At 42.3% G+C, this 72,089-nt stretch overlaps 3 protein-coding genes across 3 annotated transcripts; 2 read left to right on the forward strand and 1 right to left on the reverse strand.

Moving 5' to 3' along the window:
• Positions 1 to 3,506: 3,506 nt before the first annotated feature.
• LOC132932801 (uncharacterized) lies at positions 3,507 to 37,947 on the forward strand. The gene is made up of 10 exons (XM_060999161.1): positions 3,507 to 3,579; positions 4,196 to 4,329; positions 27,935 to 28,008; positions 28,093 to 28,273; positions 30,031 to 30,450; positions 30,512 to 31,125; positions 31,762 to 32,015; positions 33,752 to 34,916; positions 36,857 to 37,843; positions 37,887 to 37,947. The coding sequence occupies exons 1-10, from the start codon at positions 3,507 to 3,509 to the stop codon at positions 37,945 to 37,947; spliced, it is 3,963 nt and encodes a 1,320-aa protein (XP_060855144.1).
• A 128-nt stretch (positions 37,948 to 38,075) lies between these two features.
• LOC132932802 (ATP-dependent DNA helicase PIF1-like) lies at positions 38,076 to 39,110 on the forward strand. The gene has a single exon (XM_060999162.1). The coding sequence runs from the start codon at positions 38,076 to 38,078 to the stop codon at positions 39,108 to 39,110; it is 1,035 nt and encodes a 344-aa protein (XP_060855145.1).
• Positions 39,111 to 41,052: 1,942 nt separating this feature from the next.
• On the reverse strand, positions 41,053 to 42,816 carry LOC132932803 (uncharacterized). Its single transcript, XM_060999163.1, has 9 exons — positions 42,750 to 42,816; positions 42,556 to 42,636; positions 42,423 to 42,467; positions 42,255 to 42,350; positions 42,115 to 42,153; positions 41,348 to 41,386; positions 41,225 to 41,275; positions 41,134 to 41,157; positions 41,053 to 41,063 (listed from the first exon to the last, which is right to left on the reverse strand). The coding sequence occupies exons 1-9, from the start codon at positions 42,814 to 42,816 to the stop codon at positions 41,053 to 41,055; spliced, it is 453 nt and encodes a 150-aa protein (XP_060855146.1).
• Between the last annotated feature and the right edge of the window lie 29,273 nt (positions 42,817 to 72,089).

Here is a 72,089-nt window from a genome sequence, read left to right on the forward strand (position 1 = left end):
TCGGTTTGTCCTCTTGAAGTTGGTAAGTGTGGAATTCTGCATTTTCTTTTCTTAGAAATTGAACAAGCGCTCTATACGACTCAGGATTAGTTGTTTGAATTTTTAGTCGGTCGGCTGTTGATTTGCAATGGAAATTATCAACACCAATCAGGTCAATCAGTTCTGTGCACACGCCCGGAAAATCGTCCACGCCTTTTATGAAAATAGGGGGAGGTATAATATGTTTAATAATTGTATTTGCTACAGGTTCTGTAGAAGAAGTCTGTGCGTCCTCTGCAGAGGGGTTGGGTGATTGTTCCATTAAACTGAATACTTCGTAGCGATTTCTTGACGAGAATAGTTTTTTTATTGACATGTAGGCTCTCTTGGGGTGAGAGCGGTAGATCCGAGGTTGTGTACGAAGAGCTTGAATGAGTTCTTTTTGTCGTTTAGTAGTCCATCCGTTTTTTTCAGCGGAATTTAGTAGCGACGTGTTTGAGTTGTTGGTTATATTCGTTTTATTCGAATTGTTATTCTGGCTTGTTTTATTTTTGATTTTATTTGATAGTGACAGTGTGTTAGAATTATTTTTGTTTTTGATAGTGGTATGCGTAGTAGACATTGTGGCGATAGCGATGGGTGATTAAGGTAATTAGACCGTCGGGCGACGGCCTTAGATAAAAACGCAACGCAACTGTACAGAAGTGTTGCGTAATAATGTAAAATAAATAGATTATTTAATTTATATTTTAGTCGTTTGACGCATACGTTCAGCACTCGATGAAATTCCGAAGGAAAATAACTAAAGAGAAAAAAAAATAACGTTAACGAGACATTGATGAGCATATCACATTTGTTTAAAAATGATGAACACGTTTGATAGCACAATTTGTACGAGGGACACAGCGATAAGCACGTGTGCATCGGGCGACGGTCACTACGGAACTGTATTTATATTTAAAGATAAAAACTAATATATTTTATTGATTAGCTTATTTATTAATCTATTAATATAAATGATTTAGTTTATATATGAAGATATCAATTTCTTCAGATTTTTCATCTTTACCCCCTTTGAGGACTTCCCGCGTCCTCGCTCGGACCTTATTCGCGTTCCCCGTGTAACGAGCTGTGACTACGTATATAATAATAATAATGATATATTCAATAATAGACATAAATGCTGCAGGGAGCACGTAACCCCGGGCGGCATACATCGATAAAACTAATAGTAGTAATATCAGTAATCCCGGAAAGTAATACCGTTTTTATACTAAAATGCCATAGGAGGGAGCTATTAGGAATAACCGACGAGGTACGTCGATGGACAAGACATATTCATCGTTTAATACAACAGTTAATCTTTTTCCAAACATTGTATCAATCATTATGAACTTATTTACTTTGTATGGTTTTCCTTGTTCCAAATCATTAAGTTTTATAAATGTATATCCATTGTTCATTTTATTTAAAGCATCTTTAAAGTTTTTCATTTCCATTTCTTATTTATATTAGAAAATATAAATTTTTTTTATTTTCAATAATTTTTTTAAAAATTTTCTATTTAAAAAATTTTTTTCAATATAAATATAAAAAATGAATGAAACTATATATTGTCTTAAATGTAAAATTCAAACAAAAAATATTAATGAAACTAAAATTCAAACAGTTAATGGTAGATGGAGAATTTCATCAAAATGTTTTAAATGTAACACAAATAAAAGTAAATTTATAAAAAATCTTACAATTGGACATAATATTTCGAATAAAAAATTAAATGATACAGATAAAATGATATTAGCTAAAGAACTTCATAAACCAGTTAGAAAAAAATTTCCTAAACGAAGAATTTTTACTAAGGTATTGATGATTTATGGGCTGCTGATTTAGTTATAATGAGAAATTATTCTGATGAAAATAAGGGTTATTCTTATATAATAACTGTTATAGATACGTTTTCAAAATTTTCTTGGGCTTTAGAACTCAAAAAGAAAGATGGAATTAGTGTTTCAGAAGCATTTGAAAAAATAATAAAACAAGCTATATCACGAAATCATTAAGCACCAAAATTACTTCACGCAGATAAAGGTTTGGAATTTGAAAAAAAACATTTTAAAAAGTTTTGCAAGAATATGGAATTAAAATGTATTACACCCAAAATGAAGAAAAATCGTCGATTATTGAAAGGTTTAATAGGATATTAAACAGTAAAATGAGATTACATTTTGAAGTTACAAATTCTAAAAAATCGATTACAATTTTACAAAGTTTAATAGATGAATATAATTTCGAAGACATACATCGATCTATTGGTATGAGACCTTGTGAAGTAAATAAATCTAAGGAAGATGTTGTTTTTCACAAATTATTTTCTACAAAAAACAAATCTAAACCAAAAATTAAATTTAGTGTAGGTGATAGAGTAAGAATAACAGCTTCTAAAAAAACATTTGGTAATAAATTTATTAATAATTGGACAAAAGAAATATTTATAGTTAATGAAATTTTATACACAAATCCTATTACTTAAAAAATTATAGATTTAAACAATGAAGAGATTATAGGGAGTTTTTATAACCAAGAGTTACAAAAAACAAAATTTTAAATGATATTTTTAATAGAAATTATTCTATTAAAAAAATGAATGTAAAAAAATAATAATAAAGAATATAATAAAGAATGGATGGATTAAATAAAATTGAATCTTTAGTTAAAGAAATTGATATCAATAATAAAATGGATGTATTAAATAAAAAAAAATATCCTGCTAAAACTTGTGATAAATGTAATTTAACAATTGGTTCCAAAAATTGGGCTGCTCATTTAAAATCTTATAATCATCAAAAAAATGATACAGAACAAACAATTTTACCTTTTAGATTTAATAAAACATACAAGGGTATACCAATTTATCAATATAGACTAAAAAATTTTAATTATTTGAAATTAATGCAAAATAATATAAAAAAAAGTATAAAAAAAATAAATGTTAGGTATGTGAAATTTTGTGTTTTTGAATACTATGAAAATTCTGAGAATGTTAAATATAATCTAAATAAAATTCCAATTGATGGAAATATTTTCATTATTAGTCAAGGAGATGTTGATTTTGGAAATGGAAAGCCTTATGTTTCTAAACTATTACATTCACCAACTTGGTTAGAACTTTGTAAAACAGCTAATGAGCAAATTATTACAACAGGTGATTATACTCACCATTTTCTAGATGATATTAAGTTTATTCAAGATTTAGGAAAGGTTAATAACATATTAAAATATGTGAATTTAGTATGGGATCTTAATATTATTTAAATGATATTTTTAATAGAAATTATTCTATTAAAAATGAATGTAAAAAAAAAAATAATATTCTATATGATAAATGGAACATATAAATAAAATTGAACCTTTTGTTAAAGGAAATGTTAACAATAATAAAATGGATAACAAAACTTGTGATAAATGTAACTTAACAGTTAGTTACAAAAATTGGTCTAGACATTTGAAATCTATTCGTCACCAAAACAATGATCCAGATCAAACAATTATACCTCGATTTAGACGAACATACAGGGGTACAACAGTACAACAACAACAAATGTAAGAACAAGACAAGAGAGAATACAAAGATCTGCAGATAAAACTTGTGACATTTGTAATTTAACAGTTAAATACAACAGTTGGTCTAAACATTTGCTGTCTATTCGTCATCAAAACAATGGTATAAGACCAAGACAAAAGAGAATACCCAAACCACATAAAGTTTTCAATTTTAATGCAAACATTTTTGAAAATAACGACACGATTAGACCTGTTTTAAAAACTGAAGAAACAGCATTTAAAAGTAGATTAATAACTTATATTATTAAAAATAACATGGGTATTAAAGATGTACAAGTGTTTTTAAATCATTTAAATAATCCAGTAATAGGACGACTTAAACAAGCACTAAAGAATCAAAATTTAAAAGTTAATATTATGTTTCTTGCTATATTTAAGAGAGGTACTAATAAAGAAAATATGGAATATAAAGAATGTAATTTTAAAACAACAAATAAAATTTTAACAAAAAATTCTGACTTAAATGTTTATTATACAAATGAAAAAAATAAAATTCTAAATGAAATTGAAGATTTTGTAATGAAAAATTCTCAATGGAGACATCATCAAATTTTAAGTTTGGGAATAAATATAAATAAATATGTTCCTTTTAAAGGTTCTTCGTATATTAAATTACCTAAAGACATTCAAAATAAACATGCTGTTATAAATGTTAAAAATGAAGATGACAAATGTTTTCTTTGGGCAATACTCTCTGCTTTACATCCTGTTGAAAAAGATGGACAAAGAGTAACTAAATATAAAAAAATGGGAAAATTAATTTGATAAAGAATTTAAAGATATTGAATTTCCAGTAAAAACCACAGACGTTCCAAAATTTGTTGAAAGAACAAAAGATATTTCTGTTTATATTTATTGTTTAGATAAAAAAGTAATTGCACCTTTAGAAATAACTAAAATCGAAAAAACTAATCATATAGATTTTTTATATTTAAAAGTGGATGATAAGGATAATGTGAATAAAGGACATTATTGTTGGATTAAAGATTTATGGAAACTAGTAGGAAATCAAGTTACAAAAGATGAACATAAAAGATTTTTGTGTAAAATGTGTTTAAATAGTTTTGATACATAAAATAAGTGAAATGACCATAAACATTATTGTGCTAATAATTAAGCTGCTAAAATAGTTCTACCAGAACCCTATAATAAAACTTTAGAATTTAAAAATTATAATCATTCATTAAGAGTCCCTTTTGTGATTTATGCTGACTTTGAATGTACACTTCAACCAATATATACTTGTCAACCAAATGATACAGAGTCTTTTACAAAATGTTATCAGAAACATATACCTAATAATTTTTGTTATTATATTAAATATAGTAATGATGATTATAAACCACCTGTAGAATATTCTGGTCCTAACGTAGCTCAAGAATTTTATGAATGTATGAAAAATGAAGAAATACTTATTTCTGAAATGTATGATGAAATAGTTACGTTCGTGAAGTTGGCCCACCTAAGTACTTCAATTTTTTTTAAAGCTATGCCATTATTTTGCAAGTTATTTGCAAGTATTTGCAAGTCCAAACTTTCACCGTGAATCCAAAAACTGAAAAGGTGGGCCAACTTCACGTAGCCCACCCATTTTGACCGAGAACTTCAAAATCGGTATCAAACGAAAGCTAATGATTAGCAAGTATCTGAAAGCCCCTTTTTGAAATTTGCAAGTCCATCAGGCGGCCGCTATATACTTTTGAACTTGTGAAGTTGGCCCACCTACTTTGTCCTAGAACTTCAAAATCAGCACCAAATGAAAGCTACTGATTAGCCAGAATTTGCAAGTCTGGTTTTAGAATTTGCAAGTTCCCCGTACGACCGCTATGAGCTTTGAAGTTTGGAAGTTGGCCCACCCAAGTTGTCTCAGAACTTCCAAATAGGTATCAAATGAAAGTTTATGACTAGCGAGTATTTGCAAGTCCAGTTTTAGAATTTGCAAGTCACCCGGGCGGCCAGTAAGAGCTTTCAAAGTTTAGAAGTAGGCCCACCCAAGTTGTCCCAGAACTTCAAAATAGGTATCAAACGAAAGCTAATGAATAGCAAGAATTTGCAAGTCTACTTTTAGAATTTGCAAGTAACTCGGGCGGCCAGTAAGAGCTGTCAAAGTTACGAAGTTAGCCCACCCAAATCGACCTAAAACTTTGAAAATGGTACCGAACAATAGCTTTTCATTTGCAAGTATTTGCAAGTCCAGTTTTAGAATTTGCAAGTCATTAAGGTGGTCGCTAGAAGTGGTTTCTTACTTTTGAAGTTTTACTGTTGCCATTTTTTATTCAAATTAGTTTTTTATTTTTATCGGTATCAATAACACATATTTTATTCGTTTTTTAATTTATGATTGATTATATGTTGATGTGTTGAAAAAAATGAAAGCACAGTCGAAGTGTTATGGCAGTATGGCACTATTATTGTTTGACCATAAATTTAAGGCTGTGTACGCCTACGGTATAAAGTACTCCTTATAAGTAGTCTCGCTGTTTCTAAAAGACCTGAAACTTCAAAGTGGGTAGGTATCAAACGAAAGGTAATTATTATAACAGACATTTGCAACTTTGCAAGTCACTATGGCGGCCGCCATTAGCTTTTGAAGCTGGGAATTTTGGGCCAACTGTTTCGATCGAGAATTTTATAATTGGTTATCAAATAAAGCTAATAATTTTAAAATATGCTTGTGGCTCGCTTTTACAATTTAGAAGTTACTCAGGGATTCATATATCTTATCACCCCTAATTAAGGCTTTCAAAAATATTATTATACCATTCCTTGTTCCACGTTTGTATTGATTTGTACGACACTCCTCGCTGTTTTGATTTTTGGAACCAAATCTGCAGTTTTAATCGTTTAGTCTTTAGGTACATTCCGTTATGTCTGTATGTTGTAACTTACAGTGTACCATAGGAGTTATTATGTTATCATGTGTAACATTATAAATTACAATTGTAAAATGTTCAACTTTTATATCTAAGGATTGTAAATTTAAAACAAGATTCCACGTAAGTAGTTATTTCTGTTACCAAAACATTTAGTTTATTTTTATAGTCATTTTAAGTTCAAATTTGAACGAATTACATATAAAAAAAACCTAGAATAATTATTTAAGTTATTTTGTTGTGATTGTATAAATTTATTCGTGATTACTTGAAACTACTAAAATGTAGGTACCTACTAAGTATTATAATATATCTATGATAGTATCATGGTTTGTTGTTGATGTATAACGCGTTATAAGTAGGTACTTAATGGATATTGTGATATTATGAATAATTTACCTATAGTACCTATTATAGGTCAATTTTTTTTTAATGCCTAGATTTGTATAGAATATGTCTTATACCTAAACTGACATACCGTCTCCGCTCAGAATCGTTTTTCTTATACAATGATATTATATCATTGAATTCAAATTTAATACCATCAATTATACAGTGAGTAGTGACCCACTTGTAAGTAAGCCTACAGTACAGCAGAGCACCTTTTTTGACTTGAGAATTAAAAATCAGGAAAATATATTTATATATTGTATTCAGAATAGCACGACACCGGGCAGCAACGGTCAAAACCAGTTCTGCTACATAAATCTGGTGTGCTCTTATCTAAGTAAACTATTGTTATAGTTTATTTTGGGATATATAATATTAATTATGGTGAAATTGATAATCGACGGGGTCGGTAGGTGCGTGAAACGCATATCATATTATTATCATTACCGATTTGGCGACGCTCATGAGAAGTTGTCGTATATTATACCGTGTATTTAATCCGTAATTTTTACAAAATTGAAGATAGAATCCGAAAACAAACAGGTAATTAATAATTATAGTTTTATTAAGTTCGGTAATTTTAATTTATTTGCTTGTAGGTACCTACCATATAATGTATACCTATATAAGTATGTGACATAATTTTTTTCTAAATAGCTACGTAAGTTACGATTAAAGTGTAATTCATAATAAATTATTATTTATCTAACTTACAATTTTATCAATAATATTTATATTTTAGAATTACCTTCTTCTTATCTTATCTTCTTATCTTATAGTATAAAACAGAAACCCGAGGGCGCCCCCTATGGCGTTTTCCCGTACCAGCATAGAGGATAATGGAGGGAAAACAGAGAACCCGCCAATGGGACGGTCGGGACGCGGCGGCGGAGCCGTCGCCGCGCTATCACTTCCGCCTTATCACTTTTCGCGATTTTTTTTCCAGATTTTCAAAATTTCTTCACGTTTTCGAGTTTTACCCCCCCCGGGGGTCCCCGGGCGGCCCCGCTCGGACCTTATTCGCGTTCCCCGCTAAATTTACGTACCGCGCGCGGCCGCACTCTTTTCCCGGCGGGCCCGCCGCGGTGGCGATCACGTGCAGACCGAGCGCCGCCGTCGCGCGCGTTTTTTGCCTTTTTTTTCGAGAATTCGAGTTTTAGCCCTCTTCGAGGCGTCCGCCCTCCCCGTTCGCGACTCATTCGCGTTCCCCGTTACGTTTATAGGTCGCGCGCGGCCGTACTCGAATATTTTAGAGCGCCGCGGCGCAGAAAACGATAGCGGAAAGCGCGGCGTCGTCGCCGTCTTACCGATTTTTCCGACTTTTTCGACTAAAGTCGCGTCTCGCCGCTCTCTCGAAAGTCTCACCTCCCCGTCGACGCGATATTCGCGTTCCCAGCTAAATTTATAGGCCGCGCGCGGCCGTACTTCGTCCGAGACGAGACCCGGGGCCGCGGGACGACGCCGAGAGCGGAGCGCCGATATCGCCGCCGTCGAGTAGGTATTACTATATACGGGCATAAATACGTGCGTCGGAGGGTCCGAGTTTTTTTCGCGAATATCGCGTTTTCGACGTCCGGGGGTGGCGGAGCCTGTCGTCCGCCGCCCGAAGCGGTGGGATCGCCGGCTCAAAAGCCCTCCGCGGACGCCGGGACCGCGTTCGCGATTCGCCGGGACGGCGAAACCGCTTAAGAGTCATAGATTCGACACGAGTTTTCAACTCGGTAGGTAGGTAGGTAGGTAAGGCGTCGGTGCGGTTGACCCGGGGGTCGTGGTTTCGATGCCGGCCGCCGGGAATTTCGTTAATTTGCGGCGGCCGTGATATTTCGGAATTTTTTTTTTTCGCGTTTTTTTTTTCGTCATTTTCCTTTCGCCATCACTTTCGCCTTATCGTGATATACGGATTTGACGAAAATTTGACGTTTTTTTTTTTAAATTCGAGTTTCACCCCTTTTGAAGACGTCGGACCTCCCCGTCGAAGACTTATTCGCGTTCCCCGCTAAATTTATAGGCCGCGCGCGGCCGTACTCCGTCCGGTACGAGTCCCGGGTCCGCGGGACGACGCCGAGAGCCGAGTGCGGAGAACGCCGCCGTCGAGTGGGTATTACTATATACGGGCATAAATACGTGCGTCGGAAGGTTCGATTTTTTTTCACGAATATCGCGTTTTTGACGTCCGGGAGTGGCGGAGCCGGTCGTCCGCTGCCCGAAGCCGTGGGATCGCCGGCTCAAAAGCCCTCTGCAAACGCCGGGAAAGCGTTCGCGATTCGTCGGGACGGCGAAACCGCTTAAGAGTCATAGATTCGACACCAGTTTTCAACTCAGTAGGTAGGTAGGTAGGTTTAGGCGTGTGTGCGGACGATCCGGGGGTCGTGGTTTCGATGCCGGCCGCCGGGATTGGAGATAATTTGCGGCGGCCGTGTTAATCCGGAATTTTTTTTTCACGTTTTTTTTTTTCGTTATTTTCCTTTCGCTATCACTTCCGCCTTATCACTTTTGATGAATTTTTTCAAAATTTCTTCAAAATTAGTGTTTTAACGCCTTCGCGCACCTCGGACGGCCCCGTTCGGACTTTATTCGCGTTCCCCGTTAAATTGTGAGGCCGCGCGCGCGGCCGTACTTTGTCTCGGCCCGTCCCGCCGCGGCCGAGACGACGTGCGATAGGAGTGCCGCCGTCGCCTGCGTTTTTCGATAATTTTTTCGAAAAGTCGAGTTTTAACTGTTTTGGAAACGTCTCACCTCCCGTTCGCGACTTATTCGCGTTCCCCGTTACATTTATAGGCCGCGCGCGGCCGTACTTGAATATCTTAGAGCGCCGCGGCGTAGAGAACGATAGCGAAAAGCGCGGCGTCGTCGCCGTCTTACCGAGTTTTCCGAGTTTTTCGACTAAAGTCGCGTCTCACCGCTCTCTCGAAAGTCTCACCTCCCCGCCGACGTGATATTCGCGTTCCCCGCTGAATTTCTAGGCCGCGGGACGACGCCGAGAGTGGAGTGCCGATATCGCCGCCGTCGAGTAGGTATTACTATATACAGGCATAAATACGTGCGTCGGAGGGTCCGATTTTTTCGCGTTTTCGACGTCCGAGGGTGGCGGAGCCGGTCGTCCGCTGCCCGATGCGGTGAGATCGCCGGCTCAAAAGCCCTCCGCGGACGCCGGGACCGCGTTCGCGATTCGCCGGGACGGCGAAACGGCTTAAGAGTCATAGATTCGACGCCAGTTTTCAACTCTGTAGGTAGGTAGGTAGGTAAGGCGTCGGTGCGGATGACCCGGGGAGTTATGAACAGTTATGAACGTTGTCCGCGATTCGACGCAGTCGGATTGCATACTTGACGAAGTTACCCAGCCGTCGCACATTGTCCGCTATCCGACGAAGTCGGATTGCCTACTCGGACCACTGAAGTGACTGACCTGCTAGACACCCTTAAAAGACGATTGCTATATGATTTGCACAGAAGCCCGAAATGTTTTGAATTTTTTTTCACGTAATTAATTTTTCCGTTTTCGGTGACAGTTATGAACGTTGTCCGCGATTCGACGCAGTCGGATTGCATACCTGACGAAGTTACCCAGCCGTCGCACATTGTCCGCTATCCGACGAAGTCGGATTGCCTACTCGGACCACCGAGGTGACTGACCTGCTAGACACCCTTAAAAGACGATTGCTATATGATTTCCATAGAAGCCCGAAATGTTTTGAATTTTTTTCACGTTATTAATTTTTCCGTTTTCGGTGACAGTAATGAACGTTGTCCGCGATTCGACGCAGTCGGATTGCATACCTGACGAAGTTACCCAGCCGTCGCACATTGTCCGCTATCCGACGATTGCCTACTCGGACCACTGAGGTGACTGACCTGCTAGACACCCTTAAAAGACGATTGCTATATGATTTGCATAGAAGCCCGAAATGTTTTGAATTTTGCATAATTTTTTTTCACGTAATTTATTACTTAATTTTGCATTTTTGGCGACAGTTATGAACGCTGTCCGCTATTCGACGCAGTCGGATTGCATACCTGATGACGTGACCCGGCTGACGCATATTGTCTGCAATCTGACGAAGTCGGATTGCCTACCCACACCACTGAGGTGACTGACCTGCTAGACACCCTTAAAAGACGATTGCTATATGATTTGCATAGAAGCCCGAAATGTTTTGAATTTTTTTCACGAAACTTATTACCTAATTTCGCGTTTTCGGCGACAGTAATGGACGCTGTCCGCGATTCGACGCAGTCGGATTGCATACCTGACGACGTGACCCGGCCGTCGCATATTGTCTGCTATCCGACGAAGTCGGATTGCCTACCCACACCACTGAGGTGACTGACCTGCTAGACACCCTACCCTTATTATTACGGTGAACGTCATTTGAGGTGACTGACCACCTAGACACTCAAAAATATACGACGGCTATATGACTTGCATGGACGCCCGAAATGTTACAATTTTTTTCATGAAACTTATTACCTAATTTCGCGTTTTCGGCGACAGTAATGAACGCTGTCCGCGATTCGACGCAGTCGGATTGCATACCTGACGACCGGCCGACGCATATTGTCTGCTATCCGACGAAGTCGGATTGCCTACTCGGACCACTGAGGTGACTGACCTGCTAGACACCCTTAAAAGACGATTGCTATATGATTTGCATAGAAGCCCGAAATGTTTTGAATTTTTTTTCAAGTAATTAATTTTTCCGTTCTCGGTGACAGTAATGAACGCTGTCCGCGATTCGACGCAGTCGGATTGCATACCTGACGAAGTTACCCAGTTGTCGCACATTGTCCACCATTCACAATCCACTATTCTTATCATTAACCCAGAATCCTTATCAGAAATCCAAAATCCTTATCACTAATCCACCATCCTTATCATAAATCCACTTTTCTTATCAAAATCTAAAATCCTTATCACTTAATTTTTTCACAGATCCCTATCACTAGACCTCTGTATCACCCATACACCGCGTCGGCTTCGGTTGACGACCAGACCACAAGACCACTGCGGCTTCCGACATCGAAAACACTCATAACCAACACCGGGGGGTCTGGGGGTCTCCCCCAGCGACGCTCGGAGAGCTAGTCTTATAGTATAAAACAGAAACCCGAGGGCGCCCCCTATGGCGTTTTCCCGTACCAGCATAGAGGATAATGGAGGGAAAACAGAGAACCCGCCAATGGGACGGTCGGGACGCGGCGGCGGAGCCGTCGCCGCGCTATCACTTCCGCCTTATCACTTTTCGCGATTTTTTTCCAGATTTTCAAAATTTCTTCACGTTTTCGAGTTTTACCCCCCCGGGGGTCCCCGGGCGGCCCCGCTCGGACCTTATTCGCGTTCCCCGCTAAATTTACGTACCGCGCGCGGCCGCACTCTTTTCCCGGCGGGCCCGCCGCGGTGGCGATCACGTGCGGACCGAGCGCCGCCGTCGCGCGCGTTTTTTTGCCTTTTTTTTCGAGAATTCGAGTTTTAGCCCTCTTCGAGGCGTCCGCCCTCCCCGTTTGCCCCTTATTCGCGTTCCCCGTTACGTTTATAGGTCGCGCGCGGCCGTACTCGAATATTTTAGAGCGCCGCGGCGCAGAAAACGATAGCGGAAAGCGCGGCGTCGTCGCCGTCTTACCGATTTTTCCGACTTTTTCGACTAAAGTCGCGTCTCGCCGCTCTCTCGAAAGTCTCACCTCCCCGTCGACGCGATATTCGCGTTCCCAGCTAAATTTATAGGCCGCGCGCGGCCGTACTTCGTCCGAGACGAGTCCCGGGGCCGCGGGACGACGCCGAGAGCGGAGCGCCGATATCGCCGCCGTCGAGTAGGTATTACTATATACAGGCATAAATACGTGCGTCGGAGGGTCCGATTTTTTTTCGCGAATATCGCGTTTTCGACGTCCGGGGGTGGCGGAGCCTGTCGTCCGCCGCCCGAAGCGGTGGGATCGCCGGCTCAAAAGCCCTCCGCGGACGCCGGGACCGCAGTTCGCGATTCGCCGGGACGGCGAAACCGCTTAAGAGTCATAGATTCGACACGAGTTTTCAACTCGGTAGGTAGGTAGGTAGGTAAGGCGTCGGTGCGGTTGACCCGGGGGTCGTGGTTTCGATGCCGGCCGCCGGGAATTTCGTTAATTTGCGGCGGCCGTGATATTTCGGAATTTTTTTTTTTCGCGTTTTTTTTTTTCGTCATTCTCCTTTCGCCTTATCGTGATATACGGATTTGACGAAAATTTGACGTTTTTTTTTTTAAATTCGAGTTTCACCCCTTTTGAAGACGTCGGACCTCCCCGTCGAAGACTTATTCGCGTTCCCCGCTAAATTTATAGGCCGCGCGCGGCCGTACTTCGTCCGGTACAAGTCCCGGGTCCGCGGGACGACGCCGAGAGCCGAGTGCGGAGAACGCCGCCGTCGAGTGGGTATTACTATATACAGGCATAAATACGTGCGTCGGAAGGTTCGATTTTTTTCACGAATATCGCGTTTTTGACGTCCGGGAGTGGCGGAGCCGGTCGTCCGCTGCCCGAAGCCGTGGGATCGCCGGCTCAAAAGCCCTCCGCGGACGCCGGGACCGCGTTCGCGATTCGCCGGGACGGCGAAACCGCTTAAGAGTCATAGATTCGACACCAGTTTTCAACTCAGTAGGTAGGTAGGTAGGTTTAGGCGTGTGTGCGGACGATCCGGGGGTCGTGGTTTCGATGCCGGCCGCCGGGATTGGAGATAATTTGCGGCGGCCGTGTTAATCCGGAATTTTTTTTTCACGTTTTTTTTTTTCGTTATTTTCCTTTCGCTATCACTTCCGCCTTATCACTTTTGATGAATTTTTTCAAAATTTCTTCAAAATTAGTGTTTTAAACGCCTTCGCGCACCTCGGACGGCCCCGTTCGGACTTTATTCGCGTTCCCCGTTAAATTGTGAGGCCGCGCGCGCGGCCGTACTTTGTCTCGGCCCGTCCCGCCGCGGCCGAGACGACGTGCGATAGGAGTGCCGCCGTCGCCTGCGTTTTTCGATAATTTTTTCGAAAAGTCGAGTTTTAACTGTTTTGGAAACGTCTCACCTCCCGTTCGCGACTTATTCGCGTTCCCCGTTACATTTATAGGCCGCGCGCGGCCGTACTTGAATATCTTAGAGCGCCGCGGCGTAGAGAACGATAGCGAAAAGCGCGGCGTCGTCGCCGTCTTACCGAGTTTTCCGAGTTTTTCGACTAAAGTCGCGTCTCACCGCTCTCTCGAAAGTCTCACCTCCCCGCCGACGTGATATTCGCGTTCCCCGCTGAATTTCTAGGCCGCGGGACGACGCCGAGAGTGGAGTGCCGATATCGCCGCCGTCGAGTAGGTATTACTATATACAGGCATAAATACGTGCGTCGGAGGGTCCGATTTTTTCGCGTTTTCGACGTCCGAGGGTGGCGGAGCCGGTCGTCCGCTGCCCGATGCGGTGAGATCGCCGGCTCAAAAGCCCTCCGCGGACGCCGGGACCGCGTTCGCGATTCGCCGGGACGGCGAAACGGCTTAAGAGTCATAGATTCGACGCCAGTTTTCAACTCTGTAGGTAGGTAGGTAGGTAAGGCGTCGGTGCGGATGACCCGGGGAGTTATGAACAGTTATGAACGTTGTCCGCGATTCGACGCAGTCGGATTGCATACTTGACGAAGTTACCCAGCCGTCGCACATTGTCCGCTATCCGACGAAGTCGGATTGCCTACTCGGACCACTGAGGTGACTGACCTGCTAGACACCCTTAAAAGACGATTGCTATATAATTTGCATAGAAGCCCGAAATGTTTTGAATTTTTTTTCACGTAATTAATTTTTCCGTTTTTGGTGACAGTAATGAACGTTGTCCGCGATTCGACGCAGTCGGATTGCATACCTGACGAAGTTACCCAGCCGTCGCACATTGTCCGCTATCCGACGAAGTCGGATTGCCTACTCGGACCACTGAGGTGACTGACCTGCTAGACACCCTTAAAAGACGATTGCTATATGATTTCCATAGAAGCCCGAAATGTTTTGATTTTTTTTTCACGTAATTAATTTTTCCGTTTTCGGTGACAGTTATGAACGTTGTCCGCGATTCGACGCAGTCGGATTGCATACCTGACGAAGTTACCCAGCCGTCGCACATTGTCCGCTATCCGACGATTGCCTACTCGGACCACTGAGGTGACTGACCTGCTAGACACCCTTAAAAGACGACTGCTATATGATTTGCATAGAAGCCCGAAATGTTTTGAATTTTGCATAATTTTTTTTCACGTAATTTATTACTTAATTTTGCATTTTTGGCGACAGTTATGAACGCTGTCCGCTATTCGACGCAGTCGGATTGCATACCTGATGACGTGACCCGGCCGACGCATATTGTCTGCAATCTGACGAAGTCGGATTGCCTACCCACACCACTGAGGTGACTGACCTGCTAGACACCCTTAAAAGACGATTGCTATATGATTTGCATAGAAGCCCGAAATGTTTTGAATTTTTTTCACGAAACTTATTACCTAATTTCGCGTTTTCGGCGACAGTAATGGACGCTGTCCGCGATTCGACGCAGTCGGATTGCATACCTGACGACGTGACCCGGCCGTCGCATATTGTCTGCTATCCGACGAAGTCGGATTGCCTACCCACACCACTGAGGTGACTGACCTGCTAGACACCCTACCCTTATTATTACGGTGAACGTCATTTGAGGTGACTGACCACCTAGACACTCAAAAATATACGACGGCTATATGACTTGCATGGACGCCCGAAATGTTACAATTTTTTTCATGAAACTTATTACCTAATTTCGCGTTTTCGGCGACAGTAATGAACGCTGTCCGCGATTCGACGCAGTCGGATTGCATACCTGACGACCGGCCGACGCATATTGTCTGCTATCCGACGAAGTCGGATTGCCTACTCGGACCACTGAGGTGACTGACCTGCTAGACACCCTTAAAAGACGATTGCTATATGATTTGCATAGAAGCCCGAAATGTTTTGAATTTTTTTTCAAGTAATTAATTTTTCCGTTCTCGGTGACAGTAATGAACGCTGTCCGCGATTCGACGCAGTCGGATTGCATACCTGACGAAGTTACCCAGTTGTCGCACATTGTCCACCATTCACAATCCACTATTCTTATCATTAACCCAGAATCCTTATCAGAAATCCAAAATCCTTATCACTAATCCACCATCCTTATCATAAATCCACTTTTCTTATCAAAATCTTTAATCCTTATCACTTAATTTTTTCACAGATCCCTATCAATAGACCTCTGTATCACCCATACACCGCGTCGGCTTCGGTTGACGACCAGACCACAAGACCACTGCGGCATCCGACATCGACAACACTCCTCACCAACCACGGGGGGTCTGGGGGTCTCCCCCAGCGACGCTCGGAGAGCTAGTCTTATAGTATAAAACAGAAACCCGAGGGCGCCCCCTATGGCGTTTTCCCGTACCAGCATAGAGGATAATGGTGGGAAAACAGAGAACCCGCCAATGGGACGGTCGGGACGCGGCGGCGGAGCCGTCGCCGCGCTATCACTTCCGCCTTATCACTTTTCGCGATTTTTTTCCAGATTTTCAAAATTTCTTCACGTTTTCGAGTTTTACCCCCCCCGGGGGTCCCCGGGCGGCCCCGCTCGGACCTTATTCGCGTTCCCCGCTAAATTTACGTACCGCGCGCGGCCGCACTCTTTTCCCGGCGGGCCCGCCGCGGTGGCGATCACGTGCAGACCGAGCGCCGCCGTCGCGCGCGTTTTTTGCCTTTTTTTTCGAGAATTCGAGTTTTAGCCCTCTTCGAGGCGTCCGCCCTCCCCGTTCGCGACTTATTCGCGTTCCCCGTTACGTTTATAGGTCGCGCGCGGCCGTACTCGAATATTTTAGAGCGCCGCGGCGCAGAAAACGATAGCGGAAAGTGCGGCGTCGTCGCCGTCTTACCGATTTTTCCGACTTTTTCGACTAAAGTCGCGTCTCGCCGCTCCCTCGAAAGTCTCACCTCCCCGTCGACGCGATATTCGCGTTCCCAGCTAAATTTATAGGCCGCGCGCGGCCGTACTTCGTCCGAGACGAGTCCCGGGGCCGCGGGACGACGCCGAGAGCGGAGCGCCGATATCGCCGCCGTCGAGTAGGTATTACTATATACAGGCATAAATACGTGCGTCGGAGGGTCCGATTTTTTTTCGCGAATATCGCGTTTTCGACGTCCGGGGGTGGCGGAGCCTGTCGTCCGCCGCCCGAAGCGGTGGGATCGCCGGCTCAAAAGCCCTCCGCGGACGCCGGGACCGCGTTCGCGATTCGCCGGGACGGCGAAACGGCTTAAGAGTCATAGATTCGACGCCAGTTTTCAACTCAGTAGGTAGGTAGGTAGGTTTAGGCGTATGTGCGGATGATCCGGGGGTCGTGGTTTCGATGCCGGCCGCCGGGATTGGAGATAATTTGCGGCGGCCGTGTTAATCCGGAATTTTTTTTTCACGTTTTTTTTTTCGTCATTTTCCTTTCGCCATCACTTTCGCCTTATCGTGATATACGGATTTGACGAAAATTTGACGTTTTTGTTTTTAAATTCGAGTTTCACCCCTTTTGAAGACGTCGGACCTCCCCGTCGAAGACTTATTCACGTTCCCCGCTAAATTTATAGGCCGCGCGCGGCCGTACTTCGTCCGGTACAAGTCCCGGGTCCGCGGGACGACGCCGAGAGCCGAGTGCGGAGAACGCCGCCGTCGAGTGGGTATTACTATATACAGGCATAAATACGTGCGTCGGAAGGTTCGATTTTTTTCACGAATATCGCGTTTTTGACGTCCGGGAGTGGCGGAGCCGGTCGTCCGCTGCCCGAAGCCGTGGGATCGCCGGCTCAAAAGCCCTCTGCAAACGCCGGGAAAGCGTTCGTGATTCGCCGGGACGGCGAAACCGCTTAAGAGTCATAGATTCGACACCAGTTTTCAACTCAGTAGGTAGGTAGGTAGGTTTAGGCGTATGTGCGGATGATCCGGGGGTCGTGGTTTCGATGCCGGCCGCCGGGATTGGAGATAATTTGCGGCGGCCGTGTTAATCCGGAATTTTTTTTTCACGTTTTTTTTTTTCGTTATTTTCCTTTCGCTATCACTTCCGCCTTATCACTTTTGATGAATTTTTTCAAAATTTCTTCAAAATTAGTGTTTTAACGCCTTCGCGCACCTCGGACGGCCCCGTTCGGACTTTATTCGCGTTCCCCGTTAAATTGTGAGGCCGCGGGCGGCCGTACTTTGTCTCGGCCCGTCCCGCCGCGGCCGAGACGACGTGCGATAGGAGTGCCGCCGTCGCCTGCGTTTTTCGATAATTTTTTCGAAAAGTCGAGTTTTAACTGTTTTGGAAACGTCTCACCTCCCGTTCGCGACTTATTCGCGTTCCCCGTTACATTTATAGGCCGCGCGCGGCCGTACTTGAATATCTTAGAGCGCCGCGGCGTAGAGAACGATAGCGAAAAGCGCGGCGTCGTCGCCGTCTTACCGAGTTTTCCGAGTTTTTCGACTAAAGTCGCGTCTCACCGCTCTCTCGAAAGTCTCACCTCCCCGCCGACGTGATATTCGCGTTCCCCGCTGAATTTCTAGGCCGCGGGCGGCCGGACTTCGTCCGGGACGACGCCGAGAGTGGAGTGCCGATATCGCCGCCGTCGAGTAGGTATTACTATATACAGGCATAAATACGTGCGTCGGAGGGTCCGATTTTTTCGCGTTTTCGACGTCCGAGGGTGGCGGAGCCGGTCGTCCGCTGCCCGATGCGGTGAGATCGCCGGCTCAAAAGCCCTCCGCGGACGCCGGGACCGCGTTCGCGATTCGCCGGGACGGCGAAACGGCTTAAGAGTCATAGATTCGACGCCAGTTTTCAACTCTGTAGGTAGGTAAGTAGGTAAGGCGTCGGTGCGGATGACCCGGGGAGTTATGAACAGTTATGAACGTTGTCCGCGATTCGACGCAGTCGGATTGCATACTTGACGAAGTTACCCAGCCGTCGCACATTGTCCGCTATCCGACGAAGTCGGATTGCCTACTCGGACCACCGAGGTGACTGACCTGCTAGACACCCTTAAAAGACGATTGCTATATGATTTCCATAGAAGCCCGAAATGTTTTGAATTTTTTTCACGTTATTAATTTTTCCGTTTTCGGTGACAGTAATGAACGTTGTCCGCGATTCGACGCAGTCGGATTGCATACCTGACGAAGTTACCCAGCCGTCGCACATTGTCCGCTATCCGACGATTGCCTACTCGGACCACTGAGGTGACTGACCTGCTAGACACCCTTAAAAGACGATTGCTATATGATTTGCATAGAAGCCCGAAATGTTTTGAATTTTGCATAATTTTTTTTCACGTAATTTATTACTTAATTTTGCATTTTTGGCGACAGTTATGAACGCTGTCCGCTATTCGACGCAGTCGGATTGCATACCTGATGACGTGACCCGGCTGACGCATATTGTCTGCAATCTGACGAAGTCGGATTGCCTACCCACACCACTGAGGTGACTGACCTGCTAGACACCCTTAAAAGACGATTGCTATATGATTTGCATAGAAGCCCGAAATGTTTTGAATTTTTTTCACGAAACTTATTACCTAATTTCGCGTTTTCGGCGACAGTAATGGACGCTGTCCGCGATTCGACGCAGTCGGATTGCATACCTGACGACGTGACCCGGCCGTCGCATATTGTCTGCTATCCGACGAAGTCGGATTGCCTACCCACACCACTGAGGTGACTGACCTGCTAGACACCCTACCCTTATTATTACGGTGAACGTCATTTGAGGTGACTGACCACCTAGACACTCAAAAATATACGACGGCTATATGACTTGCATGGACGCCCGAAATGTTACAATTTTTTTCATGAAACTTATTACCTAATTTCGCGTTTTCGGCGACAGTAATGAACGCTGTCCGCGATTCGACGCAGTCGGATTGCATACCTGACGACCGGCCGACGCATATTGTCTGCTATCCGACGAAGTCGGATTGCCTACTCGGACCACTGAGGTGACTGACCTGCTAGACACCCTTAAAAGACGATTGCTATATGATTTGCATAGAAGCCCGAAATGTTTTGAATTTTTTTTCAAGTAATTAATTTTTCCGTTCTCGGTGACAGTAATGAACGCTGTCCGCGATTCGACGCAGTCGGATTGCATACCTGACGAAGTTACCCAGTTGTCGCACATTGTCCACCATTCACAATCCACTATTCTTATCATTAACCAGAATCCTTATCAGAAATCCAAAATCCTTATCACTAATCCACCATCCTTATCATAAATCCACTTTTCTTATCAAAATCTAAAATCCTTATCACTTAATTTTTTCACAGATCCCTATCACTAGACCTCTGTATCACCCATACACCGCGTCGGCTTCGGTTGACGACCAGACCACAAGACCACTGCGGCATCCGACATCGACAACACTCCTCACCAACCACGGGGGGTCTGGGGGTCTCCCCCAGCGACGCTCGGAGAGCTAGTCTTATAGTATAAAACAGAAACCCGAGGGCGCCGCCTGTGGCGAATTTCCGAACCAGCGTAAGAGACTACCAATGAAAAAATTCGACGGGCGGTCTCCCGGCGGCGGCGGAGCCGTCGCCGCGTTATCACTCCTTCTTATCACTTTTCGCGATTTCTTTCGATATTTTCAAAATTTCTTCACATTTCGAGTTTTACCCCCCCCTGGGGTCCCCGGGCGGCCCCGCTCGGACCTTATTCGCGTTCCCCGGTAAATTTACGTACCGCGCGCGGCCGTAATTTTTTCCCGGCGGGCCCGCCGCGTGGGCCGTTACGTGAAAACCGAGCGCCGCCGTCGCGGGCGTTTTTTTGCCTTTTTTTTTCGAGAATTCGAGTTTTAGCCCTCTTCGAGGCGTCCGCCCTCCCCGTTCGCGACTCATTCGCGTTCCCCGTTACGTTTATAGGTCGCGCGCGGCCGTACTCGAATATTTTAGTGCGCCGCGGCGTAGAGAACGATAGCGGAAAGCGCGGCGTCGTCGCCGTCTTACCGATTTTTCCGACTTTTTCGACTAGAGTCGCGTCTCGCCGCTCTCTCGAAAGTCTCACCTCCCCGTCGACGCGATATTCGCGTTCCCAGCTAAATTTATAGGCCGCGCGCGGCCGTACTTCGTCCGAGACGAGTCCCGGGGCCGCGGGACGACGCCGAGAGCGGAGCGCCGATATCGCCGCCGTCGAGTAGGTATTACTATATACAGGCATAAATACGTGCGTCGGAGGGTCCGATTTTTTTTCGCGAATATCGCGTTTTCGACGTCCGGGGGTGGCGGAGCCTGTCGTCCGCCGCCCGAAGCGGTGGGATCGCCGGCTCAAAAGCCCTCCGCGGACGCCGGGACCGCGTTCGCGATTCGCCGGGACGGCGAAACCGCTTATGAGTCATAGATTCGACACAACTTTTCAACTCGGTAGGTAGGTAGGTAGGTAAGGCGTCGGTGCGGTTGACCCGGGGGTCGTGGTTTCGATGCCGGCCGCCGGGAATTTCTTAAATTTGCGGCGGCCGTGATATTTCGGAATTTTTTTTTTTCGCGTTTTTTTTTTTGTCATTTTCCTTTCGCCATCACTTTCGCCTTATCGTGATATACGAATTTGACGAAAATTTGACGTTTTTTTTTTTAAATTCGAGTTTCACCCCTTTTGAAGAGGTCGGACCTCCCCGTCGAAGACTTATTCACGTTCCCCGCTAAATTTATAGGCCGCGCGCGGCCGTACTTCGTCCGGTACGAGTCCTGGGTCCGCGGGACGACGCCGAGAGCCGAGTGCGGAGAACGCCGCCGTCGAGTGGGTATTACTATATACAGGCATAAATACGTGCGTCGGAAGGTTCGATTTTTTTCACGAATATCGCGTTTCTGACGTCCGGGAGTGGCGGAGCCGGTCGTCCGCTGCCCGAAGCCGTGGGATCGCTGGCTCAAAAGCCCTCTGCAAACGCCGGGAAAGCGTTCGTGATTCGCCGGGACGGCGAAACCGCTTAAGAGTCATAGATTCGACACCAGTTTTCAACTCAGTAGGTAGGTAGGTAGGTAAGGCGTCGGTGCGGATGACCTGGGGGTCGTGGTTTCGATGCCGGCCCCCGGGAATGTCGTTAATTTGCGGCGGCTGTAATATTTCGAAATTTTTTTTTTCGCGTTTTTTTTTTTGTCATTTTCCTTTCGCCATCACTTTCGCCTTATCACATTTGAAGAATTTTTTCAAAATTTCTTCAAAATTAGTGTTTTAACGCCTTTGCGCACCTCGGACGGCCCCGTTCGGACTTTATTCGCGTTCCCCGTTACATTTATAGGCCGCGCGCGGCCGTACTTGAATATTTTAGAGCGCCGCGGCGTCTTACCGATTTTTCCGACTTTTTCGACTAAAGTCGCGTCTCGCCGCTCTCTCAAAAGTCTCACCTCCCCGTCGACGCGATATTCGCGTTCCCAGCCAAATTTATAGGCCGCCTGCGGCCGTACTTCCTCCGGGACGGGTCCCGAGGCCGCGGGATGACGCCGAGAGCCGAGTGCGGAGAGCGGCGCCGTCGAGTGGGTATTACTATATACAGGCATAAATACGTGCGTCGGAAGGTTTGATTTTTTTTCGCGAATATCGCGTTTTTTACGTCCGGGGGTAGCGGAGCCGGTCGTCCGCTGCCCGAAGCCGTGGGATCGCCGGCTCAAAAGCCCTCTGCGGACGCCGGGAAAGCGTTCGCGATTCGCCGGGACGGCGAAACGGCTTAAGAGTCATAGATTCGACACCAGTTTTCAACTCAGTAGGTAGGTAGGTAGGTTTAGGCGTATGTGCGGATGATCCGGGGGTCGTGGTTTCGATGCCGGCCGCCGGGATCGGAGATAATTTGCGGCGGCCGTGTTAATCCGGAATTTTTTTTTCACGTTTTTTTTTTTCGTTATTTTCCTTTCGCTATCACTTCCGCCTTATCACTTTTGATGAATTTTTTCAAAATTTCTTCAAAATTAGTGTTTTAACGCCTTCGCGCACCTCGGACGGCCCCGTTCGGACTTTATTCGCGTTCCCCGTTAAATTGTGAGGCCGCGCGCGGCCGTACTTTGTCTCGGCCCGTCCCGCCGCGGCCGAGACGACGTGCGATAGGAGTGCCGCCGTCGCCTGCGTTTTTCGATAATTTTTTCGAAAAGTCGAGTTTTAACTGTTTTGGAAACGTCTCACCTCCCGTTCGCGACTTATTCGCGTTCCCCGTTACATTTATAGGCCGCGCGCGGCCGTACTTGAATATCTTAGAGCGCCGCGGCGTAGAGAACGATAGCGAAAAGCGCGGCGTCGTCGCCGTCTTACCGAGTTTTCCGACTTTTTCGACTAAAGTCGCGTCTCACCGCTCTCTCGAAAGTCTCACCTCCCCGCCGACGTGATATTCGCGTTCCCCGCTGAATTTCTAGGCCGCGGGCGGCCGGACTTCGTCTGGGACGACGCCGAGAGTCGAGTGCCGATATCGCCGCCGTCGAGTAGGTATTACTATATACAGGCATAAATACGTGCGTCGGAGGGTCCGATTTCTTTTCGCGAATATCGCGTTTTCGACGTCCGGGGGTGGCGGAGCCTGTCGTCCGCCGCCCGAAGCGGTGGGATCGCCGGCTCAAAAGCCCTCCGCGGACGCCAGGACCGCGTTCGCGATTCGCCGGGACGGCGAAACGGCTTAAGAGTCATAGATTCGACGCCAGTTTTCAACTCTGTGGGTAGGTAGGTAGGTAAGGCGTCGGTGCGGATGACCCGGGGAGTTATGAACAGTTATGAACGTTGTCCGCGATTCGACGCAGTCGGATTGCATACCTGACGAAGTTACCCAGCCGTCGCACATTGTCCGCGATTCGACGCAGTCGGATTGCATACCTGACGACGTACCCCAGCCGTCGCAGATTGTCGGATGCCTACCCTTATTACTACAGTGAACGTCATTCGAGGTGACTGACCTGCTAGACACCCATAAAAAGACTGAGACTATATGATTTTCATGGACCCCCGAAATGGTTTAAAATTTTTTTCACAGTAAAGAACGCTGTCCGCTATCCGACGCAGTCGGATTGCATACCTGACGACGTGACCCAGCCGTCGCACATTGTCCGCTATCCGACGAAGTCGGATTGCCTACTCGGACCACCGAGGTGACTGACCTGCTATACACCCTTAAAAGACGATTGCTATATGATTTCCATAGAAGCCCGAAATGTTTTGAATTTTGCATAATTTTTTTTCACGTAATTTATTACTTAATTTTGCATTTTTGGCGACAGTTATGAACGCTGTCCGCTATTCGACGCAGTCGGATTGCATACCTGATGACGTGACCCGGCCGACGCATATTGTCTGCTATCTTACGAAGTCGGATTGCCTACCCACACCACTGAGGTGACTGACCTGCTAGACACCCTTAAAAGACGATTGCTATATGATTTGCATAGAAGCCCGAAATGTTTTGAATTTTTTTCACGAAACTTATTACCTAATTTCGCGTTTTCGGCGACAGTAATGAACGCTGTCCGCGATTCGACGCAGTCGGATTGCATACCTGACGACCGGCCGACGCATATTGTCTGCTATCCGACGAAGTCGGATTGCCTACTCGGACCACTGAGGTGACTGAGCTGCTAGACACCCTTAAAAGACGATTGCTATATGATTTGCATAGAAGCCCGAAATGTTTTGAATTTTTTTTCAAGTAATTAATTTTTCCGTTCTCGGTGACAGTAATGAACGCTGTCCGCGATTCGACGCAGTCGGATTGCATACCTGACGAAGTTACCCAGTTGTCGCACATTGTCCACCATTCACAATCCACTATTCTTATCATTAACCCAGAATCCTTATCAGAAATCCAAAATCCTTATCACTAATCCACCATCCTTATCATAAATCCACTTTTCTTATCAAAATCTAAAATCCTTATCACTTAATTTTTTCAGAGATCCCTATCACTAGACCTCTGTATCACCCATACACCGCGTCGGCTTCGGTTGACGACCAGACCACAAGACCACTGCGGCATCCGACATCGACAACACTCCTCACCAACCACGGGGGGTCTGGGGGTCTCCCCCAGCGACGCTCGGAGAGCTAGTCTTATAGTATAAAACGAAGACCCGTGTGGCGCCTCCTGTGTCGATTTTCCGTACCAGCGTAAGAGACTACCAATGAAAAAATTCGACGGGCGGTCTCCCGTCGGCGGCGGAGCCGTCGCCGCGTTATCACTCCTTCTTATCACTTTTCGCGATTTCTTTCGATATTTTCAAAATTTCTTCACATTTCGAGTTTTACCCCCCCGGGGTTCCCCGAGCGGCCCCGTTCGGACCTTATTCGCGTTCCCCGCTAAATTTACGTACCGCGCGCGGCCGTACTTTTTTCCCGGCGGGCCCGCCGCGGTGGCGATTACGTGCAAACCGTCCGCCGCCGTCGCGCGCGTTTTTTGCCTTTGTTTTCAAGAATTCGAGTTTTAGCCTTCTTCGAGGCGTCCGCCTTTCCCGTTTGCCACTTATTCGCGTTCCCCGTTACGTTTATAGGTCTCGCGCGGCCGTACTCGAATATTTTAGAGCGCCGTAGCGTAGAGAACGATAGCGGAAAGCGCGGCGTCGTCGCCGTCTTACCGATTTTTTCGACTAAAGTCGCGTCTCGCCGCTCTCTCAAAAGTCTCACCTCCCCGTCGACGCGATATTCGCGTTCCCAGCTAAATTTATAGGCCGCGCGCGGCCGTACTTCGTCCGAGACGAGTCCCGGGGCCGCGGGACGACGCCGAGAGCGGAGCGCCGATATCGCCGCCGTCGAGTAGGTATTACTATATACAGGCATAAATACGTGCGTCGGAGGGTCCGATTTTTTTTCGCGAATATCGCGTTTTCGACGTCCGGGGGAGGCGGAGCCTGTCGTCCGCCGCCCGAAGCGGTGGGATCGCCGGCTCAAAAGCCCTCCGCGGACGCCGGGACCGCGTTCGCGATTCGCCGGGACGGCGAAACCGCTTAAGAGTCATAGATTCGACACAAGTTTTCAACTCGGTAGGTAGGTAGGTAGGTAAGGCGTCGGTGCGGTTGACCCGGGGGTCGTGGTTTCGATGCCGGCCGCCGGGAATTTCGTTAATTTGCGGCGGCCGTGATATTTCGGAATTTTTTTTTTCGCGTTTTTTTTTTGTCATTTTCCTTTCGCCATCACTTTCGCCTTATCGTGATATACGGATTTGACGAAAATTTGACGTTTTTTTTGAGTTTTACCCCTATTGAAGACGTCGGACCTCCCCGTTGATGACTTATTCGCGTTCCCCGTCAGATTTTGAGGCCGCGCGTGGCTGTACTTTTTTCCCGGCGGGCCCTCCGTGGCCGAGACCACGTGCTTTACGTCCGCTGCCGTTGCGCGCGTTTTTTGCCGTTTTTTTCAAAAATTCGAAATTTAGCCCTTTTCGACACGTCTGCCCTCCCCGTCGAAGACTTATTCGCGTTCCTTGTTAAATTTCTAAGCCGCCTGCGGCCGTACTTCCTCCGGGACGAGTCCCGAGGCCGCGGGACGACGCCGAGAGCCGATTACGGAGAGCGCCGCCGTCATGTGGGTATTACTATATACAGGCATAAATACGTGCGTCGGAGGGTTCGATTTTTTTCGCGAATATCGCCGTTTCGACGTCCGAGGGTGACGGAGCCGGTCGTTCGCTGCCCAAAGCATAAATGATAATTAACAAAAATTAATTGATAATATATGTACACAACTAATTTTGTTGTTGCGATGATACTAAACGCATAATGTTTAATACTGGATTTTATTATCTAATATTTATTAAGAAGCTATTATACATATTAACATATACCTATATACAAATTCCAATGTGTTGTTATTTAGTATGATATTGGCATGTCTGTGATACACTTTATTAATTATAATATTCAATATTAATGCTCAGATCACCACAGTAGTATTCATATATATATATATATATATATATATATAATTATTGACGGGAGACACGGTAATACCTACACACCGGATACGTGAGAATACACACGATTCGTACGATTTACCAATTAAACGATATTTCGTCGCAGTGTAGATAAAGTTTAAGTGTTATAGATTTGAACAACATTTACAATTCAATTCGTAGGTAGGTAGGTTAGGGCTTTGGACAAATAACACCTAGGGACGACGTATCGAATGCGTGTCGGACGGTTAATAATAATTATAAATAAAATATAATAAACGTTACACGCAATGCTACAGTATGGCCATTATTAATTGATACGGGTTTGTCGGTGGAGTGGTGGCGTGCGGGGGACAACTTTAGCGACGCGCAACGCGCCCGTGTTATCTAACGTCATCTTGTGACGAACGCCCATGCAACACACAACCCAAGCGCACAGAAAAACATATTTTTTTTTTATAATATAATATTATAATATTAGGCTTTTAGCTTTCTTAGCTTTCATTAGCGTATTGTGTTCTGCGTTGGGCGCTTTTCAAAACCGGTGAGTACAATTTTGAAATACATAATAATAATAATTAATAGTAGAACGTTTGTATAGCCCGCGTACCTACCTACTGGTTTATTCATGACATTGTACGTACGCGAGGTGGATTCATCTTCTTTCATTCGTGTACGATGCGTTTCCGTATTCACGATATTGTGTATTACTATATACACGCTATTTCCACCTTTTCGTGTTTCGTATTTAATGTTAATACGACATTTGTACTTCCGTGTTCATATCCGGACATAGACTTAAACGCCTACGTGCACAAAAATCTTTAAACGACGCTTTTTGCAGTTACGATTTCCAAGACCATATTGTGTGTGCGGACGTCACCCTACAATAGTATGTCACTTTTGTTTAGTTCATACTCAATACTCTATGTACACTTAATAATATTTTATACCTACCGTGAACAAATAATATTTACTGCATTTCTAAAAATAAACACAACACCGGATTATTAACTGATAACATAGGTACTGATAAGATAATTCCATTATACGAACACGGAGTTTTGCTTATATTATATTATATATAATATAATAATAATAATAAATATACTAAATGTTTGGCCATTACCTTTTAAAAATGTTATTATATATCTTTTCAGACAAATATAACAATGGTCAAACATTGTATGATTTGTGGCAACGTCGAAGGCGTGGATGGCGTTTCAGTGCATGGGTATTTATATAATGTATACGTACTTATTACGATTACTTTTGACATATTATAACACAACTATTCATGATACGATGATTGTATTAGTTTTCCAGCAAATGTCGATCGGAAGCGTCAATGGGTGATGTTCACCGAGGACAATGGTGTCAATGCTCGACAGATATTGGCTCACTCCAAGCTCTGTTCAAGGCATTTTGTTGCCGGTCATGATTACTACGGAGGAGCCGTACATCGCCGTCGACTAACTGTTGGAGCAGTGCCGTCAGTAGTGAGTGACAACCAACATACAACCTTTGATCACTTTATTAAACAAATAGTGTCGGGCTGCACCTACCGTATAAGATTCACTCGCTTGATCATTACATTACTATACTCACTAATACAGTGTGCATTAAAATATCACATATGGGTTTATTATTTCAATATACCCATTTTGATACTATTCTATAGGTACTTGCATTAAGTTATTGTTGTTGGTTAACATTCTGTATTAAATTATACTCTTTTTTATTGTTTTTATTCTTTAAAAAATTACAAACAACATTGCTGTCTTATGGGCATAGCTTATTGTGACATTTACTATGGGTATTTACAACCAATAAACAAAATACTCAAACGTTTTCTTACAGTTCTTAATATTACTACTACTACTTACTACAGACCTAGGTCTACTCTTCTTTATTTGTAAGTTGTGTACTAGATAAGTATTTTATCATTTCACATGTGGTACTCTTAGAAATGTTTATACTATTTCAATACTTAATACAAACAATAGATTGTTAGATAGAGCTTACTTACACATTCAATTAAACATTATTTTGTACAGCTCTGAAAAATTAACTATAACATGTATACTTTTATTGGTATATCATAAATCTTAAATTATTATCATATGATTTCACTATAACACTTACTGTTATACAGTGCAATACAGTTTTACAATGCTTCAAAGTTATTAATATGTGGATTTCTTTGTACTATGATTGGTACTTGTTAATTTTTAATACAACATTTATCTTAACCAATAGCATTGTACTATGTTATTTAGGTAGACTTTTTTCAGTGCTCACACAACTTCAATGGCAGTATTATACATGTTCTACGGTTACAGTTAGTTATTATATTATTATAGGCATTTGGAATGTTTTCTTACACAGTTCAAAAAAATCTCACTGTATTTTCACTTTTATTATGGGTGTTTACAACCAATAAACAAAATACTTAAACGTTTCCTCACACTGTTCTTAATATTACTACCACTACTACTACTCACTACTTACTACTGACCTAGGTTTAAGTTACAATTATCTCACTTTATTTTAAATGTTACCTACTATATCAACTTTTGTGCATTAATATGTGTTTATTATTTCAATTTACCCATGTGGGCGGTATTTCACAGTGGCTACAGTTTGATACTTTACTAGACTGCAAACCAAATCCAATAGCCTACTTGCTGTGCTGATGGTTTATAATTCTCACATGATTTTATAACTAATTTTATTTCAAATAAAGTGTGTAGGTACACTGTACTCCCAGTACAAAATGACAACAGCAAAAACATTCTACAAACCTTATTGCCAATATTTGATATAGTTATGGCGTTCGATATACAGCTCACTTTTTAAACTTCATTCAACCAAAGTTTTAATTTAAAGTTAAAATTTATTTATTTCACTGTAACAAAATTCAGTGCATCTTTTATTATCTCAATATACCTACTGCAATGTTATCATAAAAGATTGCATTAAGGTTAGGCAGGGCTTGTATATATGTGTGACTTGATCACATTGAACACACATTCAGCTAAACATTATTTTGTAACTATTTAAAAAAAAATTTGAACCACAACATGTATGCTTTTATTTGTGTGACATAAACCTTATTTCATATAAATTCACTTATTGCATATTATAGGTACCTACGCTTACTGTCATAGATAGCAATAATTATTGTTGTTATTATTATAATTATATAGAATTATCAATACAATTGTACCTACTCTAAACTCAACCTAACTTTTAGGTGCTTGGGGACGTCGAGATGGAAGAAAGAGAGCACGTGGAGGTCGTCGGCGTCCCAGTGGAGGGTGTGGAGTACGTGGAAGTCGTTGGCGTCCCAGTGGATGTAGGGGATGATGTGGAAGGAGTAGAGGTGGTGGAGGACATTGAATTTGTCGAGGTCCTGATGGAAGGTGTGGAGGAAGTGGAGGACGAGGTAGTCCAGATGGAAGTGGTAGAGGACGAGGTGGTCCAGATGGAAGTGGTGGAGGACATGGAATTTGTTGAGGTCCAGATGGACGGAGGGGATGACGTGGAAGTGGTAGAAGTCCAGATGGACGGATGGGAGGACGTGGAAGTGGTAGAAGTGCAGATGGACGAAGTGCAAGCGGAACTGGAGTTTGAGGACATGCTCGACGAGTTGCAGCCAGACGTCGACGAAGAGGTCAGTAAATATGTCTTACTTATAAAAAAACCATAAATAAAACTTATCATTTAAATTGCAGTTCCGACCACTTGCCGTGGATGAACAACCCCGAGGGCGTGCGCAAATAATTGACAGGCAGGCAGGCGTGACACACCCGCTTCCAGAGCGGCACAACGCGGGCGCGTTAAACAGAATCTGCACACAGTGTAACGCCCGCCACTTCGAAGGCGAGGTTGTGGGCCGGGATGCCAATAGGCACTTCTCCACTTGCTGTAACAACGGTCAAGTGACCGCTGCAGGACAACACGCGTTGTTGCCCGCCCCTTTTTTACTAATGAGTTTGTTGATTGGAGATTCACAGGATAGTCGTAGATTCCGAGACGACATTCGCCGGTACAACAACGCCCTGGCATTCGCTGCGTTTAGCTGTGGCACAAACGACAGGCGTTTGCGAGGGCGTGGACCGCGAACGATGTGTATCCAAGGCCAAACTTATCAGAGGATAAATAATGACGTGGCCGTTGACCGAGTAGATGCCAACTACTGTCAGTTGTATTTCCTCGAGTCCGCAGAGGCCAACACCCGCCGCGTTGGGATGGCTCTGCAGAGAAATCAGCGTGAACTGTCCGTAGTTGTGATGGGACTATTGGACGGTTTTCTGCGGGACGTAAATCCGTACGCAATGGCTTTTAAGTAAGATATAAATTTATTGTATTTATTAACATTAGGAATAGGAATTGCCCCTTAGAGTACATTTCTTTTACAGATACCTTTCTCAAAGTAGACAGAAAAACAAAAAAACTGTAACCAATAAACTAACTATGTCAACTGTCAAACTAGATACTACGTTGATATTAGACACTCGCAGCTACCAATATACTGCAGTTATTACTTAATGTTGATTCAAAAATTCAATTTTCTTACCTTTATTACTTAAATTATATTAAATTTTATATGTAATTTTACTCTGCTACCAACAGAGTTATATGTGCTTATGAATGATATAGGTAACATTAAATATAACTTAGGGCTGGGACGTTTTTATATTTTATCTTATTATTAAAATTATTATTATTATATCATAATTATACCAAAATATATTACTAATTTAATGCTTGGATTTATATAGGTTTAGGAAGTATAGGTTTTATTGTTATATGTGGTCTCCTAAGCTTACTACACTTCACACACATTTATAATATATATATTTATTATTATGTATTATGTTAATTATACAATTATAGAGTTAAATGCACTGAATGATTTTTTTATGATTTCTACATGGAGTCTGTCTAACTATAAAAATATACATGTCTATATTTGTTCCAGGAACATGCGTGAGGTGTGGCTGGCAGAAAGAGACCTAGCCGATGCCGATCCCGCAGGTGTGCGACCTAGGCCAGTGACGATGCATTTTGTCCGAGATGCGGCCCGGGACGACGGGCGAAACAACCTGCCTACCGCAAACGAAGTTGCGGCCGTGTTCGTAGGTGAAGGGGGTCGTCCGCCAAGAGACATTAATCTGGTCATCTACGATACGAATCCAATCAACCCGCAACACAGGATGCAAACCATACCAGCGGGTTAGTTAATAATTATTTACTAAAAACACAATTTTTTACACAGCTGTCTCAAATTGTTCACTTATATTCACTATATTTATTGCACATTAATATCAACACCATCAAATAGAATCATAGTTTTTGTTGTACAGTAAAGCTGACACTGCGATTTTAAATTTACATTAAGTATACACTACATTTTGGACATTATTTTGAAATATAATTACTTAATAACTAATTCGTTAGGTCAAAACCGACCTTAACCCGTTCACTTGTGCAGTAATACTTTACTAAATTACATCATTATACATTAAATACAGCGGGGATCAACATATAGTACTTATCACGTGTATCATCAATAAAATAATATAAGGATACTGAACAAGCTATTTAGCTAGAGAGATTACACAGCATATACAATTTACTATTTATTTATTTATTCAAACAGTTTTAAATCAAACATTATAACAATTTTTAACAAAAAAATAATAAAATAATATAATATAATTATAAAAAGACTCGATACAATTATAACAAAAATGAGAAACTTATAAACTATGTAATTGAGATAACAAATTAGTTACCTTAGATACCTCTTAAAATTAATTTCTAGATTATTGAAATAAGTTGGTCCTAAATAGTCTAGAAATATCTGACCAATACTGTTTTTTGAATAATTGATATTTAGGTTGTATCTTATAGATTCACGTTTATTTATGTATATCAAATTATATTGGTGGTTGTAGTGTGTTTTCAGAGGTACCACCCCATATAGTTATCCCATATTGTAAAATAGATTGATATAGTGTCAAGTAATAATAGTTTGTAAGCGCATATTAATATGTTGTATATGGATGTTCCATCTCAAATTGCAGTCTTAATATTAAACCTAATTATCTGACTTTTATCTCTTAACTTTAAAATAATATGCACTGTCAGTTTTATGACTATCATTTTATATTATTAGTTTGTGCTTAGAAAACTGAGTTGAATTATAAATAGAAAACGCAACAAAAACAGTTTTTTCAGAATTAATAGTACATTTTACTTAATTTTTACTTTTTTAAATTAAGTTTCTGAATGAATCTATTAAATTCTGAGGTAAAATTATTTTAATAAGCTTTACTGATATTTTGACAAATACACGCTGCAGGGTCTCCTATTTTTTTGAAAGACTATGAAGGATAATTATATTATTGTTCGCATCTCCGATAATAAGTGTCGTTCAAAGATTTATCAGTGATTAGAATGTTAAATAGACAGGCCAGGAATTCTATTCAGGATATAATTTAATCATAATAGATCAGGTATTGCTATTCGAGCTAGGGGACCTATGTATACATAAAATATTAGAAAAAGTTAAATTAAAAATATTAAATTCTTTACAACCATGTTCATTATAAATTATGTTCATCTTGTAGTGATAGTATGACAATAAGTCGTGTTATGATTTGTATGTAGTGTACTATATAATTTATCAATAATCAAACATAATATAGTCACATTACTTCGGTGCTTAATTCCATGATTTGTTTGGACTTCATAACAGACATCACTTACAAATATACACTATAAATCCTTGGAATACAAAGAGATCAGAGTTAATATTTTTTTTACACATTGCCTTTCTTTTGCGGTTATGTACTTGCTATACTCACAACACAATCACAACTCCATCCTCTAACCCCCAGCTACTACAAATCGTTGATTTAGCAATTCACTTTAAATAATATATACCATTCGTTACATTTCACAAGGGTCGTGTCACTCGGATCCGATGTTGTATCCGCTGTTTTTCCCGTACGGCGAGGCCGGTTGGCATAACGGGATGTTGCAAGCGGGCAACCGACGAAACAATGTCCGCAATCGCAACAGTATCAGAGAGTTTGCGTGCTACCGTTTGGCTGTTAGATATCAGGGAAATAACGACCAAAGGCATGAACTGTTTAGTTTATTACATCAAGGTCGGTTCTTGTTGCAGATGTATGTGTGCGACCAGTATGTTCGAATGGAGTCGAACAATCTGAACTACATACGTTTGCACCAGAGGGATCTCCTCGCCGAAGCGTATCAAGGGCTCATGGACCATGTGAACCAACAGCTCCACGTCGATCCCATGGCGGTCGGGCGTAGGGTCATATTGCCGTCGACGTTCACGGGTAGCGACCGATTCAACAAGATGAATTATCAAGACGCCATCACCATAGTGCGTACCAAAGGGAAACCCGACCTGTTCATAACGTTTACGTGCAATCCCAGGTGGCCAGAGATCACTGAAAACCTGGCTGCCCACAGCACGGCAAGCGACAGGCCGGACCTGGTGGCCAGAGTGTTCAACAGGAAGCTACAGGAGCTAATAGGTGACATAACTGTGAATCGTGTGTTTGGTAATGTCGGCGCTTACGTGTACACTATCGAGTTTCAGAAACGTGGTCTGCCCCATGCGCATATACTGATAATCCTGGCAGAGGACTGTAAGTTCCGCACGGCCGAGGACGTGGACGACGTGGTTTGCGCCTTCTTGCCGGACCCCGCAATCGACAGGCGCTTACACGACTGCGTCAAGTCTCACATGATCCACGGGCCGTGTGGAACAGTCAATCCACAGTGTCCGTGCATGGTGGACAACAAATGCTCCAAAGATTTCCCGAAAGCGTACGCAGAGGAGACTGTGTACGTTGCGGACGGCGGATATCCAAAGTACCGCCGACCGGATGACGGCCGGGTGGTACTTGTGAGAGGTCGTGAGGTTGGTAACGAGTGTGTAGTGCCATACAACCCTTACCTTCTGGCCAAGTATGACGCGCACATCAACGTCGAGATATGCACGTCCATAAAGAGTGTCATGTATATCTACAAGTATATATACAAGGGACACGACCGTGTGACGTTGGAAGTTCAGGACCAGGATGAGATTGCCAAGTGAGTCTTAACTTAATTTTATAATAATTTACATATTTCTAAATTTAGGTATAATGATTATAATAGTATATTGTATATGTTTAATTAGTGTGTTTACTACTTTTTATGTTCAGGAATTTTAAATATTAAATTGGACAATTTTTAAAATTCACATAAAAATCTTAAATTTAAAAATTCTGTTACTTAATTACATTTGTTTTTATTCCATTGTATTACTCTTGTTTTGTTTTTAATTTTAAATATGTACACGTTTTAGTTTGAAATAATAAAATTACTTTGGTTTGACATTGGCTAAAAACTAAAATTTTAATGATTAAAGAACTTTACTTTTTTATGAAAACATTTCTAAATTTTAATAAGAATATTCAGTTGAGCAAAACTTTAGGAACTTCTACATTTATTAACTATTATTATTATACAGTAATAAACATCAATTGAATAAATAGTTAACTAATAAATCATTTATTAATTTTTAATAATTCCCATCAATAGTGTCTAAGATTTTTATAATTTTATATTACATTTAATCCTTTTTTTCATGTGTCTTCATTCAAGCTGTGTATAATAAACATTCTATTGCATACAGTATTAAACATAAATTAAATAAATAGTTAATTAATAAATGATTTAATAGTGTCTTAAGATTTTTATAATATTATATATTAATTTTATAATTTTATATTACATTTAATCCTTTTTTTCATGTATCTTCATTCAAGCTGTGTATAATAAACATTCTATTGCATACAGTATTAAACATAAATTAAATAAATAGTTAATTAATAAATGATTTAATAGTGTCTTAAGATTTTTATAATATTATATATTAATTAATATGTAGGTTGTACCTTATATTATGTACTTCTACAGAGAGTTCTATAGGTGGTCTACATTATTATTGATAGATTTTTATTATAGGTATTACATTGAAAATTATTACCATTCCATCATTATTAGCATATAACAATATTTTATGCATGTGTCATTTTTAGCAGTGTGTCCAGTGTGTATGAATTATTTTACTCACTATTTTTTAGGTTTTTAGGGTAGTTGTAATCGTTTACCGATAACTTTTAGTTTTTTTACTATTGTATACTAGCTATATTATATACTTAACATTTAATGTGTGTTTTTTAGGTATTATTATTATTACATTAAATTTGTTATTTTATGCTTTTTCATTCAAGTTGTTTATACACATTACATTGCATACAGAACTGAACATCAATGACATTAAGTACACCAATTAACTAACATACCTAATAGATATAAATTTTGGTTTATAACCTGATCTAAGTTTAACCGTGATCACATAATATACTGTCTCAAATTGTAAACTTCAACACCTCGGCAATGTGAAACACGCTTTTATGGATTGTTATTTTCGTTGGCATAAATTAACATTCCTACAGCTTTGCCATTCTTAAATAATATTATACAGTTATAATGTATTCCACCTGATACAAATTTTAAAATATAATATAATATAATAATAATAATAATAATAATAATTTAAATTTTGAATATTTTATGTGTACACTGTTATCACCTTGATCACCTAATATACTACTAATATACTAATACCAACTCTGTACATTATAGATTAAATTGTATACTTATATAACTATAACTTTTATGTCACTAGACTAGACGTCCACTATGATTATATTTAGCTACTCGAGTTGACATTTCACGACATTTATTTATCAAAACATCATAATATATCAGTCACATTTATTGTATGGCAAACGTTTAAACACCGTTCAACGGTTGTAGGGATTCTTCGTCATATGCACATTGTAATGCAATGCTATGTGTCTACAGAACAAAAAATTAATTACATTTACTTGAATTATATAATAATAATAATACCAATCACAACACCAGACGGTATCATCTATAGAGCCATTGTTAGTTATCTTTTCAATATTAATTTTCAGTTACGTAAACTCAAGATATGTCAGCCCACCAGAAGGCATCTGGCGGTTGTTTTCGTACAAATTGCACGGCAAAAGTCACACGGTCGTCAGACTTCCTGTCCACCTGGAGGGTCGTCAGAACGTGTACTTTGCGCCGGGCCAAGCAGAAGAACGGCTACAGAACCAAGCTGTGCGTAGTACGAAACTCACGCAGTTCTTCGCGCTCAACACAACAGACGTGAATGCTCGACAATACTTGTACCAAGAAATACCGACGCATTACACCTGGCAGATGCCACGTAATCAAGAAAACGTACTCGTAAGAAATGTCACCCAATGGTTGCCGCGGCGGATTCGGATGGCAAACGTTACGTTGGCTCGGATGTACATAGTAAACCCACTGGACCGGGACCGTTTCCACCTGAGATTGCTACTTCTGAACCGAAGAGGCCCGAAGTCCTTTCAAGACATAAGGACGGTGGACGGGGTCGTTCACGAAACATTCACGGCGGCTGCCGTTGCACTCGGATTATTGGAAGACGACCGAGCGTGGCGGGATTGCTTGACGGAATCGGCGACGTTGGACACACCGCGGCAGCTGCGGTATCTGTTCGTCACTATACTGGTGTTCTGCGAGCCCTCAAACCCGCTGGCGTTGTACGAGGCGAACGAAGCAAACATGATGGAGGACTTCAACCGCCGTCTCCAAGACGTCGACCGCGCGAGGGCCGCGTGTCTGGCGGCCATCGAGGATCTACTTCGTGTACACCGGAAATCGCCGGGCGACTACGGTCTGCCCCTCGCCGACCCCCGTCTACTGGAACCGCTGCAGGACGACGCGCTGTTACGGGCAATAGACGCGGCGGCACGGTGGGCCCCACAAGTAGACGCCTTGAACGCCGAACAGCGAACGGTGTACGACCGCGTGATGGCGGCCGTCGACGACCAACGCGAGGTGGCGAAAACTTTCTTCGTCGACGGACCCGGGGGTACCGGAAAAACGACGCTGTACGGATGCCTGATATGGGCGCTTCGGCACCGACCTCCGCAGCGGGAGGTGTTGTGCGTGGCGTTCACCGGTATCGCCGCGTCGCTCATGGACGGCGGCATGACCGTACACTCGACGTTCGGACTGCCTTTCGGCACGCTGACCGAAGACTCGACGTCCAGCGTCACCATGCAGTCCGAGCGAGCGCAGAAGATACGCAACGCGGCGCTCATCGTCTGGGACGAAGCCCCAATGTCGCCGGGACTGCAACTGACGGTGGTGGACCGCCTGCTCAGGGACGTCATGGCATCGGAATTACCGTTCGGCGGTAAAACCATGCTGTTCGCCGGCGACTTCAGGCAGATATTGCCCGTGGTCCGGAGAGGGACGAGAGCCGAGATCGTCATGTCGTCGATCAAGGAAAACGGTCTTTGGCGCGTCATGGAGCGCTTCAATCTGGTCCAGAACATGCGCGCGGACCACGACGCGGACTTTGCGACTTGGTTGCTTGAGCTCGGCAACGGCCGACTGCCCGCGGTCGACGGCGTTCCGAACACCGTGCAAATCCCGCGGCAAATGGTATGCGACGTTGATGATTTGATCGATTTCGTGTACCCGCAGCAAATGTCGTTGGCCAACGTCGACGAATTCGCTCGGAGAATCGTTGTGTGTCCCACCAACGAAGACTGTAGAGGTGTCAACAGGGACGTGCTGGAGCGCGTCGACGGTGCTCAGATGAGCTACACCGCCGTCGACACCATGATGGCGGACGATCCCGACGAAGTGGCCAATTTTCCCACGGAGTTCCTCAACAGCTTGGAACCGGACGGCCTGCCGCCGTACCGGCTGACGTTGAAGGTGGGGTGCATCGTGATGTTGCTCAGAAATCTCGATCCGAGGAGACGACTGTGCAACGGTACGAGGTTGGTGGTCACCGAACTGCGGCGTCACAATTTCAAGGCTAGGATTTTGGGCGGTGAAGCACAGGACGACGACATCGTCGTGCCCAAGATACCGCTCACGTCCAGCGGTGAGGACGACCTGCCCATCTTACTGCGGCGCCTTCAATTCCCGGTGAGATTGTCGTTCGCCATGACCATCAACAAGTCGCAGGGTCAGACGTTCGACCGTGTAGGTTTGTTACTGACGTCGCCTGTGTTCACGCACGGGCAACTGTACGTAGCGTTTTCGAGGGTGAGAAACGCACAGTCCGTGAGAGTCGGCATGTACGCCGATGACAGCGGCCGATTCGTCACCAAGAACATAGTGTACAGGGAAGTTCTGTAATGCAACGAGTGGTGACAATGGTAAGTATATTATAATTAGGTGACGCCTGCTGATAGTCTAGGTGACTTTAAACCTAACACGTGTAACATATTTTTCAAACATAATACGTTACACCGCTGTTCTACGTGGTATGTGTTCTACATGCGCCCGATGGTCAAAGATGATGATGATAGTCTAGGTGACTTTAAACCTAACATGTGTGACATATTTTTCAAACATAATACGTTACACCGCTGTTCTACGTGGTCTGTGTTCTACATGCGCCCGATGTTCAAAGATGATGATGATAGTCTAGGTGACTTTAAACCTAACATGTGTGACATATTTTTCAAACATAATACGTTACACCGCTGTTCTACGTGGTCTGTGTGGAGGTACTTCGTGGACCTTGCCTTCGGGCTTAACGGAGAGAAAGTTTGACAACCTCCTCGTGGTTCTCTCTGGATGCGAATTCACTATAATGTGAATTCGTAACTAATGTCAAACAATGTATGTAATGTCTGTGTTATTTGTATTGTACCACATCCTATTGAATAGTATGATATAGTACAGATAGTACAGACAATTTAATTTAAATGTTGTATTTTATTTCACACATTAAGATTCTAATGTACCTATATTATATGATGTATAAATAACATTAATAAGTTAATTTCACTATGTTCCCAATATTTATTACACCATTTTATTGTTGTATTTCTTTCTTAAGTAGTATTAATTTATATTGTATTAATGGTTCTCCTTTGTTTTTATGTAATCATATATATGCTATTGACATTAATCAGTCAATTTCACTGTACTCACAATATTTTTAATATTTTGTACACTGTATTTCGCTGAACTACTTGATTGATTTATATTGTATTAATGGTTGAGACATTACTTAATTGTATTAACGTATTGACATATTTTTATTAATTGTTTTACTCATGATTGAGATTTCATTACTATTAGATTCTATATAATTAAATTTTATTACTATTTACTTACTATATATAAATGTAATTATTTCAATATTTATATAATTGACATTGTATTAATTGTTTTGCTCAGTAAAAGAGTATTTGTTTTGTGTTAAACACCATTTGTTCAATAACAATTTTTTTAAAATACAGTAAATTAATAAGCACAACAGTTTTGTCCTATTTGGTACATGGGTAGAACCTAACCCGACTAATATAACTAAAATAACAATTTAAAAAACCATTGATACTATACACACAATTGGATATCTTAATAACAATATTTAGTTTATAATTTATTATATAAGATAATGTGTAATGCAACATTTTGTACACGCTACAACACTGCAAATTGCTGTTGATTATTTTTTACATAATTTGTTTTACATAATAAAACACCATTGATGATACTATTTTATTCACTAAAAACTTTAATATTATGTAGTGTGCTACTACATACTAGGTCACCGTGAATTGATATAATTTATTTTGCCACTGGATCAATTGCTATGAAAAGTAACTCTCGGATGAGACGGAAACACATATTATATTATTTACTTTTTTATTAGTTTTTATTAGTTTTATATTATTATTACACATGAAATTAAATTACTTTAACAATGGAAATATGTATACAATTTAGGTTGTATTTGTTTTACTCATTGTAGTATATTGATTCTAAAATCTTTAATTTTGTTACATGCAAATCTTTAGACATCCCATGCAATACCTACCTAATGTCATTAACTTCACTGACATCCTGACAACCATTATAACTATTTATAACTCTTATTTGATCCACACACCACACATAATTTATTGTGTTGTAATAGTATGAACTATATTATGTTTTTGGTAACTAATAGAAATTTAAAAAAATCCTTCATACTGTACCCAAAGTACACACATAGTAATTTAAAAATATCCAGTAGGAGAGGAAAAGGAAAATAAAATATAATTTTAAATGATATAGTCATGTTTTATTGATCATCTGAAAAAAACATAACAAATAAACATAGAAAAATTTTTGTTGAGAAAAAATGTTCCTGTTAAAAACTCACTTATTGGGTGTCTGCTATCGGTACCTGAAAATGATATGTTTGATTAGAATTATTAATTTCAAAAACTAAAGTATTTATATTATATCCTTACGACGTTTGGCGGTGGGCTCGGTGGCGTCTCCCTTGCTGTGACGTAGAGCTCCTGAAAATAATGTGTTTGATTAGACAAAACTTGAATTTTTCTTAAATATATTATATACTAATATATCCTTACGTTTGGCGGCTGCGCAGTTTCGGCGGTCTGATTGAGGTCCTGAAAAATTTGTTTAATTAGATTTATAAATTTCAAAAACTCAATAGCTTTTTTTTAATATACTAATATATCCTTACGTCTGCTGGTCGACTACTGCTGGCCTCCTGAAAATAATTTGTTTAATTAGATTTATAAATTTCAAAAACTCAATAGCTTTTTTTTAATATACTAATATATCCTTACGTCTGCTGGTCGACTACTGCTGGCCTCCTGAAAATAATTTGTTTAATTAGATTTATAAATTTCAAAAACTCAATAGCTTTTTTTTAATATACTAATATATCCTTACGTCTGCTGGTCGACTACTGCTGGCCTCCTGAAAATAATTTGTTTAATTAGATTTATAAATTTCAAAAACTCAATAGCTTTTTTTTAATATACTAATATATCCTTACGTCTGCTGGTCGACTACTGCTGGCCTCCTGAAAATAATTTGTTAATTAGATTTATAAATTTCAAAAACTCAATAGCTTTTTTTTAATATACTAATATATCCTTACGTCTGCTGGTCGACTACTGCTGGCCTCCTGAAAATAATTTGTTTAATTAGATTTATAAATTTCAAAAACTTGATAATTATTTTAAATATACTAATTACTAATATATCATTACGTTCGGCGGCCTCCGACTTTCCGTCTGCCTACGGTCCTGAAAAATTTGTTTAATTAGATTTATCAATTTCGAAAACTTGAACGCTTTTTTTAATTATACTAAATATATATCCTTACCTTCTTCGGCCGCGGCGAGGCCGTTTTCAGTAGACCGTCCTGAAAATAATTTGTTTAATTAGATTTTTTGATTTCGAAAACTTGAATGTCTTTTTAAATATACTAATATATCCTTACGCTTGACGACGGCCGCCGCCTACCACCATCACCACCCCTCCGCCTACCACCATCACGACCCCTGACACCGCCACCGCCACCGCCACCGCCCCTTTTGGACGGACCACCTCTGGACTTGGCTACAATATAAATTACAATTATATACATAATATTAAGACTGTTATTAAGGAATATGTAAAGTAAACACTCACCGCAATCCCGGGACAAATGTCCCTGTTTACCACAGTTATAGCATTCTGAAACGGGTAGATATAATTTTAATCGTTTCTAATTGTATACAATATATATATATTAACCAATAGTCTTATACAAATGTATGCTTACTTCGGTCGCGACCTCCACCGCCACCGCCATCGCCATCACCACCACCACCGCCCCCTTTCGACGGGCCACCTCTGGGCTTGGCTACAATATAAATTACAATTATATACATAATATACATAACAGTTATAAAATTCTGAAACGGGTAGATAATATATAATATATTAACCAATGATCTTATACAAATGTATACTTACGTTGAGCGCGGTCTTGCCCGTGGTTAACATACACTGTGCAGCTCCGACTTATGTTGAAGACGCTCATTCTAAATTTAATAAGACAGTTGAAAAGAACAATTGATTGGTCTGCATTATTATGTTTGTGGCATTATAAAATATTCAATTCGTCTAACGAAATGCATATGGTGCACACTAAAACTAAGCCAGCGTTTGAAAATTTATATGGTATAACAATATACATTATACATTAATTGATAAATACGATCGGCGGTGACCGTGTTAAAAACAAAAACAAAAAATAGAAAAAATATTTAGTTTCACAGAAAGCATGTGTTGCAGACAAAACTAAGGCTCGATTTTCTTCGCAAATTTATATTATTATTTTATTATTTAAATTAATAAATTATTATATACGATCCGCGTTGAACGTGTTAAAAAAACAAGGCCCTGATGTACGCTTGGCAATTGCCGTTAATGTTTTAGACTTTGTTACTCATTCTGAAGTTGACAAATAAAAAGCAATAAAGAAAGTGTATAGTAAAACAAACAATAAGTGATCTGTCGGTATTATTAAGTCGATGGTATGATAAAATATTAAATTCGTTGAACGGAAAGCATGTGTTACATTACATTGATTGATTAATACCTACGATCTGCGGTCAACGTTTTAAAAAGCAACAAATTAAATTAATACTAAATTGTATACTCACGTGTTTTCTGTTATTCACGGCTGTCGGATGTTTAATAACGGTTATAGTCGGACGTCGGGTCGTCGGCGCAGTCTTAGAGCGGCGACAATAACAAGAGTCAAGGCAGGTAACCCATGCGGGTGACGATATCGCACGGCTGATTTATTGAATTGACATATTATATCGATATTTTATATTTTTATATTATTCATTCGAACACAGCATTACACCTTACACTTTTGACCATCATTCTTTTTTTCATTTTTGCAAAAAATTTTCATATAGTCATAATAATGCCACAGGATCATCACTCAAATTCATTAATACACACGCAAACATGGTTTTCAAACATTCCCGCCTTTGACAGAATACCGCCAAAGTGGTAGGCCTTATCACCGACCGTTTATCGTCGATCCTCTCGCTATCAGCGAATGACTTACAGTAAGTTGTAGGCGCGACTTTTAACAAGCCGACCCCGCGTTACGTATCCCCCGATTACACGATACGGGAGACCTTGGGTCAAACATCATGTTGGTGCGCGGAAACGTTTCCGTGTTTTTCGGAGGTTCGTATGGGAAACAGAACCCCGATCCGCTGATCGAGTTTCGCTTCTATATTGCTCTACTCTACTACTAAGCTTATGACGACAGAAATTATTAACGTGGCCGCTGGAAATTCACATAATATTTCCAATATATATTACGCATGGAAATGTTTAATGTTTTTGTAGATCGTATTGGTTATTGTAATTTGTAACATTATATGGGTTTGCTTATTATATACCTAAAGTTTATTTACATATATACATAGTATACATAGTATAACATTATACTGCATATATATAATTATCCGGACCACTGAGGTGACTGACCTGCTAGACACCCTAAAAAGACGGTTACTATAAGATTTGCATAGAAGCCCGAAATGTTTTGAATTTTTTTTCACGTACATTATTACTTAATTTTCTGTTTTCGGAGACAGTTACGGAGACAGTTACGGAGACCTGGCCGTCGCATATTGTCTGCTATCCGACGAAGTCGGATTGCCTACTCGGACCCCTGAGGTGACTGACCTGCTAGACACCCTACCCTTATTATTACGGTGAACGTCATTCGAGGTGACTGACCACCTAGACACTCAAAAAATGATGTTGGCTATATGATTTGCATAGAGGCCCGAAATGTTTTGAATTTTTTTTCCCGAAATTTATTACTTAATTTCGTGTTTTCGGCGACAGTAATGAACGCTGTCCGCGATTCGACGCAGTCGGATTGCATACCTGACGAAGTTTCCCAGCCGTCGCACATTGTCCGCTATCCGACGAAGTCGGATTGCCTACCCGCACCACTGAGGTGACTGATCTGCTAGACACCCATAAAAAGACGGAGGCTATATGATTTTCATAGACCCCCGAAATGTTTTAAAATTTTTTTCACAGTAAAGAACGCTGTCCGCTATCCGACGCAGTCGGATTGCATACCTGACGACGTGACATGGCCGTCGCATATTGTCTGCTATCCGACGAAGTCGGATTGCCTACCCGCACCACTGAGGTGACTGACCTGCTAGACACCCTAAAAAGACGATGGCTATATGATTTGCATAGAATCCCAAAATGTTTTGAATTTTTTTTCACGTAATTATTTTTTCCATTTTCGGTGACAGTAATGAACGTTGTCCGCGATTCGACGCAGTCGGATTGCATACCTGACGAAGTTACGCAGCCGTCGCACATTGTCCGCTATCCGACGAAGTCGGATTGCCTACCCGCACCACAAAGGTGACTGACCTGCTAGACACCCTAAAAAGACGATGGCTATATGATTTGCACAGAATCCCGAAATGTTTTGAATTTTTTTTTCCGTTTTCGGTGGCAGTAATGAACGTTGTCCGCGATTCGACGCAGTCGGATTGCATACCTGACGACGTGACCCGGCCGTCGCACATTGTCCGCTATCCGACGAAGTCGGATTGCCTACCCTTATTACTACGGCGAACGTCATTCGAGATGACTGACCTGCTAGACACCCATAAAAAGACGGCGGCTATATGATTTTCATGGACCCCCGAAATGTTTTACAATTTTTTTCACGTTTCACGTTTTGAACGTTGCATACCTGTTGCCGAGACATATAATTTCAACGTCGAGGTAGGTGACTGACCCGCTAGACCCCAAATAAATCGAGGTGGCTCTATGATTATCCGAAATATTTGAATTCTATTACTTGATTTGGCGTTTTTGAAGGCAGTAAAAAACTTACAGCTCTCCGGTTAACTAATCCACTATCCTTCTCACAAATCCATCATTCTTTTCATTAATCCAACATCCTTATCAGCAATCCAAAATCCTTATCACTTATCCACTTTTCTTATCAATATCCACCGTTCTTATCATAACACTCATAACCGACATCGGTTGACGACCAGAGCACAAGACCACTGCGGCATCCGACATCGACAACACTCATAACCGACACCGGGGGGTCTGGGGGTCTCCCCCAGCGACGCTCGGAGAGCTAGTCTTATAGTATAAAACGAAGACCCGTGTGGCGCCGCCTATGGCGAATTTCCGAACCCTCTTAGAGGATAATGGAGGGAAAACGGGTCTCCCGGCGGCGGCGGAGCCGTCGCTGCGTTATCACTCCTTCTTATCACTTTTCGCGATTTTTTTCAAAATTTTTGCAGATTTTCGAGTTTTACCCCCCCGGGTTAGGTTATAGGAGTGCCGCCGTCGCCCGCGTTTTTCGATAATTTTTTCGAATAGTCGAGTTTTAACCGTTTTGGAAACGTCTCACCTCCCGTTCGCGACTTATTCGCGTTCCCCGTTACATTTATAGGCCGCGCGCGGCCGTACTTGAATATTTTAGAGCGCCGCGGCGTCTTACCGATTTGTCCGACTTTTTCGACTAAAGTCGCGTCTCGCCGCTCTCTCAAAAGTCTCACCTCCCCGTCGACGCGATATTCGCGTTCCCAGCTAAATTTATAGGCCGCCTGTGGCCGTACTTCCTCCGGGACGGGTCCCGAGGCCGCGGGATGACGCCGAGAGCCGAGTGCGGAGAGCGGCGCCGTCGAGTGGGTATTACTATATACAGGCATAAATACGTGCGTCGGAAGGTTTGATTTTTTTCGCGAATATCGCGTTTTTTACGTCCGGGGGTAGCGGAGCCGGTCGTCCGCTGCCCGAAGCCGAGGGATCGCCGGCTCAAAAGCCCTCTGCGGACGCCGGGAAAGCCTTCGCGATTCGCCGGGACGGCGAAACGGCTTAAGAGTCATAGATTCGACACCAGTTTTCAACTCAGTAGGTAGGTAGGTAGGTTTAGGCGTATGTGCGGATGATCCGGGGGTCGTGGTTTCGATGCCGGCCGCCGGGATTGGAGATAATTTGCGGCGGCCGTGTTAATCCGGAATTTTTTTTTCACGTTTTTTTTTTTCGTTATTTTCCTTTCGCTATCACTTCCGCCTTATCACTTTTGATGAATTTTTTCAAAATTTCTTCAAAATTAGTGTTTTAACGCCTTCGCGCACCTCGGACGGCCCCGTTCGGACTTTATTCGCGTTCCCCGTTAAATTGTGAGGCCGCGCTTGGCCGTACTTTGTCTCGGCCCGTCCCGCCGCGGCCAAGACGACGTGCGATAGGAGTGCCGCCGTCGCCTGCGTTTTTCGATAATTTTTTCGAAAAGTCGAGTTTTAACTGTTTTGGAAACGTCTCACCTCCCGTTCGCGACTTATTCGCGTTCCCCGTTACATTTATAGGCCGCGCGCGGCCGTACTTGAATATCTTAGAGCGCCGCGGCGTAGAGAACGATAGCGAAAAGCGCGGCGTCGTCGCCGTCTTACCGAGTTTTCCGAGTTTTTCGACTAAAGTCGCGTCTCACCGCTCTCTCGAAAGTCTCACCTCCCCGCCGACGTGATATTCGCGTTCCCCGCTGAATTTCTAGGCCGCGGGCGGCCGGACTTCGTCCGGGACGAGTCCCGGGGCCGCGGGACGACGCCGAGAGTGGAGTGCCGATATCGCCGCCGTCGAGTAGGTGTTACTATATACAGGCATAAATACGTGCGTCGGAGGGTCCGATTTTTTCGCGTTTTCGACGTCCGAGGGTGGCGGAGCCGGTCGTCCGCTGCCCGATACGGTGGGATCGCCGGCTCAAAAGCCCTCCGCGGACGCCGGGACCGCGTTCGCGATTCGCCGGGACGGCGAAACGGCTTAAGAGTCATAGATTCGACGCCAGTTTTCAACTCTGTAGGTAGGTAGGTAGGTAAGGCGTCGGTGCGGATGACCCGGGGAGTTATGAACAGTTATGAACGTTGTCCGCGTTGCATAATTTTTTTTCACGTAATTTATTACTTAATTTTGCATTTTTGGCGACAGTTATGAACGCTGTCCGCTCTTCGACGCAGTCGGATTGCATACCTGATGACGTGACCCGGCCGACGCATATTGTCTGCTATCTGACGAAGTCGGATTGCCTACCCACACCACTGAGGTGACTGACCTGCTAGACACCCTTAAAAGACGATTGCTATATGATTTGCATAGAAGCCCGAAATGTTTTGAATTTTTTTCACGAAACTTATTACCTAATTTCGCGTTTTCGGCGACAGTAATGGACGCTGTCCGCGATTCGACGCAGTCGGATTGCATACCTGACGACGTGACCCAGCCGTCGCATATTGTCTGCTATCCGTCGAATTCGGATTGCCTACTCGGACCCCTGAGGTGACTGACCTGCTAGACACCCTACCCTTATCATTACGGTGAACGTCATTTGAGGTGACTCACCACCTAGACACTCAAAGATATACGACGGCTATATGACTTGCATGGACGCCCGAAATGTTTTACAATTTTTTTCACGAAACTTATTACCTAATTTCGCGTTTTCGGCGACAGTAATGAACGCTGTCCGCGATTCGACGCAGTCGGATTGCATACCTGACGACGTGACCCGGCCGTCGCATATTGTCTGCTATCCGACGAAGTCGGATTGCCTACTCGGACCCCTGAGGTGACTGACCTGCTAGACACCCTACCCTTATTATTACGGTGAACGTCATTTGAGGTGACTGACCACCTAGACACTCAAAAATATACGACGGCTATATGACTTGCATGGACGCCCGAAATGTTTTACAATTTTTTTCATGAAACTTATTACCTAATTTTGCGTTTTCGGCGACAGTAATGAACGCTGTCCGCGATTCGACGCAGTCGGATTGCATACCTGACGACCGGCCGACGCATATTGTCTGCTATCCGACGAAGTCGGATTGCCTACTCGGACCACTGAGGTGACTGACCTGCTAGACACCCTTAAAAGACGATTGCTATATGATTTGCATAGAAGCCCGAAATGTTTTGAATTTTTTTTCAAGTAATTAATTTTTCCGTTCTCGGTGACAGTAATGAACGCTGTCCGCGATTCGACGCAGTCGGATTGCATACCTGACGAAGTTACCCAGTTGTCGCACATTGTCCACCATTCACAATCCACTATTCTTATCATTAACCCAGAATCCTTATCAGAAATCCAAAATCCTTATCACTAATCCACCATCCTTATCATAAATCCACTTTTCTTATCAAAATCTAAAATCCTTATCACTTAATTTTTTCACAGATCCCTATCACTAAACCTCTGTATCACCCATACACCGCGTCGGCTTCGGTTGACGACCAGACCACAAGACCACTGCGGCATCCGACATCGACAACACTCCTCACCAACCACGGGGGGTCTGGGGGTCTCCCCCAGCGACGCTCGGAGAGCTAGTCTTATAGTATAAAACGAAGACCCGTGTGGCGCGGCCTGTGGCGAATTTCCGAACTGACTTAGTGAATTTTGGTGGGAAAACGGGTTCCCGGCGTTATCACTCCTTCTTATCACTTTTCGCGATTTTTTTCAACATTTTTGCAGATTTTCGAGTTTTACCCCCCCGGGACTTCCCGGGCGGCCCCGTTCGGACCTTATTCGCGTTCCCCGCTAAATTTACTTACCGCGCGCGGCCGTACTTTTTTCCCGGCATGCCCGCCGCGGTGGCGATTACGTGCAAACCGTCCGCCGCCGTCGCCCGCGTTTTTTGCCTTTGTTTTCAAGAATTCGAGTTTTAGCCCTTTTCGAGGCGTCCGCCTTTCCCGTTTGCCCCTTATTCGCGTTCCCCGTTACGTTTATAGGTCGCGCGCGGCCGTACTCGAATATTTTCGAGCGCCGCGGCGTAGAGAACGATAGCGGAAAGCGCGGCGTCGTCGCCGTCTTACCGATTTTTCCGACTTTTTCGACTAAAGTCGCGTCTCACCGCTCTCTCGAAAGTCTCACCTCCCCGTCGACGCGATATTCGCGTTCCCCGCTAAATTTACAGGTTGCGCGCGGCCGTACTTCGTCCGGTACGATTCCCGGGGCCGCGGGACGGCGCCGAGAGTCGAGTGCCGATATCGCCACCGTCGAGTAGGTATTACTATATACGGGCATAAATACATGCGTCGGAGGGTTATATTTTTTTCGCGAATATCGCGTTTTCGACGTCCGAGGGTGGCGGAGCCGGTCGTCCGCTGCCCGAAGCCGTGGGATCGCCGGCTCAAAAGCCCTCTGCGGACGCTGGGACTGCGTTCGTAATTCGCCGGGACGTTGAAACGGCTTAAGAGTCATAGATTCGACGCCAGTAATCAACTCAGTAGGTAGGTAGGTAGGTAAGGCGTCGGTGCGGATGACACGAGGGTCGTGGTTTCGATGCCGGCCGCCGTGAGTTAATTTGCGGCGGCCGTGTTAAATCGGTATTTTTTTTTCCACATTTTTTTTTTTTGTCATTTTCCTTTCGCTATCATTTTCGCCTTATCATATTATATATTCGTATTGTACGAAAATTTTACCTTTTTTTTCAAAATTCGAGTTTTACACCTTTCGAAGACGTCGGACCTCCCCCTTGATGACTTAATCGCGTTCTCCGCTAAATGTATTGACCGCCTGCGGCTGTACTTCTTTCGCGAACAGCGAGATCGGACGGCGTCGTTATTATTATGTACAGGCATATATATATATATATATGCGTCGAAGCGTTCGATTTTATATTTTACAGACTTTTGCCTACTCGGTCTCGGTGACGCCGTGACCTACTCATATCGGTATACATATATATTTGATACACGATATAGCCACAGAAGGTACTGTAGGTACATGTATACTTAATAAATAAACGCCTAAATGTTAAGAGTCGATACGGTCGTTGGGTTAGTTGAATTATATAATAATATCCTAGCTCGAGTCGACGATGGATGTGACGGAAACGTTCGAATACTTCAACGCAGAGTGTATTACAATACATATATTATTATTGATCGATTGGTCGATATGACTATACTACGGGTAGGTATATTTTGTATGCCACACTAAATTTTTGTTTACCAAATTTGACTCACCTAAAAACTGTAATTTATTATTTACCTTTTGATTATCTATTTATTAATTTGATTTTATGCTCATGATTAAATACACAATACCTACCTACATAAGTAATATCAAATAGTATAGCCATATCATTATACAATTTAACTTTATATTAATGATTACCAGTTCTGACTCACCTAAAAACTGCAATATAGTATGTACCTACTATTCATAGTATAGAGCATAAAATCAAATTAATAAACAGTTAATTTAAAGGTAAATAACAAATTGATAATAACGAATTGCAACAGATTCTAAATAATATTAATACAATAACAAAATATAACTTATGGAATATATGGGATGGTTCTTTTATACTTGAATTAGACAATAGTAATATAATTTACCTACATTGTATAATATGTAGGTAGTACTAAATATATTACAGTTTTTAGGGCAGTTGATTGTTTGAGGTAATATAATTTGCTAATTATAAATTTTATGTATGATACAAAGCTGCTGCAGATACTATATAATACAATAATTATTATGAACTTATAGATCTTAATGTATTTAATTAAATTCTGGCAGTTAAATTGTATAAAGATATGGCTATACTATTTGATATTACTTATGTAGGTAGGTTTAGTTATGAGTATTAAGTGATCAATTAGACTATTTGATAAATAATTAGCTACATTTATCAAGCATTGTTTGATTGGTTCAATCATTAGCATAAAATCAAATTAATAAAATATAACAAATATACACAGCTAATGCTTTTATTATCTTATAATAACTAAACTAAATGTAAACTGTGTAGTACCCACTTCATTCATTACAGATTTTTGGTGAGTCAAATTTGTTGTAGCATACAAACGATGATACAGATTTTAAATAATACAATATTAATAAAGACAATAAAAATGTATGTATTTAATTAAAGTCTGGAAATTAAATTGTATGATTATATGACTATATACTATTTGAAACAACTTATATAGGTAGGTTTAATTATGAGTATTATATGAAATCAACTATTTAATACATAATAAATTAATTACTCGAATAGACAATAGTAACATAACTAATGTACATGTATACTATGTTGTGCTAAATATATTACAGTTCAAGTGAGTTTATTTACCCCGTAAAGAGCATAAAATCAAATTAATAAACAGTTAATTTAAAGGTAAATAACAAATTGATATACACAGCTATTGCTTTTATTGTCTACCTTTATTGAGCAATATTTATTGGACTCGATTATGTGGTTAAATATTAAATATGTAATACCTATACTATGCAGTAGGTACTTAATATATTACAGTTTTTAGGTGAGTCAAATTTGGTAATCATAGATTTACTGCAACAGATTCTAAATAATACAATAACAAAATAGAACTTATGGAATATATGGGACGGTTCTTTTATACTTGAATTAGACAATAGTAATATAATTTACCTACATGTATACTATGAAGGTAGTACTAAATATATTACAATTTTTAGGGCAGTTGATTCTTTGAGGTAATATGATTTGCTAATTATAAATTTTATGTATGATACAAAGCTGCTGCAGATACTATATAATACAATAATTATTATGAACTTATAGATCTTTATGTATTTAATTAAATTCTGGCAGTTAAATTGTATAATGATATGGCTATACTATTCGATATTACTTATGTAGGTAGGTTTAGTTATGAGTATTAAGTGATCAATTAAACTATTTGATAAATTGTGAGCTACATTTATTAAGCATCGTTTGATAGGTTCAATCTTTAGCATAAAATCAAATTAATAAAAAACAAATATACACAGCTATTGCTTTTATTATCTACGTTTATAAAGCAACACTCCCATATCGTTTGACATGGGCTCGAATATTAAATATTAAAAATATAATATACTATGTAGTGGGTACTACAGTTTTTAGGTGAGTCAAATTTGGTGTAAAATACTAACGATGCTACAGATTTTAAATAATACAATATAAATAAACATAGGAAGTAAAAATGTATGTATTTAATTAAGGTCTGGAAATTAAATTGTATGATTATATGACTATATACTATTTGAAACAACTTAAATAGGTAGGTTTAATTATGAATATTATATGAAAAACTATTTTATACATAATAAATTAATTACTTGAATAGACAATAGTAACATAACTAACGTATAGTATGTTGTGCTCAATATATTACAGTTCAAGTGAGTTAATTGGTTGAGGTAATGTATTATGATATGACTATACTATATGGGTAGGTTTTGAGCCCATGTCAAACGATTATGTGGTTAAATATTAAATATATAATAAAATATTTCAGTTTTTAGGTGAGTCAAATTATGTATATTAATAGACAAAAAATAACATATTATGTATTTAATTAAATTCTGGCAGTTAAATTGTATTATGATATGACTATACCATTAAACTATTTAATAATTAATATTTAATTAATACTATTTTATTATCTACACATTTATTGAGCGACCCCCCTATATTATTTAACAAGGGCTGCATTATATGGTTCTTTACTTGAATAGACAATAGTACAATATAACTATATAGTACCCACTTAATTCATTACAGTTTTTAGGTGACTTGATTGGTTGAGGAAATTAAAAATTATAATGCTGCAGATACCATATAATACAATATTAATAAACAAATAGATCTTCATATATTTCAGTAAAATCTGGTAGTTAAATTGTATAATGATATGCCTATACTGTTTGATATTGCTTATGTATAGGTACGTTTAGTAAATATTGTTTTTAAATAAGTAATTGATTAACAACAATAATTAATTTAGCGGCGTCAAGTCGTTATTACTATATACAGGCTTTAATATATGCGTCGGAGGGATATATTTTTTTGCGCATTACGGTTTAAGAGTCATAGATTTGACTTCAGTTTTCAACTCGATAGGTAGGTAGGTAGGTTTAGGCGTATGTGCGGATGACCCGGGGTCGTGGTTTCGATGCCGGTCGCCGGGATTGAAGATAATTTGCGGCGGCCGTGTTAATTCGGAATTTTTTTCTCGCGTTTTTTTTTTCGTTATTTACCTTTCGCTATCACTTCCGCCTATTATCACTTTTGACGAATTTTTTCAAAATTTCTTCAAAATTCGTGGTTTAACGCCTTCGTGCACCTCGGATGGCCCCGTTCGGACCTTATTCGCGTTCCCCGTTAAATTTTGAGCAAGACGACGTGCGATAGAAGTTCCGCCGTCGCCCGCGTTCTTCGATAATTTTTTCGAAAAGTCGAGTTTTAACCGTTTTGGAAACGTCTCACCTCCCCGTCGACGCGATATTCGCGTTCCCAGCTAAATTTACAGGCCGCAGGACACCCTAAAAAGACGATGGCTATATGATTTGCATAGAATCCCGAAATGTTTTGAATTTTTTTTTCCGTTTTCGGCGACAGTAATGAACGCTGTCCGCGATTCGACGCAGTCGGATTGCATACCTGACGACGTGACCCGGCCGTCGCACATTGTCCGCTATCCGACGAAGTCGGATTGCCTACCCTTATTACTACGGCGAACGTCATTCGAGGTGACTGACCTGCTAGACACCCATAAAAAGACGGAGACTATATGATTTTCATGGACCCCCGAAATGGTTTAAAATTTTTTTCACGGTAAAGAACGCTGTCCGCTATCCGACGCAGTCGGATTGCATACCTGACGACGTGACCCGACCGTCGCATATTATCTGCTATCCGACGAAGTCAGATTGCCTACTCGGACCCCTGAGGTGACTGACCTGCTAGACACCCTACCCTTATTATTACGGCAAACGTCATTCGAGGTGACTGACCACCTAGACACTCAAAAAATGATGTTGGCTATATGATTTGCATAGAAGCCCGAAATGTTTTGAATTTTTTTTCACGAAATTTATTACTTAATTTCGTGTTTTCGGTGACAGTAATGAACGCTGTCCGCGATTCGACGCAGTCGGATTGCATACCTGACGACGTGACCCGGCCGTCGCACATTGTCTGCTATCCGACGAAGTAGGATTGCCTACTCGGACCACTGAGGTGACTGACCTGCTAGACACCCTTATAAGACGGTGGCTATATGATTTGCATAGAAGCCCGAAATGTTTTGAATTTTTTTTCACGTACATTATTACTTAATTTTCCGTTTTCGGAGACAGTAATGAACGCTGTCCGCGATTCGACGCAGTCGGATTGCATACCTGACGACGTAACCCAGTCGTCGCACATTGTCGGATAGTCTACCCTTATTACTACAGCGAACGTCATTCGAGGTGACTGACCTGCTAGACACCCTTGAAAAAACGTAAGCTATATGATTTTCATGGACCCCCGAAATGTTTTAAAATTTTTTTCACAGTAAAGAACGCTGTCCGCCATCCGACGCAGTCGGATTGCCTACCTGAAGACGTGACCCGGCCGTCGCATATTGTCTGCTATCCGACGAAGTCAGATTGCCTACTCGGACCACTGAGTTGACTCAGCAGGTCGCTAGACACCCTACCCTTATTATTACGGTGAACGTCATTCGAGGTGACTGACCACCTAGACACTCAAAAAATGATGTTGGCTATATGATTTGCATAGAGGCCCGAAATGTTTTGAATTTTTTTTCCCGAAATTTATTACTTAATTTCGTGATTTCGGCGACAGTAATGAACGCTGTCCGCGATTCGACGCAGTCGGATTGCATACCTGACGACGTGACATGGCCGTCGCATATTGTCTGCTATCCGACGAAGTCGGATTGCCTACTCGGACCACTAAGGTGACTGACCTGCTAGACACCCTAAAAAGACGATGGCTATATGATTTTCATAGAATCCCGAAATGTTTTGAATTTTTTTTCCGTTTTCGGTGGCAGTAATGAACGTTGTCCGCGATTCGACGCAGTCGGATTGCATACCTGACGACGTAACCCAGCCGTCACACATTGTCGGATGCCTACCCTTATAACTATAGTGAACGTCATTCGAGGTGACTGACCTGCTAGACACCCATAAAAAGACGGAGGCTATATGATTTTCATGGACCCCCGAAATGTTTTACAATTTTTTTCACGTTTTCACGTTTTGAACGTTGCATACCTGTTGCCGAGACATATAAGTCCAACGTCGAGGTAGGTGACTGACTCGCTAGACCCCAAATAAATCGAGGTGGCTATATGATTATCCGAAATATTTGAATTCTATTACTTGATTTTGCGTTTTTGAAGGCAGTAAAAAACTTACAGCTCTCCGGTTAACTAATCCACTATCCTTCTCACAAATCCACCATTCTTATCATTAATCCAACATCCTTATGAGCAATCCAAAATCCTTATCACTTATCCACTTTTCTTATCAATATCACTGTTCTTATCATAACACTCATAACCGACATCGGTTGACGACCAGACCACAAGACCACTGCGGCATCCGACATCGACAACACTCATAACCGACACCGGGGGGTCTGGGGGTCTCCCCCAGCGACGCTCGGAGAGCTAGTCTTATAGTATAAAACGAAGACCCGTGTGGCGCGGCCTGTGGCGAATTTCCGAACTGACTTAGTGAATTTTGGTGGGAAAACGGGTTCCCGGCGTTATCACTCCTTCTTATCACTTTTCGCGATTTTTTTCAACATTTTTGCAGATTTTCGAGTTTTACCCCCCCGGGACTTCCCGGGCGGCCCCGTTCGGACCTTATTCGCGTTCCCCGCTAAATTTACTTACCGCGCGCGGCCGTACTTTTTTCCCGGCATGCCCGCCGCGGTGGCGATTACGTGCAAACCGTCCGCCGCCGTCGCCCGCGTTTTTTGCCTTTGTTTTCAAGAATTCGAGTTTTAGCCCTTTTCGAGGCGTCCGCCTTTCCCGTTTGCCCCTTATTCGCGTTCCCCGTTACGTTTATAGGTCGCGCGCGGCCGTACTCGAATATTTTCGAGCGCCGCGGCGTAGAGAACGATAGCGGAAAGCGCGGCGTCGTCGCCGTCTTACCGATTTTTCCGACTTTTTCGACTAAAGTCGCGTCTCACCGCTCTCTCGAAAGTCTCACCTCCCCGTCGACGCGATATTCGCGTTCCCCGCTAAATTTACAGGTTGCGCGCGGCCGTACTTCGTCCGGTACGATTCCCGGGGCCGCGGGACGGCGCCGAGAGTCGAGTGCCGATATCGCCACCGTCGAGTAGGTATTACTATATACGGGCATAAATACATGCGTCGGAGGGTTATATTTTTTTCGCGAATATCGCGTTTTCGACGTCCGAGGGTGGCGGAGCCGGTCGTCCGCTGCCCGAAGCCGTGGGATCGCCGGCTCAAAAGCCCTCTGCGGACGCTGGGACTGCGTTCGTAATTCGCCGGGACGTTGAAACGGCTTAAGAGTCATAGATTCGACGCCAGTAATCAACTCAGTAGGTAGGTAGGTAGGTAAGGCGTCGGTGCGGATGACACGAGGGTCGTGGTTTCGATGCCGGCCGCCGTGAGTTAATTTGCGGCGGCCGTGTTAAATCGGAATTTTTTTTTCCACATTTTTTTTTTTTGTCATTTTCCTTTCGCTATCATTTTCGCCTTATCATATTATATATTCGTATTGTACGAAAATTTTACCTTTTTTTTCAAAATTCGAGTTTTACACCTTTCGAAGACGTCGGACCTCCCCCTTGATGACTTAATCGCGTTCTCCGCTAAATGTATTGACCGCCTGCGGCTGTACTTCTTTCGCGAACATAGAGATCGGACGGCGTCGTTATTATTATGTACAGGCATATATATATATATATATATGCGTCGAAGCGTTCGATTTTATATTTTACAGACTTTTGCCTACTCGGTCTCGGTGACGCCGTGACCTACTCATATCGGTATACATATATATTTGATACACGATATAGCCACAGAAGGTACTGTAGGTACATGTATACTTAATAAATAAACGCCTAAATGTTAAGAGTCGATACGGTCGTTGGGTTAGTTGAATTATATAATAATATCCTAGCTCGAGTCGACGATGGATGTGACGGAAACGTTCGAATACTTCAACGCAGAGTGTATTACAATACATATATTATTATTGATCGATTGGTCGATATGACTATACTACGGGTAGGTATATTTTGTATGCCACACTAAATTTTTGTTTACCAAATTTGACTCACCTAAAAACTGTAATTTATTATTTACCTTTTGATTATCTATTTATTAATTTGATTTTATGCTCATGATTAAATACACAATACCTACCTACATAAGTAATATCAAATAGTAAAGCCATATCATTATACAATTTAACTTTATATTAATGATTACCAGTTCTGACTCACCTAAAAACTGCAATATAGTATGTACCTACTATACATAGTATAGAGCATAAAATCAAATTAATAAACAGTTAATTTAAAGGTAAATAACAAATTGATAATAACGAATTGCAACAGATTCTAAATAATATTAATACAATAACAAAATATAACTTATGGAATATATGGGATGGTTCTTTTATACTTGAATTAGACAATAGTAATATAATTTACCTACATTGTATAATATGTAGGTAGTACTAAATATATTACAGTTTTTAGGGCAGTTGATTGTTTGAGGTAATATAATTTGCTAATTATAAATTTTATGTATGATACAAAGCTGCTGCAGATACTATATAATACAATAATTATTATGAACTTATAGATCTTAATGTATTTAATTAAATTCTGGCAGTTAAATTGTATAAAGATATGGCTATACTATTTGATATTACTTATGTAGGTAGGTTTAGTTATGAGTATTAAGTGATCAATTAGACTATTTGATAAATAATTAGCTACATTTATCAAGCATTGTTTGATTGGTTCAATCATTAGCATAAAATCAAATTAATAAAATATAACAAATATACACAGCTAATGCTTTTATTATCTTATAATAACTAAACTAAATGTAAACTGTGTAGTACCCACTTCATTCATTACAGATTTTTGGTGAGTCAAATTTGTTGTAGCATACAAACGATGATACAGATTTTAAATAATACAATATTAATAAAGACAATAAAAATGTATGTATTTAATTAAAGTCTGGAAATTAAATTGTATTATTATATGACTATATACTATTTGAAACAACTTATATAGGTAGGTTTAATTATGAGTATTATATGAAATCAACTATTTAATACATAATAAATTAATTACTCGAATAGACAATAGTAACATAACTAATGTACATGTATACTATGTTGTGCTAAATATATTACAGTTCAAGTGAGTTTATTTACCCCGTAAAGAGCATAAAATCAAATTAATAAACAGTTAATTTAAAGGTAAATAACAAATTGATATACACAGCTATTGCTTTTATTGTCTACCTTTATTGAGCAATATTTATTGGACTCGATTATGTGGTTAAATATTAAATATGTAATACCTATACTATGCAGTAGGTACTTAATATATTACAGTTTTTAGGTGAGTCAAATTTGGTAATCATAAATTTACTGCAACAGATTCTAAATAATACAATAACAAAATAGAACTTATGGAATATATGGGACGGTTCTTTTATACTTGAATTAGACAATAGTAATATAATTTACCTACATGTATACTATGAAGGTAGTACTAAATATATTAAAATTTTTATGGCAGTTGATTCTTTGAGGTAATATGATTTGCTAATTATAAATTTTATGCATGATGCATAGCTGCTGCATATTATATACTATATAATACAATAATAATTATTATAAACTAATAGATCTACATGTATTTAATTAAATTCTGGCAGTTAAATTGTATAATGATATGGCTATACTATTCGATATTACTTATGTAGGTAGGTTTAGTTATGAGTAGCAAGTGATCAATTAAACTATTTGATAAATTGTTAGCTACATTTATTAAGCATCGTTTGATAGGTTCAATCTTTAGCATAAAATCAAATTAATAAAAAACAAATATACACAGCTATTGCTTTTATTATCTACGTTTATAAAGCAACACTCCCATATCGTTTGACATGGGCTCGAATATTAAATATTAAAAATATAATATACTATGTAGTGGGTACTACAGTTTTTAGGTGAGTCAAATTTGGTGTAAAATACTAACGATGCTACAGATTTTAAATAATACAATATAAATAAACATAGGAAGTAAAAATGTATGTATTTAATTAAGGTCTGGAAATTAAATTGTATGATTATATGACTATATACTATTTGAAACAACTTAAATAGGTAGGTTTAATTATGAATATTATATGAAAAACTATTTAATACATAATAAATAAATTACTTGAATAGACAATAGTAACATAACTAACGTATAGTATGTTGTGCTCAATATATTACAGTTCAAGTGAGTTAATTGGTTGAGGTAATGTATTATGATATGACTATACTATATGGATAGGTTTTGAGCCCATGTCAAACGATTATGTGGTTAAATATTAAATATATAATAAAATATTTCAGTTTTTAGGTGAGTCAAATTATGTATATTAATAGACAAAAAATAACATATTATGTATTTAATTAAATTCTGGCAGTTAAATTGTATTATGATATGACTATACCATTAAACTATTTAATAATTAATATTTAATTAATACTATTTTATTATCTACACATTTATTGAGCGACCCCCCTATATTATTTAACAAGGGCTGCATTATATGGTTCTTTACTTGAATAGACAATAGTACAATATAACTATATAGTACCCACTTAATTCATTACAGTTTTTAGGTGACTTGATTGGTTGAGGAAATTAAAAATTATAATGCTGCAGATACCATATAATACAATATTAATAAACAAATAGATTTTCATATATTTCGGTAAAATCTGGTAGTTAAATTGTATAATGATATGCCTATACTGTTTGATATTGCTTATGTATAGATACGTTTAGTAAATATTGTTTTTAAATAAGTAATTGATTAACAACAATAATTAATTTAGCGGCGTCAAGTCGTTATTACTATATACAGGCTTTAATATATGCGTCGGAGGGATATATTTTTTTGCGCATTACGGTTTAAGAGTCATAGATTTGACTTCAGTTTTCAACTCGATAGGTAGGTAGGTAGGTTTAGGCGTATGTGCGGATGACCCGGGGTCGTGGTTTCGATGCCGGTCGCCGGGATTGAAGATAATTTGCGGCGGCCGTGTTAATTCGGAATTTTTTTCTCGCGTTTTTTTTTTCGTTATTTACCTTTCGCTATCACTTCCGCCTATTATCACTTTTGACGAATTTTTTCAAAATTTCTTCAAAATTCGTGGTTTAACGCCTTCGTGCACCTCGGATGGCCCCGTTCGGACCTTATTCGCGTTCCCCGTTAAATTTTGAGCAAGACGACGTGCGATAGAAGTTCCGCCGTCGCCCGCGTTCTTCGATAATTTTTTCGAAAAGTCGAGTTTTAACCGTTTTGGAAACGTCTCACCTCCCCGTCGACGCGATATTCGCGTTCCCAGCTAAATTTACAGGCCGCAGGACACCCTAAAAAGACGATGGCTATATGATTTGCATAGAATCCCGAAATGTTTTGAATTTTTTTTTCCGTTTTCGGCGACAGTAATGAACGCTGTCCGCGATTCGACGCAGTCGGATTGCATACCTGACGACGTGACCCGGCCGTCGCACATTGTCCGCTATCCGACGAAGTCGGATTGCCTACCCTTATTACTACGGCGAACGTCATTCGAGGTGACTGACCTGCTAGACACCCATAAAAAGACGGAGACTATATGATTTTCATGGACCCCCGAAATGGTTTAAAATTTTTTTCACGGTAAAGAACGCTGTCCGCTATCCGACGCAGTCGGATTGCATACCTGACGACGTGACCCGACCGTCGCATATTATCTGCTATCCGACGAAGTCAGATTGCCTACTCGGACCCCTGAGGTGACTGACCTGCTAGACACCCTACCCTTATTATTACGGCAAACGTCATTCGAGGTGACTGACCACCTAGACACTCAAAAAATGATGTTGGCTATATGATTTGCATAGAAGCCCGAAATGTTTTGAATTTTTTTTCACGAAATTTATTACTTAATTTCGTGTTTTCGGTGACAGTAATGAACGCTGTCCGCGATTCGACGCAGTCGGATTGCATACCTGACGACGTGACCCGGCCGTCGCACATTGTCTGCTATCCGACGAAGTAGGATTGCCTACTCGGACCACTGAGGTGACTGACCTGCTAGACACCCTTATAAGACGGTGGCTATATGATTTGCATAGAAGCCCGAAATGTTGTGAATTTTTTTTCACGTACATTATTACTTAATTTTCCGTTTTCGGAGACAGTAATGAACGCTGTCCGCGATTCGACGCAGTCGGATTGCATACCTGACGACGTAACCCAGTCGTCGCACATTGTCGGATAGTCTACCCTTATTACTACAGCGAACGTCATTCGAGGTGACTGACCTGCTAGACACCCTTGAAAAAACGTAAGCTATATGATTTTCATGGACCCCCGAAATGTTTTAAAATTTTTTTCACAGTAAAGAACGCTGTCCGCCATCCGACGCAGTCGGAGTGCATACCTGAAGACGTGACCCGGCCGTCGCATATTGTCTGCTATCCGACGAAGTCAGATTGCCTACTCGGACCACTGAGTTGACTCAGCAGGTCGCTAGACACCCTACCCTTATTATTACGGTGAACGTCATTCGAGGTGACTGACCACCTAGACACTCAAAAAATGATGTTGGCTATATGATTTGCATAGAGGCCCGAAATGTTTTGAATTTTTTTTCCCGAAATTTATTACTTAATTTCGTGATTTCGGCGACAGTAATGAACGCTGTCCGCGATTCGACGCAGTCGGATTGCATACCTGACGACGTGACATGGCCGTCGCATATTGTCTGCTATCCGACGAAGTCGGATTGCCTACTCGGACCACTAAGGTGACTGACCTGCTAGACACCCTAAAAAGACGATGGCTATATGATTTTCATAGAATCCCGAAATGTTTTGAATTTTTTTTCCGTTTTCGGTGGCAGTAATGAACGTTGTCCGCGATTCGACGCAGTCGGATTGCATACCTGACGACGTAACCCAGCCGTCACACATTGTCGGATGCCTACCCTTATAACTATAGTGAACGTCATTCGAGGTGACTGACCTGCTAGACACCCATAAAAAGACGGAGGCTATATGATTTTCATGGACCCCCGAAATGTTTTACAATTTTTTTCACGTTTTCACGTTTTGAACGTTGCATACCTGTTGCCGAGACATATAAGTCCAACGTCGAGGTAGGTGACTGACTCGCTAGACCCCAAATAAATCGAGGTGGCTATATGATTATCCGAAATATTTGAATTCTATTACTTGATTTTGCGTTTTTGAAGGCAGTAAAAAACTTACAGCTCTCCGGTTAACTAATCCACTATCCTTCTCACAAATCCACCATTCTTATCATTAATCCAACATCCTTATCAGCAATCCAAAATCCTTATCACTTATCCACTTTTCTTATCAATATCACTGTTCTTATCATAACACTCATAACCGACATCGGTTGACGACCAGACCACAAGACCACTGCGGCATCCGACATCGACAACACTCATAACCGACACCGGGGGGTCTGGGGGTCTCCCCCAGCGACGCTCGGAGAGCTAGTCTTATAGTATAAAACGAAGACCCGTGTGGCGCCGCCTATGGCGAATTTCCGAACCCTCTTAGAGGATAATGGAGGGAAAACGGGTCTCCCGGCGGCGGCGGAGCCGTCGCTGCGTTATCACTCCTTCTTATCACTTTTCGCGATTTTTTTCAAAATTTTTGCAGATTTTCGAGTTTTACCCCCCCGGGGGTCCCCGGGCGGCCCCGTTCGGACCTTATTCGCGTTCCCCGCTAAATTTACATACCGCGCGCGGCCGTACTTTTTTCCCGGCGGGCCCGCCGCGGTGGCGATTACGTGCAAACCGTCCGCCGCCGTCGCGCGCGTTTTTTGCCTTTGTTTTCAAGAATTCGAGTTTTAGCCCTTTTCGAGGCGTCCGCCTTTCCCGTTTGCCCCTTATTCGCGTTCCCCGTTACGTTTATAGGTCGCGCGCGGCCGTACTCGAATATTTTAGAGCGCCGCGGCGTAGAGAACGATAGCGGAAAGCACGGCGTCGTCGCCGTCTTACCGATTTTTCCGACTTTTTCGACTAAAGTCGCGTCTCACCGCTCTCTCGAAAGTCTCACCTCCCCGTCGACGCGATATTCGCGTTCCCCGCTAAATTTACAGGTTGCGCGCGGCCGTACTTCGTCCGGTACGATTCCCGGGGCCGCGGGACGGCGCCGAGAGTCGAGTGCCGATATCGCCGCCGTCGAGTAGGTATTACTATATACGGGCATAAATACATGCGTCGGAGGGTTATATTTTTTTCGCGAATATCGCGTTTTCGACGTCCGAGGGTGGCGGAGCCGGTCGTCGGCTGCCCGAAGCCGTGGGATCGCCGGCTCAAAAGCCATCTGCGGACGCTGGGAGTGCATTCGTAATTCGCCGGGACGTTGAAACGGCTTAAGAGTCATAGATTCGACACCAGTTATCAACTCAGTAGGTAGGTAGGTAGGTAAGGCGTCGGTGCGGATGACCCGGGGGTCGTGGTTTCGATGCCGGCCGCCGGGATTGAAAATAATTTGCGGCGGCCGTGTTAATTCGGAAATTTTTTTCGCGTTTTTTTTTTTCGGTATTTAACTTTCGCTATCGCTTCCGCCTTATCGTGATATTCGTATTTAACCAACATTTTACGTTTTTTTTTTCAAAATTCGAGTTTTACGCCTATTGAAGACGTCGTTCCCCGTCGAATTTTGAGTACCTTTTTGCCCTCCGCAGCCGAGACGACGCGCTTTACGTCCGCCACCGTTGCGCGCGCGTTTTTTGCCTTTTTTTTAAAATATTCGAGTTTTAGCCCTTTTCGAGGGGTCTGCCCTCCCCGTTTGCCCCTTATTCACGTTCCCCGCTAAATCTATAGGCCGTACTTCCTCCGGGACGAGTCGAGTGCCGATATCGCCGCCGTCGAGTAGGTATTACTATATACAGGCATAAATACGTGCGTCGGAGGGTTATATTTTTTTCGCGAATATCGCGTTTTCGACGTCCGAGGGTGGCGGTGCCGGTCGTCCGCTGCCCGAAGCCGTGGGATCGCCGGCTCAAAAGCCCTCTGCGGACGTCGAATCTGCGTTCGTGATTCGCCGGGACGGCGAAACCGCTTAAGAGTCATAGATTCGACACCAGTTTTCAACTCAGTAGGTAGGTAGGTAGGTGAGGCGTCGGTGCGGATGACCCCGGGGGTCGTGGTTTCGATGCCGGCCGCCGGGAATGTCGTTAATTTGCGGCGGCTGTAATATTTCGGAATTTTTTTTTTCGCGTTTTTTTTTTTGTCATTTTCCTTTCGCCATCACTTTCGCCTTATCACTTTTGACGAATTTTCAAAATTTCTTCAAAATTCGTGTTTTAACGCCTTCGCGCATCTCGGACGGCCCCGTTCGGACCTTATTCGCGTTCCCCGTTAAATTGTGAGGCCGCGCGCGGCCGTACTTTGTCCCGTCCCGTCCCGCCGAGGCCGAGACGACGTGCGATAGGAGTGCCGCCGTCGCCCGCGTTTTTCGATAATTTTTTCGAATAGTCGAGTTTTAACCGTTTTGGAAACGTCTCACCTCCCGTTCGCGACTTATTCGCGTTCCCCGTTACATTTATAGGCCGCGCGCGGCCGTACTTGAATATTTTAGAGCGCCGCGGCGTCTTACCGATTTGTCCGACTTTTTCGACTAAAGTCGCGTCTCGCCGCTCTCTCAAAAGTCTCACCTCCCCGTCGACGCGATATTCGCGTTCCCAGCTAAATTTATAGGCCGCCTGTGGCCGTACTTCCTCCGGGACGGGTCCCGAGGCCGCGGGATGACGCCGAGAGCCGAGTGCGGAGAGCGGCGCCGTCGAGTGGGTATTACTATATACAGGCATAAATACGTGCGTCGGAAGGTTTGATTTTTTTCGCGAATATCGCGTTTTTTACGTCCGGGGGTAGCGGAGCCGGTCGTCCGCTGCCCGAAGCCGAGGGATCGCCGGCTCAAAAGCCCTCTGCGGACGCCGGGAAAGCCTTCGCGATTCGCCGGGACGGCGAAACGGCTTAAGAGTCATAGATTCGACACCAGTTTTCAACTCAGTAGGTAGGTAGGTAGGTTTAGGCGTATGTGCGGATGATCCGGGGGTCGTGGTTTCGATGCCGGCCGCCGGGATTGGAGATAATTTGCGGCGGCCGTGTTAATCCGGAATTTTTTTTTCACGTTTTTTTTTTTCGTTATTTTCCTTTCGCTATCACTTCCGCCTTATCACTTTTGATGAATTTTTTCAAAATTTCTTCAAAATTAGTGTTTTAACGCCTTCGCGCACCTCGGACGGCCCCGTTCGGACTTTATTCGCGTTCCCCGTTAAATTGTGAGGCCGCGCTTGGCCGTACTTTGTCTCGGCCCGTCCCGCCGCGGCCAAGACGACGTGCGATAGGAGTGCCGCCGTCGCCTGCGTTTTTCGATAATTTTTTCGAAAAGTCGAGTTTTAACTGTTTTGGAAACGTCTCACCTCCCGTTCGCGACTTATTCGCGTTCCCCGTTACATTTATAGGCCGCGCGCGGCCGTACTTGAATATCTTAGAGCGCCGCGGCGTAGAGAACGATAGCGAAAAGCGCGGCGTCGTCGCCGTCTTACCGAGTTTTCCGAGTTTTTCGACTAAAGTCGCGTCTCACCGCTCTCTCGAAAGTCTCACCTCCCCGCCGACGTGATATTCGCGTTCCCCGCTGAATTTCTAGGCCGCGGGCGGCCGGACTTCGTCCGGGACGAGTCCCGGGGCCGCGGGACGACGCCGAGAGTGGAGTGCCGATATCGCCGCCGTCGAGTAGGTGTTACTATATACAGGCATAAATACGTGCGTCGGAGGGTCCGATTTTTTCGCGTTTTCGACGTCCGAGGGTGGCGGAGCCGGTCGTCCGCTGCCCGATACGGTGGGATCGCTGGCTCAAAAGCCCTCCGCGGACGCCGGGACCGCGTTCGCGATTCGCCGGGACGGCGAAACGGCTTAAGAGTCATAGATTCGACGCCAGTTTTCAACTCTGTAGGTAGGTAGGTAGGTAAGGCGTCGGTGCGGATGACCCGGGGAGTTATGAACAGTTATGAACGTTGTCCGCGTTGCATAATTTTTTTTCACGTAATTTATTACTTAATTTTGCATTTTTGGCGACAGTTATGAACGCTGTCCGCTCTTCGACGCAGTCGGATTGCATACCTGATGACGTGACCCGGCCGACGCATATTGTCTGCTATCTGACGAAGTCGGATTGCCTACCCACACCACTGAGGTGACTGACCTGCTAGACACCCTTAAAAGACGATTGCTATATGATTTGCATAGAAGCCCGAAATGTTTTGAATTTTTTTCACGAAACTTATTACCTAATTTCGCGTTTTCGGCGACAGTAATGGACGCTGTCCGCGATTCGACGCAGTCGGATTGCATACCTGACGACGTGACCCAGCCGTCGCATATTGTCTGCTATCCGTCGAATTCGGATTGCCTACTCGGACCCCTGAGGTGACTGACCTGCTAGACACCCTACCCTTATCATTACGGTGAACGTCATTTGAGGTGACTCACCACCTAGACACTCAAAGATATACGACGGCTATATGACTTGCATGGACGCCCGAAATGTTTTACAATTTTTTTCACGAAACTTATTACCTAATTTCGCGTTTTCGGCGACAGTAATGAACGCTGTCCGCGATTCGACGCAGTCGGATTGCATACCTGACGACGTGACCCGGCCGTCGCATATTGTCTGCTATCCGACGAAGTCGGATTGCCTACTCGGACCCCTGAGGTGACTGACCTGCTAGACACCCTACCCTTATTATTACGGTGAACGTCATTTGAGGTGACTGACCACCTAGACACTCAAAAATATACGACGGCTATATGACTTGCATGGACGCCCGAAATGTTTTACAATTTTTTTCATGAAACTTATTACCTAATTTTGCGTTTTCGGCGACAGTAATGAACGCTGTCCGCGATTCGACGCAGTCGGATTGCATACCTGACGACCGGCCGACGCATATTGTCTGCTATCCGACGAAGTCGGATTGCCTACTCGGACCACTGAGGTGACTGACCTGCTAGACACCCTTAAAAGACGATTGCTATATGATTTGCATAGAAGCCCGAAATGTTTTGAATTTTTTTTCAAGTAATTAATTTTTCCGTTCTCGGTGACAGTAATGAACGCTGTCCGCGATTCGACGCAGTCGGATTGCATACCTGACGAAGTTACCCAGTTGTCGCACATTGTCCACCATTCACAATCCACTATTCTTATCATTAACCCAGAATCCTTATCAGAAATCCAAAATCCTTATCACTAATCCACCATCCTTATCATAAATCCACTTTTCTTATCAAAATCTAAAATCCTTATCACTTAATTTTTTCACAGATCCCTATCACTAAACCTCTGTATCACCCATACACCGCGTCGGCTTCGGTTGACGACCATACCACAAGACCACTGCGGCATCCGACATCGACAACACTCCTCACCAACCACGGGGGGTCTGGGGGTCTCCCCCAGCGACGCTCGGAGAGCTAGTCTTATAGTATAAAACAGAAACCCGAGGGCGCGGCCTGTGGCGAATTTCCGAACTGACTTAGTGAATTTTGGTGGGAAAACGGGTTCCCGGCGTTATCACTCCTTCTTATCACTTTTCGCGATTTTTTTCAACATTTTTGCAGATTTTCGAGTTTTACCCCCCCGGGACTTCCCGGGCGGCCCCGTTCGGACCTTATTCGCGTTCCCCGCTAAATTTACATACCGCGCGCGGCCGTACTTTTTTCCCGGCGGGCCCGCCGCGGTGGCGATTACGTGCAAACCGTCCGCCGCCGTCGCGCGCGTTTTTTTCCTTTGTTTTCAAGAATTCGAGTTTTAGCCCTTTTCGAGGCGTCAGCCTTTCCCGTTTGCCCCTTATTCGCGTTCCCCGCTAAATCTGTAGGCCGCGCGCGGCCGTACTTTCACCGGTACGATTCCCGGGGCCGCGGGACGGCGCCGAGAGTCGAGTGCCGATATCGCCGCCGTCGAGTAGGTATTACTATATACAGGCATAAATACGTGCGTCAGAGGGTCCGATATTTTTCGCGAATATCGCGTTTTCGACGTCCGAGGGTGGCGGAGCCGGTCGTCCGCTGCCCGAAGCCGCGGGATCGCCGGCTCGATAGCCCTCTGCGGACGTCGAATCCGCGTTCGTAATTCGCCGGGACGGCGAAACGGCTTAAGAGTCATAGATTCGACACCGGTTATCAACTCGGTAGGTAGGTAGGTAGGTAAGGCGTCGGTGCGGATGACCCGGGGGTCGTGGTTTCGATGCCGGACGCCGGGATTGAAAATAATTTGCGGCGGCCGTGTTAATTCGGAATTCTTTTTTTCGCGTTTTTTTTTTTCGGTATTTAACTTTCGCCATCGCTTCCGCCTTATCGTGATATTCGTATTTAACCAACATTTTACGTTTTTTTTTCAAAATTCGAGTTTTACGCCTATCGAAGACGTCGGACCTCCCCGTTGATGACTTATTCGCGTTCCCCGTCAGATTTTGAGTACTTTTTTGCCCTCCGCGGCCGAGACGACGCGCTTTACGTCCGCCGCCGTTGCGCGCGTTTTTTGCCTTTTTTTCAAATATTCGAGTTTTAGCCCTTTTCGAGGGGTCTGCCCTCCCCGTTTGCCCCTTATTCGCGTTCCCCGCTAAATTTATAGGCCGCGCGCCACCGTACTTTCTCCTGTACGAGTCCCGGGGCACCAGTTTCCAACTCAGTAGGTAGGTAGGTAGGTGAGGCGTTAGTGCGGATGACCCGGTGTCGTGGTTTCGATGCCGGCCGCCGGGATTGAAGTTAATTTGTGGCGCTCGTGTAATAACGGACCTCTTTTTTCGCCTTTTATAATTCTGACTCCCCGTTTGACCGATTGACGTCGCGGTGAGCGCATGAAAATAAATGAATTAGGCTTGAATATATGCGACGAAGAGCATTTTTTTCACGCGATTTTTCAAATATATGTATATAGATATACATATCATGCTTAATGTTTATGTAGGTCGTATAGGTTCTTATTATCCTACACGTGTATCTGATAAAAGACACCAATATACTAAACACGTATATCGTATGGTAACTTATAATAATATTATATCATGTACCTACATAATAAATATATAAACATAACGGTCACGATGTTTTCGTTGGGTCGGTACCGAATGTCTTGACACATAATAATTATTATAATAACTATTACTTCAAGTGTAGGTATACCAATTTGCGTTCAATTGTACACTAATGACGTAGGTAAATATAAGTACGTTAGGTTATGTGGTTGTTTTTTCTTATTTTTATTGTGTGCGTACATACCCACAATACAATAATAGGTATAAGTGTTTATGCGTGCGTGAGAAATATTAAAAGTGGACCATCAATATTATACAGTGCACAATACTACGCGCGATAATACAGTACGACCGTTATTATACGCAACATTATACGCTTTGCGTGGGGTGGAGTGGAGCCGTGGGGGGACAACTTTGGCGACGCGAAACGCGCCCGTGTCAACCTGCCTCATCTCGTGACCGGCGCTCTTGCAACGTACATCAAATCTCACCGAAAAGCCTAATACGTTGTATTATTTAATATTCAGTGCTTTTCTTTGAGTTTTGTTGTTCTGCATTGGGCGCTTTTCACAAACCGGTGAGTAAACTTTTATATCTACTACTACTATATTATACTATTTAGATAGATAAACTACAGGTGTATTCGTGGCGGCGGCGCGTATCGCCAACGAACATATTTTCACCGCCTACAGACATCGTTCTCCGCTGCTCACGGCGCATTTCGAGTTTTTTTCGTACACTTTGAATACCTACAACGTTAATTAAACCGCATTCGTATTAGCTGAATACGTATTAGACGTGTAAGTCCGTTGGCCGTTTCGGCGCGTTGCCATTGCGGACACGTGTTTTACGGTTAATTCATAATATTGTGCTACTGCGAGCTGGGTATGTAATTTTTCGTATTTTTCTATTTTTTATGTACATCATGTAAGCCGGTGTGTACCTATTAATTCTAAAAATAACACACGATACTTATACATCACCGCTGATAACAAACTGTATCAGTCGTTTTTTTTTTACCACGAGGTTTTCATAATATTCAGTATTTACTTTTCACTTATTATTATTCCTATTATTATAATATGTTCGTTCGTGATGATGTTTTTAGGCTATTCAAAATGGTCAAACGCTGTGCTTTATGCGGAGTTGTGGACAACATCGATGACGTTTCCGTACACAGGTATTTCACACAACACGTTGATACATATCGATATATATATTATAATAAATAATGTGTCGCCTCTTAGATTTCCAACTGCCGTACATCGTCGTATTGAGTGGGTGGCATTTGTGGTGGACCATGGTTTTCCCGTGAACCAAACATCTCAGCTGTGTTCGAGGCATTTCGTCCCCGGTGTCGACTACGCTGTGGGAAACGCGCGGCGCCGCCGTCTGTGGCCCATGGCAGTGCCTTCTTTGGTGAGTGTGTTCAATAAATATCATTTCATTGCAGTACACCATGACGGTATGCCCGTCTGACTGGACTTCTAATACTGTTGTATACTCTCGTGAGTTTGATGTACCTACTGTGTATTTCAAACCTAACTTAATTTCATAACTTAACTCAATGGCATTCAAGCTTTTTGTTGTAACATAATACACATGACCTCACAAAAGTATACTTCTAGACCTTATAAATACGGTTTAATACACAATATCAAGTGAATGACATATTATAACAAAATTCATGATATTACACTCATTTGGATCACATATCTTCATTATTTCAAGTTTGATCAATTTTCACAACATTTACAATTTCTGCAGTGCTAATTTCATTTCATTTGTTTACGTTTATTCCATAGTATGTAATTTTTAAAGTTAAGCCAATGACAATGAGTAGTACCCAACCTGCGGTTAAAATTCCTTACATGCTTAATTATTCACTGTGCTCTTAGATGCATATCATTGTTTCTGTACTCTACTATACTACCATACTATACTGGCTCGGTACAACATTCTTGAAAACTAAATGTCTATTTTATCATAAAACTTTCATTCAACTTATTATATTATGATTAAATTGTAGAATAACTTGAACGACATTCAATTGTGTTACTGCTGTTTCAGATTTCAAACACTTTGCTTATCAAACACTGG

Source organism: Metopolophium dirhodum, chromosome 1 (genome assembly GCF_019925205.1).
Source record: "Metopolophium dirhodum isolate CAU chromosome 1, ASM1992520v1, whole genome shotgun sequence".
Taxonomy (NCBI): domain Eukaryota; kingdom Metazoa; phylum Arthropoda; class Insecta; order Hemiptera; family Aphididae; genus Metopolophium; species Metopolophium dirhodum.

What these genes read in the sequence shown, in the direction of transcription:
- LOC132932801 (XM_060999161.1), top strand. Translation starts at nt 3,507, where the DNA reads ATGATCCAGATCAAACAATTATACCTCGATTTAGACGAACATACAGGG. An exon ending in AGCCAGACGTCGACGAAGAG is followed by an intron (nt 30,451 to 30,511) that starts GTCAGTAAATAT and finishes TTTAAATTGCAG; the next exon opens with TTCCGACCACTTGCCGTGGA. An exon ending in GACCAGGATGAGATTGCCAA is followed by an intron (nt 34,917 to 36,856) that starts GTGAGTCTTAAC and finishes ATTAATTTTCAG; the next exon opens with TTACGTAAACTCAAGATATG.
- LOC132932803 (XM_060999163.1), bottom strand. Translation starts at nt 42,816, where the DNA reads ATGAGCGTCTTCAACATAAGTCGGAGCTGCACAGTGTATGTTAACCAC. An exon ending in GCGGAGGGGTGGTGATGGTG is followed by an intron (nt 42,154 to 42,254) that starts GTAGGCGGCGGC and finishes AATTATTTTCAG; the next exon opens with GACGGTCTACTGAAAACGGC. An exon ending in CCTCGCCGCGGCCGAAGAAG is followed by an intron (nt 41,387 to 42,114) that starts GTAAGGATATAT and finishes CAAATTTTTCAG; the next exon opens with GACCTCAATCAGACCGCCGA.
- LOC132932802 (XM_060999162.1), top strand. Translation starts at nt 38,076, where the DNA reads ATGTCGCCGGGACTGCAACTGACGGTGGTGGACCGCCTGCTCAGGGAC.